Below are 72,089 nucleotides of genomic sequence, written 5' to 3'. Positions count from 1 at the left end.
CAGAAGTTAAAATTTAAATAATATTTTTAGTAATTTCCCGCTAGAAACTTGCGTTATACTATTCTGTATACTTTTTCAGCTACCATAACCAAATTTGGATTAGATTAAAAAAACCTTTAAGTAAAACTTAGAACCTTTCAGATTGTTTTACTCACCCTTTCTGATGTTTACCATACTTACTTACCGCGTTATTCATAAACGTACACTAAAGTTATCAAGCCGATAAATTTCGTTTGTCCCTTTCCGACGTATTGGTGTGATAGAAAGGGACAAACGAACTTTATCGACTGGATACTTTAGTGTATGAATAAGGGTGTTAAAATTTATAGCTACAAAATTTTACATAAAACACCTACTTTAAAATAAAATAAAAAATGTTGAATTTGGTTAACATTATAAAAGACCTCACGCAAGCTGTGCTAATTAGTTCGCGAATTCGTCGAGAGGTGGCGCTAAACACAGTTATGCTCATTAGAGAACCTATACTTCTAGCCTAGCCTAGCCCAGTCTTTAGAATTATGTGAGTAACGTAAAAGTTTTGTAGGTACGGAACCCTCGGTGGGCGAGTCCGACTCGCACTTGGCCGGTTTTTTTATGTTATTCAAATATGCGAGTTGATTTTTGGTGACCACAATCTCTCTCCATCATCAGACCTTGAGTAACACCTTGAAGTAATTAGAATTATATTTGACTTATTTTATCATCATATTAATATATACTTTACTCTAATACTTATCATATAACAAAAGCAAACATTTGGGATGGGATCTACTTAAATATGATCACAGTTTATAATTATTACTTAAAATTTTTAAATAAATTTATTATTTTGCGCTATATTCTAGTCTTTTCGTACAAAATAATGTTTATTAGAAATCAAAAGTTTATATCGAGATAGTAGATTGTGGTTGTTATCAAAATTCCATAGGAAGGATCAAGATTGTTTTGTCCATTATTGTAGTGCGAGCGAGTGATAAGACGTGCTAGAAAGGGTCGGCATATTGGGCTCGCGCGGCGGGTAAAATACCTAATTTCGCCCGACGCCGAAATGTTATAACGCTCTTAAGAATATGAGTCCTGTGTCGAGAGAAGTCAGTCTATGACTACACATTTTACTTTGACAGTAAGTAATAGGTAATCCTCTATATCTCGATCCTCTTTGATCTTTTATTTATTTATGTAAACTTTATTCCACAACTAAAGAAACATGTACAAATGGCGGACTTAATGCCAAAAGACATTCTCTACCAGTCAACCAGAAGCAGAACCTTTGTTATTAGGAATCTGCAAAGGCGGGAATGTGGCTATCAGGGGGCCCAGTATTGAATGTCGACCATTCGATTTCGTGAATTTCGTTGAATAATATTACATATTACTTGATATTACCTAGCGATTTTAAATTCTACTAATGGTAAAATCGAAAACGAGTGGTCGATGGTCAAAAATAGCATTAAGGTACAGCGGGGCAAATCTCAACTGGGGGACAATTGTAACTAATCAATTTTTAACAGACATTCTTTACTAAAAATAAAGAAGAAGGAGGTTATATATTTGGGTTAATTTTTATGTATGTTACCTGATTACTCCGAGACCATCAGTGGTCCGATTTTAATAATCCTTTTTTTAATTTGAAAGGAGCTACCTCCAAGGTGGTCCCATATTAATCTGGAGCTGTTCTCATGATGAAATCCATGAAGAGTTGAGGGAACTCCTCAATTTATAAAGGCACATGTACATATGGTGATTTCGGTGTTTCCTCTCGAAAACTAGCACTTTCATTTCAAAGTGAATGTCATGATGATGATTGTTCTTTTTGAAGGCGGTTGTATTTTTTTGTAAAAAGTCTTTATTATTCCATTATTACACTATGATGTCGAGTTCTACATGTATCCACTGAACACGCCTACCATATATAACCGGTGGACACTCTATTTAATAATGTAAACATTGTAAAACATGGAAAAGTTCGTTTGAAATTCAAAAGTTGGTTAGAAGTTGTAAGACGTCACAAGCATATTTAGTATATTTACATTAGGTACCATTATTAACGACATACTATTACTTATAAGCAAGAACAATGGAAATTTGAACAGCCGACAGCCGAAATTATTTATTACCCTATATTTATTAGTATCCATGTTTACTCAAGCTGGTTTTGGAAGTATATAAGCTCCAGGTTTTTTTGAGGAAACCATAGTCGCATTGACTTCAGTCTTATAATCGAAAAGATTCAGACTGCAAGATGCGTTTTCTTTCCATCGGGCTACTGGTGTGTGCGCTCAGCGTAAGTACCTTTTCTAAATTATCTCTCTTTTTTTTTAAATAATTTATTCATTACATATTACAAAATAAAAACTAAACTAAAATTACACTAAAAATAAACGACGTACAAACTAATATTAAAAACAAACAACTTAAAAATATAAACAATTTAAACTAAAAAACCGCTCCCAGCCGTTCCTGATGCAAAAGTGCCCATAACGCTCACTGCATTCCCGCGTTGGATTACAATGGAAAGCTTTTGTACCAGGAACGTCTCGGAGCGGGGGTCCTCTCCTTTTTGTCTTAGTCGACGGCCCAGTTCGCGCACGAAACGCTTCGCGTCTGCACCGCAGCACCCATTTTATTTTTTTAATTATTGTAGAATTGTGTCTTTTTCTGATTGATTTGTTACATTTTCTTTGTCATATTTTTAAGACCCCGTGTGGTGACGGGTTAAGAATTTCACCACCCCCTTTCTTCCCGTGGGTGTAGAAGTCGACTGTGGGATATGGGTTAAATAGTGACGTAGGCGAGAGGCTGGCAACCTGTCACTGCAATGTCACATTTTCGATTTCTTTCAACCCCTTTTTGCCAAGAGTGGCACTGAAACTTGAGTAGTTTCATGTGCTCTGCTTACCCCTTCATGGGATACAGGCGTGATAGTATGTATGTATGTATGTATGTATATTTTTTAAGAGATTGCAGTAGATTTGTTTTCAAATCTTTTTTTTAACCCCCGACACAAAAACGGGGTGTTTTACTATAAGACCAAATTAAATTATTTCATAGGAAATATTTTAATTTGTGTTTTTAGGGTTCCGTAGTCAACTAGGAACCCTTATAGTTTCGCCATGTCTGTCTGTCCGTCCGTCCGTCCGTCCGTCCGTCCGCGGATAATCTCAGTAACCGTTAGCACTAGAAAGCTGAAATTTGGTACCAATATGTATATGAATCACGCCAACAAAGTGCAAAAATAAAAAATGGAAAAAAATGTTTTATTAGGGTACCCCCCCTACATGTAAAGTGGGGGCTGAAATTTTTTTTCATTCCAACCCTAACGTGTGATATATTGTTGGATAGGTATTTAAAAATGAATAAGGGTTTGCTAAGATCATTTTTTGATAATATTTTTATTTTCGGAAATAATCGCTCCTAAAGGAAAAAAAAGTGCGTCCCCCCCCTCTAACTTTTGAACCATATGTTTAAAAAATATGAAAAAAATCACAAAAGTAGAACTTTCTAAAGACTTTCTAGGAAAATTGTTTTGAACTTGATAGGTTCAGTAGTTTTCGAGAAAAAAACGGAAAACTACGGAACCCTACACTGAGCGTGGCCCGACACGCTCTTGGCCGGTTTTTTTAGTAGACATACTACTATTATTTTAACTATAAACTGAAATAAATGTCATATACAAAGAAAAAATTACCAAGGCCTCCAAGTGTCCGATGCTGGATTCGAACCAGCGTACTCCGTTATAGCCACGGATGCTTAAACCACTCAGCCAACCGGTCACGGCGGCAAGGGGCGCGGTGTTTTATATTTGACGTGTCTGGCTGTCTGAGGCATCGTAGCTCCCAAACGGATTTAGATTTTTTTTTTGAAAGCTGAAGCTGAATTAGTCGGGAGTGTTCTTAGCCATGTTTCATGGAAATCGGTCTACTATGTCGGGGTTTTTTTCAAAATTTAAATTTTATGAAGTATGAGGGCATAATATGCTTCCTTTTTTCCCTGCTACTATATTTCGGAAATTATTTATCCTCTTCTTCCCTGCTAGAAGGGAGCAAAGAGGCACTAGTAACTTCAACCCGACAAAAAATTGCGTGCTAACACATGGACCTAGAGATAAATTGTTGTTGTATGTCTTAAGGCACCCGATAGTTGTATAGAAGATCCTTCCACGCCTTTCTATCTTGAGCCACCGCCTTGGCCTCGTTCCAGCTCAGTCCATATTCTCTCAGCTCGTTCTCTACGCTCCGCCTCCAGGTGTGTACGGGCACAGTATAAAGCAGTAATAACTCTTCTAACAAACTTCACTCCGCGCGGTGTGTCGAAAACTACTCTCCATATGCACCGAATACATGCGAAACTGGTAAGTATTGGGCTGGACAGTCGGGGCCGCGTTCGCGCGCTGTGTTGACGTGTTGAGTTCGGGAGAAAATGACGTCAGCACCGAAGACATATTTTTGTTACTGTAGTGTTTATGGGTGTATGGAGAACAGTTCTCAAAATGCGGAAATGTCAGAATGTTCTTTAGAATTCCTAGACACCCAGAAAAGTAAGTGGTTGTTATATTTTGGAACTTAGCCAAATCTTAGCTGCGATATTTAACGAGATTTTAAGTACAGGGATGATTCCAGAGCAATGGGGAGAGTCTGACATTATCTTATTACATAAAAAGGGGGCCAAGGATGATATCAATAACTACCGGCCAATAAGCCTTATGTCCAACATCTACAAAGTGTTTGCAAAGGTGCTTTTAGAACGAATAGCAGGTACATTAGATCAATGCCAACCAGTGGAGCAGGCGGGATTCAGAAAAGACTTTAGCACAATCGACCATATCCACACAGTAAAACAGGTTATCCAAAAGTACAAAGAGTTCCGGAAACCTCTGTTTCTGGCGTTCATTGACTACTCCAAAGCATTTGACAGCTTAAGCCACACTTGCATATGGGAAAGTTTGAAGCAACAGGGAGTTCACGACACATACATAGACATTATCAAGAAAATATATGCTATTAGTAAAAGTAAAATCAGACTAGAATCAACCGGCGAAAAATTCCCGATCCAACGAGGCGTCAGGCAAGGCGATCCACTATCTCCGAAGCTTTTCTCCGCAGTCCTAGAACGTCTATTCTCCAAACTTGACTGGGATCTCCGAGGTCTGAACATAAATGGCACACTCCTGAACCACCTAAGGTTCGCCGACGACATAGTTCTGTTCGAAGAAGATCCAACAAAACTTGAATGCATGCTTAGAGACCTAGCAAATAGGAGTAAGGAAGTGGGCTTAGAACTCAACTCTGCCAAGACCAAGTTAATGACTAACTCGAACAAAACTGAAATTTCAGTCAATGGGCGCTTACTGGACTTTGTCGAAAACTATGTGTATCTAGGCCAAATAATTTCCTTCAATGACCAAATGGATAAAGAAATCGACAAAAGAATATCATCAGGATGGAACAAATACTGGTCTCTCAAAGAGATCATGAAGAGCAACCTGGGAATACGGATAAAAAGTAAAACCTTCAACACATGTGTCCTGCCATGTCTAACCTACGGCTGCGAAACCTGGTCCCTCACTGTAAAACAAAGAGACAAACTTGCGAAGTGCCAGAGAGCTATGGAGAGGAGTATGTTGGGTGTAAAACTGAAGGATAAATGCCGTAACATCGACATAAGGGAAAGAACCAAAGTTAGAGACATCCTCACTCACATAGACATGCAGAAATGGAGGTGGGCCGGCCACACTGTAAGATGTAAGACCGAAAAATGGAGTCAAAAAGTCCTCATGTGGCACCCCAGAGATGGTTCAAGAGCTCAACGCCCACCACTCAAACGATGGGAGGACGAAATTATAACCACTGTAGGGCCTTTCTGGACTAGACTGGCCAGGCAGAGGAAATACTGGAAAGAGCTGGAGGAGGCCTATGCCAACAGGCACACTGAACTACGCGACTTCATCTAAACAAACAATCACAAACACCACGTTCAGAAGAAAAGGCTAAATAGATAGATAGATATTTTTGCAGTGTTAGTTAGGTACATTATTGCTTACGTAAAGGGCGTAAAAGTGAGATTTAAAGCTAGAATGACACATTAAAATCAATAAGGATTTATCTGTAACGACATTTAGGTAGATGCTGCGATCTATCTAGCTCGAAAGTTTGGTACCTACTTAAATATTGTGCAAACATCTATTCAAACCTTTTATGTAAATACGATTTCGTCAGTATTTAAGAAACAAACACGTACTTGAATCTTTATTAGATAAAAAGGTAGAAAGAGCGTTGGTACTAGCATAGCGCCATACACAGTTACTACGAGTAGGACAGTAGCACAGGTACAACCCTGCGTGACCTTGCGCACGCACCTTAACGACCGCGTCGCCGCTGCCGGAGATTAACTACTGATTTATCCTTATACTGTGGTACGGGGCGTTCGCTTTCCTCCTTGAGGCCGCCACTCAAACGTGATACTGGCGCTGTAAATAGTGAGAAATAAAGAAATTGTAACTTATTACAGATCCTGAGTGCTCAAGCAGCACCAAAAGACATCTGGGATGATGACTCCTGTAAGTAAACAACAGGAAACAACTTTAACCTTTTGTCTTTTAACCACCATACAACATTTTAACAGTTCGTATTTTCCTTTTGGTTTGGTTAAAATTGTATGTTTCACTCGATGGCAAAAATTAGTCGAACCCTTAAATGCATAGTGATGTATATATGCATCATGTATTTTTGACTCTATTGACAGCATGTCAAAATTCAAATTTGAATAAATCTTTGTCAAAGTCATTTAAGGGTTGACATTAGTATAGTGCCTTGAAACCCTCGCAATGCTTAAGATTCCACTTTCCAAATTAGGGTGCACTGGGGTAATTTTGGAGCACAGAAATGCTTGGGTAATTTCGAAAGGGGAATCTTGATATTATGATGGAAATAATGTGACTCTAAAAATTAGACGACGTTCGAAATTATCCCATTGCCTAGGTGCATTCTCGCTCGCGATTCAATATTGGAATCTTTCGCTTGCTGGAATATCTTGTGAAACAAATAAAAATAACTATTATTTACCATTACCTATTCATATTTATCTGCACGAACAGCTATCATCGAAGAATCATCGTCATCTTTCAAAAGTTCATCATCAAGCAAGTCATCTGAATCATCTGAATGTAAGTGAGAAAACATTATTCAGAGAACAGTTACGTAATCAATAATCATACTATAATCCATACTTCCATACTACTTAATATTATAAATGAGAAAGTGTGTGTGTGTCTGTTTGTTTGTCCGTCTTTTACGGAAAAACGGAGCGACGATTTGGCGTGATTTTTTAAGTGGAGATAGTTGAAGGGATGGAGAGTGACATAGGCTACTTTTTGTCTCTTTCTAACGCGAGCGAAGCCGCGGGCAAAAGCCAGTATCCAGACTAATATTATAAATGGGAAAGTGTGTGTGTCTGTTTGTCCGTCCTTCACGGCAAAACGGAGCGACGAATTGACGTGATTTTCTAAGTGAAGCTAGTTGAAGGGATGGAGAGTGACATAGGCTACTTTTTGTCTCTTTCTAACGCGAGCAAAGCCGTGGGCAAAAGCTAGTTAATATTATAAATGGGAAAGTGTGTGTGTCTGTTTGTTTGTCCGTCTTTCACGGCAAAACGGTGTGACAAATTGGCGTGATTTTTTTAAGTGGAGATAGTTGAAGGGATGGAGAGTGACACAGGCTACTTTTTGTTTTTTCTAACGCGAGCGAAGCTGCGGGCAAAAAATAGTAATACATAATTTCCTACTATTAGTAATTTGACAGTTCTTCTTTGACATCGTATTTCTATGAGATAAAATAAATAATTTGTATGTTTCTCGCCCACAGCATCAAGTGTTTTGTCAGACTCCTCCAACGGTTCCGGGGCTTCTTCGCTGACGAAGAGCTCTAAACACAGCAGCAAGGCTGAGCAGAAGTCTGAAGGTAAATCTAAATAGTTATTTGTTATACAAGGGGGCAAAGTTGTATTTTAACGCCGAGTGTGGAATTGAAAAACGAGCAAGTGAAAGGATTTTATAGTTGAACCACGAGCGAAGCGAGTGGTTCGAGAATAGAATCCTGAACTTGCGAGTTATTTAACACACGAGAAGTAAAATACATTTGCACCCGAGTGTAACACAAAACTTTTCCCCTCATTATAGCGAGGAAACTACAACGCAAAAAATGCGTTTATCACTGCTTCCAGTAGTTCCACAGGTGGTAAATCATCTTTATTACTAGATTCACCTACTTTTATCAATTAATTTGACTTTAAAGCAGTTAATTTGACTTTATTCAAGGTCAAATTACTTTACCCACTAGTGGATAAAATGCGTTTTTACCCGCTGGTATTAAAGGACAAAACACGTGTTTCCGAGCTAGTGAGGGGAAAAAAAAACTAACACAGTAGGTACATGAAGTTTCAGAAGGAGTATCTCATTTTTATGTGTTGCTCTAGAAGTAATCTACAACTACAAATGGTCAACCAAATCTTGGCACTAAAAAAGGCAGCAAATTGTAGGGCTCGCTGACCAATTGTCTTCATAAAGCGCGTGCCGCGTGCCTTCCTAAACCTTGACGTTGGCGGAATCATCGACGAGCCATAACACTATAAATTGATTGAACATGTAGGAGCGAAGATTTAATTCACATAGAAAATTTGAATTTCGCGGCATTTCTTAATGCGAAGATATGGTTGTCCGTCTATACTTATCTATATCGATGGCGTGGAAAAGAAATTGACTAACAATGTATTGTTCAGAGCAATCCTCCTCATCTCTGCTTAAAAGCGGCAATGGAGAATCCATTGTCAGCAACCAGAGCTCCAAGTCAGCTAAAGCAGCGGAGCAGGAATCATCCGAAGGTGTGTATAACAGGGATGTAACGGATGTGGTTTTAACGGAACCGGAAGCGGAAGCGGAAGTTTTGAATTTAGTTTAACGGAAGCAGAAGCGGAACCGGAACCAGAAGCGAAGTTATAGATGTTAAAAACGAAATGAAAAAATACCACATAGGTATAACATAAACCAAAACTAATTAAATTACCTAGAACTTTTAGGTGTTTACTGTTCAGCCTGTAATCAGCAGTTTGTAATCAGCCTTTAGGCCCACTTAGGTTTTAAAAACGAAAAGAAAAGTTACCTGATATTTTATCTTAAGTATATCATTCATTACAATCCAAAAATTTAAATCACCTTGAACTTTAAGATTGTTTGTTGTTTAGGTAATCACTAAAAATCACATAAGAATCCTTTTAAACCTTTATTATGCCGTAAAAGGTTTTAGAAACGAAAAGAAAACTTACTCGTAGGTAGTATAATACAATCCAAAACTAACCAGTAAAAATTATATGTGTAATTGTTAGGAGCTTCTAAGGGGATCGTAGATAAGCCCTGCACCACTGAATAGTTGTTCACTCGCTACTAACTAGGTGGACAGGACAAATATTGGCGCGCAATGGAATGAAGCGATTAAAGTTTAGTATCGCAGCACGTGGCAAGCGGAGAGATGAGCGAATGATAGGTATAGACCTGTTGGTCTTTGATGTACGCCGCTCATGTCCCACCGTCGCGCTAGGTTCCGACATCCGTTATAACTTCCGTTTGAAAAATAACAGAACCGGAACAGAAGCGGATGTGTAAAACAAAACGGAAGTTCCGCAGTAACGGAAGCAGAAGCAGAACTCCGTTACATCCCTGGTGTATAATGGTTTATGCAGTATGCAATAACAGTTACATAATAAGGGTTCCTAAAATGGATCGAAATTAAGGAGGCTAATAAGGGCCGGTTGCATCAAACCGCCTGTCACCGTTAAAGCGTTCGTTAAATTTTATTGTATGGTAAGTTCCATCATTGGCTTCCCACAGACAGTCTTAAAAATTCATAATCTTAAAAAAAACTTGTATGCAATCTGACAGTTCAAACTGACACTGACAAGACACTGACAGATCTGTCAGTGTCAATTGCATACAATTTTTTTTAAGATTATGAATTTTTAAGACTGTCTGTTGGAAGCCTTAGACGTCTGCTGCGTGACGATGATATGTCTGTCAAATGTGGTTGATGCAACTGGCCCTAAGAAGATAAATGAGAGACAGGTCTGAGAATGTAAGACGTAAAGTTCTACACATTTTATAAAGAAAATTTCTAAGAACACTGCTTTATGATACTGTAGGTATTATGCAGGGGTCTTATTTGTGCCGTAATTTAAATGATGATCAGAAATTTTAGCTTATACTAATACGTTTTGCGCTGGAACATATACCTACAAGCTGAATAGCTTAATATTTCAATACCATCCATTTTTCGGTGAAGGAAAATATCGTGGAGTCTGGATGCAACTTGCATATTGGCTAAGAATTTCCGTCCACATTTTAAATCCTTCCGCGTTTAGGAGAATGTTTGTGCCCAATACGTATAACTAACTAACGAATATGGCTCTGCGATTAGGGTGTGCAAACCGGTTAACCGGTTAACCGAAAAACCGGTTAACCGAGACTTTTTGGCCTCTGTTAAAAACCGGTTTTTATAGTCTCTAACCGGTTAATAACCGAAACTGTATTTATTTCTCAAAATTTGGAAAATTAGGCATTAAAAGGTTCAAAAATACGTAATTATTTAATGTTTTGTAATAATAAAGATTTATTCATTACTTTTCATTGACAACATTATTATCTGTAATGATTTTATTTTAAAAATTAGTCCCGAGTCTACTCAATTATACATTTTATACAATACAGTAGAGTCCGGTTAGTATATTACGACTCCGCATAGACCTAACGTCCAACCTCTTACAACGACATAAGCACAGGTATTTATTTGGTTTTCGTATGTGATAGTATGAAAGTATACATCCGTTTATTACGACTCCGATTTTAACGACCAGCCGCTTTTTACGACACATTTTAGACAGAATCCGTCCGTCAAGTCCGGTTGCAACGACGAGCGACAACGTTTTTAGTTTTACTTAGTAAATTGAGAAAACAAAGCTACTTCCACCCAAGCACGGCCCCCTGTCTTGCCTACAACAAGTAGCAAGATTACATTGTGGCCACGTAACTTTTTGGAGTATTGCTTTTAAAATTTTAACAATTTGTTCGCCTCGGGTCTAATTTTATAAGCTAAATAGAACCCAATTTGTATTTTTCGATTGCGTATAAACTAGCTTTACTTACAAATGATGAGCACGCATACTAAAAAGGACTTTTCTAACTAAACAAGTCACAATAAAATAAGGTATTAATACTATGATGATAATAATACCCTGTAAATAAACCTATTGATTGAAATGTTTTAGTAATAGAGATGTAGATATTACTTTTAATTAAAAGAAATGAAATTCGTTTTGTACGACATCCGGTTATCTTATCTTATCTTAAATCTGCGGGGGCCCTTACGGATACACTTCGACCCATCGGGATCTTTTGTGCAATTACCCCCTACGATCCTAAGATCCTTCAGCTATTCAAGAGCTTCTCGACCATCTCCACGTATCGGATGATGAGGCTCATGGGTAGCTCTTTGAAGTCCTTTGGTGCCAGGTAGCCTGCTCTTCATTCTTTGTCTGGCGAGGGCGTGACATTCACACTTTAAATAGATGTCTGACTGTCTCTTCCTCTTCGCCACACATGCAACAATTAGTGTTGTCGGCGTGTCCCATCTTGGCCAGAATTCCTTTGACCCCGTAATGGCCTGTGAACACCCCCGTTATAATTTGGAGTTGTCTTTTGCCTAGCTTCCCTAGCTTTTTGCTCCATCCAGAATCTATCTTCTGCATAAAGAGCTTTGAGTGCTTCAGACCCACCAGGGCATCCCACTCTTTTTGGTGATTGGCCTTTGTTTGGTCTTTCATAGCCGTTTTAATGGTTCCTTGTGAAAGGCCCACAAAAGGTTCCGGACCTATGAAGTTGCCTTCAGATCCGGCCTTGGCAAGTTCATCAGCGTTTTCGTTGCCAATGAAGCCTTCGTGCCCCGGTATCCATACCAGTTGCACCTTGTTTAGCCTTCCAAGCTTGTTAAGAGCTTGGATGCCGTTTAATACTAGTCTAGAGTCAACTCTGGGCGATGTGAAGGCATTGAGTGCCGCTTGACTGTCGCTGAGTATATAGATATTCTTACCTTGGGTTTGTCTAACTATATTCTCATGTACCTACACAGGCAATTATTGCATATGTCTCGGTTTGGAAGACCGTGGCATAATTGCCCATGCTGATACTACCACTGTAGTCATTTGCATAAATGCCTGCGCCCGTACCAGATGCCATCTTGGACCCATCTGTATACCAAATCAGGGGTGGGTGCCTCTAGACCCTCATTCCATTCGGCTCTGGTATGGACTTTGGTTTTGAAGTTTTTGTGGAAGATGAATTTGGGTTACATTTTGTCGCAGCCCATACTCATCAGCCTTCCCATAAAATTGTTGTATTCCATGCTTGTGTGTTTAGTCTTCGGCATGCTATCGCTCCAGAGGCCTGTTAAAGCCAGCCGGTGTAGCGATTTCAGTGCCTCAGACTGTATCACTAGATGTAGCGGCGGGAGATCCAATAGTACCTCCAATGCTGCTGTTGGCGTCGTTCTGAACGCACCCGTTATAGCCATGCATGCTGTCCACGACATCCGGTTAGTACGACGTAATATCAGCGGTCCCTTGAGCGTCGTTGTAACCGGAGTCTACCGTATATTTCAAACTATATTTTTTAAAAGAAAGGTAAAATGGAGATCTTGGTTTTCTTACATCAATTGCTTGTATTACTAGGGGCTCTGGGAGCTGTAGACCTTCGCGACATGCCTAGAAAACGCAACTGACGAATCACATTCAAACCACACAAGCCTTGTTTAGCAATTTCCGCATTACCAAATTTCCAAAAACTGGATAAAAATGATCTTCGTCGTGCAAGTAATACCTGCTATGCCATCATCAACGTCAGAATTCTTAAAGGTAATGGTAATTATTGCGTAGTACGGCCATTTACTAAAAATCTTCAAAACCGGTTAATAACCGGTTAACCGGTTTCGAAGGAAAAGTCTCGGTTATTAACCGGTTTTTTAAGTTAACCGGTTTTTGCATACCCTATCTGCGATCCAAAGAGGATCTTGTCCTCCAAAACGAGAGCACGCCACTTAGGCCGGCAATAGACAGTCTTAAAATTCTTAATCTTAAAAACAAGAGTGTGTGGACAGTCGCGAAATAAGTACTATGGAACTCCATGCTTACGATCAGATTTTTGTAAGATTATGATTTTTTCAGATTATGAATTTTAAGACTGTCTGTTGCCGGCCTTATATCCCGATCCTGCGCAGCTTCCTCCCAATTATCCTGCTCCTGCCAATACGTAAATATAAGCTGAAAGATAATAAAAAAAATACATCAAATATTTACGGTTTTTTTACAGAATCTAGCTATAGTAAGCAGACTAAAGGAGATGGATCCGTGATCAGCACTCAGAAGAGCTCTGCTCAGAAGAAGAGCGCTGCTTCTGATTTATTATGCTTAAGTTAATACAATACAATACAATACAAATACTCTTTATTACACACCTCGAAAAAAACAATAATACAAAATAAAGAAGCAACACAGACAATGATAGACAACAGGGTGCGTAGCCGAATGGCACAAACGCTCACGAAACGAAACGCTCGTAGATATCTATCTCTATCGCTCGTGCGTATTAGCGCGACAGAGCCAGACTACCTTTCGCGGCGTTTCGTTTTCGTTTCGCGTCGCAGAAATGCCATTCGGCTACGGGGCCAGGCGCTCTTACCGCTAAAGAGCGATCCTACTTAAGCGGCGCGTGTCTCGGGGCGCGCAATAACGGACGTCCGCGCCACGCCGCCTGAATGTAATTCAAAAGGACGTAAGACGCGCCCCAGGCGGCCACGCGCCCTGGGTCGCGTCTTACGACCTTCCTATACAAAATAAATAATAATAATAATAAATATTGGGGACACCTTACACAGATCAACTTAGTCCCAAACTAAGCAAAGCTTGTACTATGGGCGCTAAGCGACGATATACATACTTAAATAGATAAATACATACTTATATACATAGAAAACGTCCATGACTCAGGAACAAATATCTGTGCTCATCACACAAATAAATGCCCTTACCGGGATTCGAACCCAGGACCGCGGCTTAGCAGGCAGGGTCACTACCGACTGAGCTAGACCGGTCGCCGTCAAATGTACTGAGGAGACGTTTTTAGGGTTCCGTAGTCAACTAGGAACCCTTATAGTTTCGCCATGTCTGTCTGTCCGTCCGTCCGTCCGTCCGTCCGTCCGTCCGTCCGTCCGCGGATAATCTCAGTAACCGTTAGCACTAGAAAGCTGAAATTTGGTACGAATATGTATATGAATCACGCCGACAAAGTGCAAAAATAAAAAATGGAAAAAAATGTTTTATTAGGGTACCCCCCCTACATGTAAAGTGGGGGCTGAATTTTTTTTTCATTCCAACCCTAACGTGTGATATATTGTTGGATAGGTATTTGAAAATGAATAAGGGTTTGCTAAGATCGTTTTTTGATAATATTTATATTTTCGGAAATAATCGCTCCTAAAGTAAAAAAAAGTGCGTCCCCCCCCCCTCTAACTTTCGAACCATAGGTTTAAAAAATATGAAAAAAATCACAAAAGTAGAACTTTATAAAGACTTTCTAGGAAAATTGTTTTGAACTTGATAGGTTCAGTAGTTTTTGAGAAAAATATGGAAAACTACGGAACCCTACACTGAGCGTGGCCCGACACGCTCTTGGCCGGTTTTTTTGAATTACATTCAGGCGGCGTGGCGCGGACGTCCGTTGCGCGCCCCGAGACACGCGACGCTTAAGTGGGAACGCTGCCCTAGAGGTATATTCTATACGTTACATGTTCATTTCGGCTCGTTTCATAAAACAACACTCGTGTTTTGCCTCTTATTATGCAGCAGTCACATAAATACCTATTTAAATTTCTACCTCCAATGCGCGTTACAAATTGAATATACCTATTGTATGGTGATATATGCTTGTTTTCAGCTTGTTTTATTTAGAAGTAACCATAATAGTCTTATTATCGTCATTGTCAGAAGTTTAGTTGCGCTCTTGTCGGCGATACAATGTCCAGACATGTCTATTTTTAACCCCCGACGCAAAAACGAAGGGGTGTTATAAGTTTGACGTGTCTGTCTGTCTGTCCGTCTGTCTGTCTGTCTGTCTGTCTGTCTGTCTGTCTGTCTGTCTGTCTGTCTGTCTGTTTGTCTGTGTGTGTGTCTGTCTGTGGCATCGTAGCTCCCGAACGGATGAACAGATTTAGATTTAGTTTTTTTTGTCTGAAAGCTGAGTTAGTCGGGAGTGTTCTTAGCCATGTTTCATGAAAATCGGTCCACTATGTCGGGGTCGGGGGGTTTTTTCAAAATTTTAATTTTTTACCCTTTTCCTTAACAGCCTGACACGATACGGCGTTTAATCCGCGTTTAGGAAAAAAATGTTCATCTGCACAGCATCAAATACCAATATTATTATGGTAGCGAAACGTGAACGATGCTTCGATGAGACAAAGAACGCCTGCAGCGTTTGATCTGTACATAAGTCTGAAACAGAGTTCGTCTAGGATATAAGTTTACCTAAGCATGTTTTTTTGCAGAATCAAGCTCCAGCAAGCAAACTAAAGGAGACGGATCCGTGATCAGTACTCAAAAGAGCTCCGCTCAGAAAAGCGCTGCTTCTGAAGAAAAATCCGGTAAGTCCTTTGATTTCATTCTGGATTTGTCACTAGCACTACATTACGACGACTTTCTTATTAGGTACTCAGGGAATAAAAACTGCGTCATTATTTTCAGCAAATGTAAGGAAAAGTTTACGATTATTTATTGTATTTCCGTTAACTTTTTATAGTTTTTGTACTACCTATCCTGTATCATTTTATGCTTTGTGTTTTGCAAAATAAAGAGTTTATACATACTTTAAAGTTTCTACCTATACCGACGTAGAAAGTTGAATCTTGTACCGAGTTATGTTTAACTTAAAAGTATCGTCTTAGGAGATCAGTTACATATGGTTTACCGTTTATCCCAGTGACTACATGCAGCTCCTTTTTACAGAATCCAGTGCCAGCAAGCAAACCAAAGGAAATGGATCCGTGATCAGTACTCAAAAGAGCTCCGCTCAGAAAAAGAGCGCTGCTTCTGAAGAAAAATCCGGTAAGTCCTTTGATTTCATTCTGGATTTGTCACTAGCACTACATTACGACGACTTTCTTATTAGGTACTCAGGGAATAAAAACTGCGTCATTATTTTCAGCAAATGTAAGGAAAAGTTTACGATTATTTATTTTATTTCCGTTAACTTTTTATAGTTTTTGTACTACCTATCCTGTATCATTTTATGCTTTGTGTTTTGCAAAATAAAGAGTTTATACATACTTTTAAAGTGCCTCCCTATACCGTCCTCGAAAGTTGATTTGTCCCAGTGACTACACACAGCTAGTTTTTACAGAATCCAGTGCCAGCAAGCAAACCAAAGGAAATGGATCCGTGATCAGTACTCAAAAGAGCTCCGCTCAGAAAAATAGCGCTGCTTCTGAAGAAAAATCCGGTAAGTCCTTTTGATTTCATTCTGGATTTGTCACTAGCACTACATTACGACGACTTTCTTATTAGGTACTCAGGGAATAAAAACTGCGTCATTATTTTCAGCAAATGTAAGGAAAAGTTTACGATTATTTATTTTATTTCCGTTAACTTTTTATAGTTTTTGTACTACCTATCCTGTATCATTTTATGCTTTGTGTTTTGCAAAATAAAGAGTTTATACATACTTTTAAAGTGCCTCCCTATACCGTCCTCGAAAGTTGATTTGTCCCAGTGACTACATACAGCTAGTTTTTACAGAATCCAGTGCCAGCAAGCAAACCAAAGGAAATGGATCCGTGATCAGTTCTCAGAAGAGCTCATCTCAGAAAAAGAGCGCTGCTTCTGAACAAAAATCCGGTAAGCACAATTTTCATGCCTGATTTTATTTCGAGTCGATTCTACGGAAAGTTCATTTATTTATTGAATCTTTATTGCACAGTGAAAATTGTACAAAAGGCGAACTTAATGCCTGAAAATCCTGAAATCATTCTTTATCAGCTAACTTTTGGGACAAACAGCGAAATCTATAAGAGCAGGAAATACAGCAATGACGAGAAATAGAATACTTACTAAGTAAACATACTTATACTATAATAAAACATATCCATGCTAATATTATAAATGGGAAAGTGTGTGTATCTGTTTGTCCGTCTTTCACGGCAAAACGGAGCGACCATTTGACGTGATTTTGACATAGGCTATTTGGTCTCTCTCTAACCCCTCACTTCCCAAAAATGGGTAGCAAAAGTTTGTATGTAGCAATCCGCAATTTTTAGGGTTCCGTAGTCAACTAGGAACCCTTATAGTTTCGCCATGTCTGTCTGTCCGTCCGTCCGTCCGTCCGTCCGTCCGTCCGTCCGTCCGCGGATAATCTCAGTAACTGTAAGCACTAGAAAGCTGAAATTTGGTACCAATATGTATATCAATCACGCCAACAAAGTGCAAAAATAAAAAATTGAAAAAAAATGTTTTATTAGGGTACCCCCCCTACATGTAAAGTGGGGGCTGATTTTTTTTTTCATTCCAACCCTAACGTGTGATATATTGTTAGATAGGTATTTAAAAATGAATAAGGGTTTACTAAGATCGTTTTTTGATAATACTAATATTTTCGGAAATAATCGCTCCTAAAGGAAAAAAAAGGTGCGTCCCCCCCCTCTAACTTTTGAATCATATGTTTAAAAAATATGAAAAAAATCACAAAAGTAGAACTTTATAAAGACTTTCTAGGAAAATTGTTTTGAACTTGATAGGTTCAGTAGTTTTTGAGAAAAATACGGAAAACTACGGAACCCTACACTGAGCGTGGCCCGACACGCTCTTGGCCGGTTTTAAATGTTTTCATACACTTTAAGATTTGTAGTTACCTGCATCTCATGTTACAGAGTCCAGCGAGAGCAAGCAGACCAAAGGAAACGGATCTGTGATCAGTTCTCAGAAGAGCTCTGCTGAAAAGAAGAGTGCTGCTTCTCAACAAAATTCCGGTAAGTCTTAATTCATAATTGTTATGCTGTAATATGGCAATTAACCGTATCGTAGGTATACGATACCTATACAGAGTGGGGCCTGTAACAAAGGCGAAGAATTGAACTGTAGGCTATTCTCCTTATCATCAACATTTGTTCAGTGACTTTTAAAAATTATGAAGTCTTTAAATTTTTTATTTTTCATACAAAATAAATATTAGCTTCAATGTACGCCATTATTGTTGTCATTGACGTTGTCTGTCACACTTTAGACTTAACAGAATTCACAATACATTACCTCTTAGAAAATACATTCAATGGTGATAAAAATCAAAATACAAGTTATTTTTAAAAGTCACCGAACAAATGTTGATCAGTATAAGGAGAATAGCCTAGAGTTCAATTCTTCGCCTCTGTTACAGGCCCCACTCTGTATACCTACATATACATATTTTATCGATACATTATAGAGCACAGCATAACATATCAAATAAGATTCAAAGTAGAGAGTAATATTCAACTAAACAACGGGTGGTCTTATCGCTAAAGAGTATCTCTTTTGGATAACTTATGTTGTAGTGAAATACAAGTTCTGATAAAATGGTTCTTTTTATCTGAATACCTTCTTATTCCATGTCGTCTTGTGTAGAATCCTCGAACATCGTCAAGCAAGACAAGAATGGCAGCAAGGTGACCAAAAAGAGCAGCAAGTCAAGCCAGAACAGTGGTCAGTCTCAGGAGAAATCTGGTAAGAATCGATACAAAAGTAATATATTAGAGGTATAGACAATCATGCAAATCGTGTCACTAAAAAAGGCGCAAAAATTAAATTTTCTACGGGAAACAAACCTTCGCCCCAACATTTTCAATCATTACTAGGTATTTACTACATTTTCAAACATTTAAGGCCCACTTGCACCAAACACAAGGTTAGTGGGCTGTCATCTGTCAAATTCCATATAAAATGGTGGGTTAACCCTCCATTTTCGTTGGTGCAAGTGGCCCTAAGTGTTATTTAGACGGACGCGCCTTCTGAAGACAACTGGCTGGTAAGCTGTGGTACTTAAGCCATAATATATTTTTCTAATTTTCCACCTTTTTTTAGTGTCAAGATTTAGTTGACCGTCTTTAACCGTCATAAGCGCTGGTAGCGGTAAACGCGTGCGTCTTTCGATCCGGAGGTCGCGGGTTCGAACCCCGGCTCGTACCAATGAGTTTTTCGGAACTTATGTGCGAAATGTCATTCGATATTTTCCAGCCGCTTTTCGGTGAAGGAAAACATCGTGAGGAAACCGGACTAATTCCAATAAGGCCTAGTTACCCTTTGGGTTGGAAGGTCAGATGGCAGTCGCTTTCGTAAAACTGGTGCCTACGCCAAATCTTGGGATTAGTAGTCACATCGGACCCCAGGCTCCCATGAGCCGTGGCAGATGCCGGGGTAACGCAAGGAGGATGATGATTTGGTTGACCGTCTTTATATATACATATATATTGGTTTGTTTATTGTGGAATGTGGACGTGGCCATTATTATTTAATATTTATTTAAGTATATTGTTATATATTCCCGTAGATCAGTCCAAATGGTCCATCAATAACGAGAAGACAGGCGAGACCGACGTGGAAGAGAGCCAGAAAAGACAAAAATCACAATCTCAGCAAAGCAGCCGTGAGTTTTTTTTTTCTAGTGTATATTTGAAAAATTGTAATTGATATAAATAATGTAAATAAATAATTGTAAATACCTTATAAACCTAATAAATAAAAAATAAATAAATATTGGGGACACCTTACACAGATCAACTTAGCCCCAAACTAAGCAAAACTTGTACTATGAGTGCTAAGCGACGATATACATACTTAAATAGATAAATACATACTTATATACATGTACTTTATGCAAATAAACAATCTGAATATCCAACAATCTTACTTAGGAACTTAAGGGGACACAAAAACAAGGACAACATACAAGGTTTTCATCGATTTTTGACAAGTTTTCAGTTGAAAGTCCTAAATTTGCACTACAGATAGAATTATAAGACAAACGGTCATCGGTTCTTCAATCTTTTATCTCTCTACGTAAGAGGCATATTTTGAAAAAAAAAAAAAAGAATTACTATCTATTATGAATTTTTGAAACATGGTCAAAGGCCGGCAACAGACGAGTCTTAATTTTCATAATCTTAAAAAAAAATTGTATGCAAACTGACAGTTTGAACTATCAGTTTGCATACAATTTTGTTTTAAGATTATGAATTTTTAAGACTGTCTGTTGCCGGCCTAAAACAACACTTTTATCGAAATTTGAATTTAGTGAAGTCTTACATACATGAAATCGACATGTTTGAATTCCTTTGATTTTTCTAAAAATTCAAGAGAGACTTTTATTTTAAACTGATTAAAACAATGATCAAAAAAACAGCTTTTGACGCTAAAATTGTTCAAGTTTGATGCCAAATATATCAGAAACAATGAGCTGTGAAGTAATTTTGAGATGATTTTGTTTAAAGATGTTGCTGTTAATATGTTATCATATTAATGCTGTTAATATGCTTTAGAAACTATCATAATGTCAATGGATTCAAATCGAAGGTCATTGGCGCAGGGAATCCCCTTAATCGCGTACAACTACATTTTTAAACTAACTTCCGTTTTTATATCGCGACTGCTGCAACATGTTTCGGGTCATTCAGGAGACCCGTCCTCAGGCCTGAGTGCTCGCGGCGGCTAGTCTGCACTGCCACTTTGCTTATATTGATTAAATATTCGGATAGGAAATCTCACGAAAGTTTAACGTCTACACCCTGTTTTTATTGAATTCCGTTAACTTTAAGGGAAGATTCTTTAGTTCAAATAAAATCAATTTCTCTAAGAAACTAGCCTCTTAACTCTTACGGTTATCGAATTATTAAAAAAAATAATTTAATTACTGAACACGTGTGTGGCATCCCTTACCACTTCCTAATGTTTATTTGTTTTGACATGTGCCGTAAAATACTTGGCAATGACTTTAATGTTATGATTAAGGTCCTCTCACACTAATCAATCCATTTATTATGTATGGAAACTAAAAAATTTTTTTTTTCGAATTTAACAAAAAGCGATATACAGGGTGGTTCCTGATGATGAACCTAACTGCGTGTCGAATTTAACGGAAAACCAAAAAAGCACGGTGTATAACTTCCAACGTTTTGGGGACGTCGTTATCGTCGTGGTCTCAGGAGTTTTCCGATTTAGAAGTTATCCATACTACTTAATATTATAAATGGGAAAGTGTGTGTGTCTGTTTGTTTGTCCGTCCTTCGCGGCAAAACGGAGCGACGAGTTGTCGTGATATTTTAAGTGGATATAGTTGAATGGATGGAGAGTGGCATAGGCTACTTTTTGTCTCTTTCTAACACGAGCGAAGCCGCGGGCAAAAGCTAGTTTGCTATAATTGTGAAAGTTTAAACCAGTGGATCTTACTTGAAACATTGTTTAATTTGATATTTTGCTTTCAGAATCTTCTGAGAGCTCCGAAACTGTGGAGAAGGGACTTGACAAGGGCAACTCTGACGAAGCTGATGTAGATTTTGGTAGGTGACACTTTGGCATATTACCAGGAATAATGCTAGCAGAATGTTTTTTTTTTTTTTATGTCTACTTATTGACATTGGCAGGTTATAGCTAGACAAAGAACTGAACTGGAAAAGACACGTCGAACTGACCACAGCCAAGGCACTTAGAGTGTTTGGAATGTGCAGGTCAGCTTACGGCAAAACATGGGGTTTAAACCCAAATAAGGTACTAAGGTGGATCTACACCATGATGGTGAGACCTATAATCCTGTACGGAAGCCTGGCCTGGTGGCCAAGGACATTACTGAGCACATGCAAGGATGTCCTCATGAAGGTACAAAGGACAGCATGCATGGCTATAACGGGTGCGTTCAGAACGACACCAACAGCAGCATTGGAGGTACTATTGGATCTCCCGCCGCTACATCTAGTGATACAGTCTGAGGCACTGAAATCGCTACACCGGCTGGCTTTAACAGGCCTCTGGAGCGATAGCATGCTGAAGACTAAACACACAAGCATGGAATACAACAATTCTATGGGAAGGCTGATGAGTATGGGCTGCGACAAAATGCAACCGAAATTCATCTTCCACAAAAACTTCAAAACCAAAGTCCATACTAGAGCCGAATGGAAGGAGGGTCTGGAGACACCCACCCCTGATGACAACACCATCATCTGGTATACAGACGGGTCCAAGATGGCATCTGGTATGGGCGCAGGCATTTATGCAAATGACTACAGTGGTAGTATCAGCATGGGCAATTATGCCACGGTCTTCCAAGCCGAGACATATGCAATAATTGCCTGTGTACATGAGAATATAGTTAGACAAATCCAAGGTAAGACTATCTATATACTCAGCGACAGTCAAGCGGCACTCAAAGCCTTCACATCGCCCAGAGTTACCTCTAGACTGGTATTAAACGGCATCCAAGCTCTTAACAAGCTTGGAAGGCAAAACAAGGTGCAACTGGTATGGATACCGGGGCACGAAGGCTTCATTGGCAATGAAAACGCTGATGAACTTGCCAAGGCCGGATCTGAAGACAACTTCATAGGTCCGGAACCTTATGTGGGCCTTTCACAAGGAACCATCAGAACGGCTATGAAAGACCAAACAAAGGCTAGTCACCAAAAAGAGTGGGATGCCCTGGTTGGTCTGAAGCATTCAAAGCTCTTTATGCAGAGGGTAGACTCTGGATGGAGCAAAAAGCTTGGGAAGCTAGGCAAAAGACAACTCCAAATTATAACGGGGGTGTTCACAGGCCATTACGGGGTCAAAGGAATTTTGGCCAAGATGGGACACGCCGACAACACTGATTGTCGCATGTGTGACGAAGAGGAAGAGACCGTCAAACATTTAATGTGTGAATGTCACGCCCTCGCCAGACAAAGAATGAAGAACTTTGGAACAGGCTACCTGGCACCGAAGGACTTCAGAGAGCTACCCATGAGCCTCATCATCCGATACGTGGAGATGGTCGAGAAGCTCCTGAATAGCTGAAGGATCTTAGGATCGTAAGGGGTAATTGCACAAAAGATCCCGATGGGTCGAAGTGTATCCGTAAGGGCCCCCGCAGATTTAAGATAAGAAGATAAGATGGAGTCAAAATGGAGATTAAAAAGGTATACCTTACACACCAAAATACACAAGCCTTAAAATAACTTTACATTAATTGGAATTTGATATGAATACTTATTTAGTACCTAACCCATATTTTAGAAAGACTTTATTTAAAAAAAATATTTTTTTCCCCTCACTAGCTCGGAAACACGTGTTTTGTCCTTTAATACCAGCGGGTAAAAACGCATTTTATCCACTAGTGGGTAAAGTAATTTGACCTTGAATAAAGTCAAATTAACTGCTTTAAAATTGATAAAAGTAGGTGAATCTAGTAATAAAGATGATTTTCCACCTGTGGAACTACTGGAAGCAGTGATAAACGCATTTTTGCGTTGTAGTTTCCTCGCTATAGTGAGGGGAAAAGTTTTGTGTTACACTCGGGTGCAAATGTATTTTACTTCTCGTGTGTTAAAAAACTCGCAAGTTCAGGATTCTATTCTCGAACCACTCGCTTCGCTCGCTCGCTTTCACTTGCTCGTTTTTCAATTACACACTCGGCGTTAAAATACAACTTTGCCTCCTTGTATAACAAATAACTATTAAACTTTTTACAGCAAAACACCAGCTGATCGACATAAAACTGCCGCGTAAGTATAAAAAAACACACAACTACCTACTATAATTATAATTAAATAAATTTTATCTGAATCTTAAGTGAGTTTCAAAAGTATAAAGTCGATTTATTCACATCCATGGTCATATTTAAGAATCAAAAGTAGGTAAATAGGGGCAAGGGTGAACAGGCACCTTCTGTGCGAGCTCGCTCCATCCTGTTGCCATGAGTAATAAGTACTCGAAGTAAAAAAAATATAGTAAAAAAATCATAATATTGGTAAATAAATATGGTATTCATATCAAATTCACAGACGACGAAGAATACGACATTATTACTGAGGAAGAGGATGACATTGTTGTCATGAAACTTGTGCCGCGCTCCAAGACTGAGTGTAAGTGGATATCATACAAAATACATAATAATATACTATATAATAAGTATTACGTTACATAACGCATCCACAAACCACTAAAATAGTCTACGTAAACTTTATTTTACTTATGGATACCATTGTCGCCCGTAAGCAAATAATCTAACGAAAAATAATGAAAAGTTTTACTCTAACGCTACGAGAATTTATCCTTTGATTTTGACAAGCTATAGTCTGAATTATTCATCCTTTTTTTGGCATCTAGAGTCCTCCACGATGGCTAAACAAGGGGCGGCAGTTCCAATCATTATTTATTTATTCAACTCAAAAAGTAAAAAAAAAAACAATTATGCGTTAAAACGGCCGATCGCCAAGGGAAAGGGCCGTCATAGGTACATAAAGTTGGTCAAGAATTTCAGCACAGCATATCCTTCACTGATGTCGCTATGGGTTAGAATGGTTAGATAATAAATGGTGTGGGCGATGGACTAGCAACTATTAGGGCCGTTTGCATCAAAGCGTCTGTCACCGTTAAAGCGTTCGTTAAATTTTATCGTATGGGAAGTTCCATAGACTTCTGCTGCGTGACGATGATGTGTCTGTTAAATGTGGTTGATGAAACTGGCCCTTAGTCACTGTAAATATCACGATTTCATTGTCTTTCAATCCCTCAATAGTGGCACTGAAACTTGAACTGCCGGCGTATCATGCTTACAATTTTATCACTTGTCCACGTGGATAAGACAACTGTCACTCTCACACTGACATACTTGCCAAAGCGTGACGGATGCTTTATCCACGTGGATAAGTGATAAAATTGGAATCATAATACGCCGGCTGAACAGTTTCATGTGCTCTGTCTAGGCGTTTTTATAAGACGGCCGAGAGTTTTGTATGTATGATTCGATTGCAGGGTACCGCAGAACTCACCAATCTTCCAGCAGCTCTTCCAGCAGTTCTTCAAGCAGCTCTTCATCAGATTACAGCAAACACTCGCACCAAAAAGGTAAGTTCGTAAATAAGACAAGAAGATATTTGTTTAAGTACCTAAAACTAGCAATGTGTACAAGTTGCAGAATGCAGAACCTTTTCATAATTTCCATTAAATTACATTCATACATACAAGCACGCCTGTTTCCCATTGGGGTAGGCAGATATCACGGATTCTCATTTACTACGATCCTGATAAACCACTTTAGCTTCAAACACTTTCATAACGTTTCTCATACACGCTCGTCGGTTGCGAGTACTTCTGACCTGGCCTTTTTGCAATATTTCCCCGATTTGGTCGAGAAAAGTTCGCCTAGGTCTTCCACTTCCAACTGACGCTTCCACTCTTCCACTCTTTTTGCGTTTCTTCGTTAATCTCCTCTCATCCATTCTCTCTACATGCCCGAACCACTTCAACATACCCATCTCAATCTTTGTCACCACATCTACATCCACTCCACACTTCTCTTATCACGCTATTTCTGGTCTCATCAGTCAACTACACACCACTCATGCTTCTTAACGCTCTCATTTCCATGGCATCCATAAATTAGTGGAAATATACATGAGAAAGTTCGGAATGCTCCATACGCCCCCCCCCCCCCAATTTAGGTAAGTGGGGGGGGGGGGGGGTTAGAAAGTAGCCTATGTCACTCTCCACTACTTCAACTATCTCCACTTAAAAAAATCACGTCAAATCGTAGCTCCGTTTTGCCATGAAAGACGGACAAACAAACAGACACACACACTTTCCCATTTATAATATTAAGTAGTATAGATATTCACAACAATTGGCGATCGCTTCATTTGACTTTTGAGTTACATACTGGAAACTCATCAAATGCCGCAGAAATTAACCCTAAAGCTTGGCAATACATGTGCGAAGAACTTTCCATGAGAACATGCTCAGTTTTGGGATCCTTTCTTCGGTGCATTGCTAGGTAAAACCAATAAATAACATTTTTGATAAACATAAAACTAACAATAACGAATATTGTCTTCGGTTACCGCGATAGTTACTCATGAAATAAAACTATAGAAACGGATTAAATCGCGTATAATGAATTTAAAATACATCCCGACGTTTCGAACTCTTTACAGCGTTCGTGGTCAACGGGTGACTGAGGCAAAATTAAAATGTGCAAAAGCTACCCACTTACAAGAAATATTAACGAACCATGACCACAAATAATATAGATTTCTAAGGCAGGTTCACACACTATTAATAAAGCCAGTTATACAATATTCAAAAAATTTTACCATTACTCTGTTAAAAAATAATTAACCAATTAATCTACACAAAATTGACAAAGAAACAAACTGCAAATGTCCAACACCATACAACACAAATGCCTCACAGCCTTCGTCGTGCTTGTTCCATTATCAGATGTACTACTGGATCCCAAGCCGGTGGTAAAGTAAAGCCATCCTCTCTATTAAAGTTTGGATATTTCTTGATCTCAATGGCCTCTCGCAACATTCTGGGTATATATCGCTTCTCCTTAGCGAGAACCAGAGGCTTGTCAAACTTTATAGCATGATTGACTTTATCCATGACATGTTCAGAGACTGCAGACCTTTGCCGACGGTGCTTGACATCCGCTATGTGTTCCTTCACCCGTGTGGAAATGCTTCGTTTCGTCTGTCCCACATATGACAGCCCGCACTCACAGTCTAGCCTGTACACTCCCGCGCTTTGTAGAGGAGTTTGACATTTCACAGGCCTCAGGAATTGGGACATCTTCTTCATAGGCTTGAAATAAGTTTTAATAGAAGCCCGTTTCAAGATGTGGCTGATCCTATCTGTGACCCCTCTAACAAAGGGGAGAATTGCAGGCCGGCGCTCGACTGTAGGGATCTTCAAACGGGCCTTCTGCTTGACACGCGGTATCTTGAGCTTGTTTGCCAACAGCGCCTGCCTGGCATGTCGAAGCTCCGCGGTCAAATGTTGGTCGTCACATATCCTTTGGGCTCTCTGAAACAAAGATTTGCCTACAGTAGCTAGTTGACTGGGATGGTGGTGGGATTTGCCATTTAAGTACCTATCAGTATGAGTAGGTTTTCTATACACAGTGCGACCTAAGCTATTATCAGGATTCCTCAAAATGAGAACATCCAAGAAGGGAAGAGAACAGTCTTTCTCCAATTCCATAGTAAATTGTATTTTACTATGGATAGAATTTAAATGGTCTAAGAAAGTTGAAACATTACTTTTAGGAAGTATAGTAAAAGTGTCATCTACGTATCTTTTAAATATCTTCGGCTGGACGGCAGCCAATGAAAGCGCTCTCTCCTCAAAGTCCTCCATGAAGATGTCGGCGACTACTGGAGACACCGGAGACCCCATTGCCACGCCGTCCACTTGAAGGTAGAATTCACCATTCCATAGCAAGTAGCCTGATGTGAGGCAATGTTCCAACAACTTGGCGTAGTTCTCAGACATGTTCTGCTGTCTCAACCTCTTCTTGACAATTTCAATGCAGTCTTTCACCGGTAGATTCGTAAATAGCGACTGAACATCAAAACTGACCATGATTTCATCATCAGTTAATGTGAGATCTCTAATTTCAGTAATGTTTCAACTTTCTTAGACCATTTAAATTCTATCCATAGTAAAATACAATTTACTATGGAATTGGAGAAAGACTGTTCTCTTCCCTTCTTGGATGTTCTCATTTTGAGGAATCCTGATAATAGCTTAGGTCGCACTGTGTATAGAAAACCTACTCATACTGATAGGTACTTAAATGGCAAATCCCACCACCATCCCAGTCAACTAGCTACTGTAGGCAAATCTTTGTTTCAGAGAGCCCAAAGGATATGTGACGACCAACATTTGACCGCGGAGCTTCGACATGCCAGGCAGGCGCTGTTGGCAAACAAGCTCAAGATACCGCGTGTCAAGCAGAAGGCCCGTTTGAAGATCCCTACAGTCGAGCGCCGGCCTGCAATTCTCCCCTTTGTTAGAGGGGTCACAGATAGGATCAGCCACATCTTGAAACGGGCTTCTATTAAAACTTATTTCAAGCCTATGAAGAAGATGTCCCAATTCCTGAGGCCTGTGAAATGTCAAACTCCTCTACAAAGCGCGGGAGTGTACAGGCTAGACTGTGAGTGCGGGCTGTCATATGTGGGACAGACGAAACGAAGCATTTACACACGGGTGAAGGAACACATAGCGGATGTCAAGCACCGTCGGCAAAGGTCTGCAGTCTCTGAACATGTCATGGATAAAGTCAATCATGCTATAAAGTTTGACAAGCCTCTGGTTGTCGCTAAGGAGAAGCGATATATACCCAGAATGTTGCGAGAGGCCATTGAGATCAAGAAATATCAAACTTTAATAGAGAGGATGGCTTTACTTTACCACCGGCTTGGGATCCAGTAGTACATCTGATAATGGAACAAGCACGACGAAGGCTGTGAGGCATTTGTGTTGTATGGTGTTGGACATTTGCAGTTTGTTTCTTTGTCAATTTTGTGTAGATTAATTGGTTAATTATTTTTTAACAGAGTAATGGTAAAAATTTTTGAATATTGTATAACTGGCTTTATTAATAGTGTGTGAACCTGCCTTAGAAATCTATATTATTTGTGGTCATGGTTCGTTAATATTTCTTGTAAGTGGGTAGCTTTTGCACATTTTAATTTTGCCTCAGTCACCCGTTGACCACGAACGCTGTAAAGAGTTCGAAACGTCGGGATGTATTTTAAATTCATTATACGCGATTTAATCCGTTTCTATAGTTCTAACAATAACGATTTTTCTTTAACTGCATTCGCATTTATAAAATTCTCCTTTCTGTTTCGTAGAGTGATTAGATTTTTACATTGAGTTTAATCATCTTCTCACCCATAACGCTCAGGACACCAAGGAGGAAAGCCACAACATCCACAACAGCCGCAGCAACCACAACAGCCACAACAGCCGCAGCAACCACAGAATCCACAACAGCCGCAGCAACCACAACAGCCGCAGCAACCACAACATCCACAACAGCCGCAGCAACCACAACAGCCACAACAGCCGCAGCAGCCACAGAATCCACAACAGCCGCAGCAACCACCACAACAGCCACAGCAACCACAACAGCCACAGCAACCACAACATCCACAACAGCCGCAGCAACCACAACAGCCGCAGCAACCACAACAGCCGCAGCAACCACAACAGCCACAGCAACCACAACAGCCGCAGCAACCACAACATCCACAACAGCCGCAGCAACCACAACAGCCGCAGCAACCTGGACAACCAGGCCAGCCAGGACAACCAGGACAACCTGGACAACCAGGCCATCCAGGACAACCGGGACAGCCAGGACAACCGGGACAGCCAGGACAACCAGGACCGCATCCACATAAACCTCTGCCAGGTAAAGAAAAGATAAATCCTTAATCAATATCCGAGAATTTGACAACCGTACAGACTTTTGGTAGATCTCACAGCTTTGTTGACGCCATCGCCATACAATGAAGTAAAATGGTGCCAGAGATTTTTTTTAACTTTTGGGGGATTATTTAACTATGTATATGTCCATCCAATACAAGTCACCTAAGGTTTCTCCTTAAGTACGAGTATCATTACCTAGATGGCATTAAACGACTTTGACCACCCTTTGACTCTGGTCATGAACGATTAACGGTTAGTTTTCTTTTAACATATTAACCGGGAGTCGGGATATACACGTGTATATAATTGGATGGTGATACGCAATAATGTGTCATCCCATCCCACATGAATTTTGGAATAAAAAGTCAAGTTTAATCGTCAATATTTTGAGTTGACATCTTATTGCAAAATGGAATAACAAAAAATTGTTGCGAATCAGCATCCATACGTAGAACGTGATTAGTGCACGTTGGTAACCCGGCATGGAGGCACGGTACGGTGTATCGTGTGGTCGAAAGCATGACACTTGGCATAAAATACATATAGCTTTGACGTTTATATAAGAATGTATAGAAGTAGAAACACGCCGATATTTATTATATTTTCGGAAATAATCGCTCCTAAAGTAAAAAATATATGTGCCCCCCCTCTGGCTAACTTTTGAACCATAAGTTTTAAAAATTTGAAAAAAATTACAAAAGTAGAACTTTATAAAGACTTTCCAGGAAAATTATTTTGAACTTGATAGGTTGAACAGTTTTTGAAGAAAATACAGGAAACTACGGAATCCTACACTGAACGTGGCCCGACACGCTCTTGGCCGGTTTTTTGTTTCTGGATCAGTCCTGATATTTCCACGCAGTCGCTTGCATCATGGTCTGTTACCATCAGTCAATATGAATTAAATCAAGACTCAAGTCAATCTGAGTAAGAATGTCCTAAGCTATAATATTAATTTTATTTAATCTTCCCACCCGTACCATTCAGGACATCATGGACATCACGGTGGAGACCATGGAGGAAAGCCACACAAACCAGGCAAGCCAGTAAAACCTGGTCAGCCAGGACAACCAGGAAAACCTGGACAACCGGGACAGCCAGGACAGCCACAACAACCGGGACAACCACAGCAGCCACAACAGCCGCAGCAACCACAACAGCCGCAGCAACCACAACAGCCGCAGCAACCTGGACAACCAGGCCAGCCAGGACAACCAGGACAACCTGGACAACCAGGCCATCCAGGACAACCGGGACAGCCAGGACAACCGGGACAACCAGGACCGCATCCACATAAACCTCTGCCAGGTAAAGAAAAGATAAATCCTTAATCAATATCCGAGAATTTGACAACCGTACAGACTTTTGGTAGATCTCACAGCTTTGTTGACGCCATCGCCATACAATGAAGTAAAATGGTGCCAGAGATTTTTTTTTTAACTTTTGGGGGATTATTTAACTATGTATATGTCCATCCAATACAAGTCACCTAAGGTTTCTCCTTAAGTACGAGTATCATTACCTAGATGACATTAAACGACTTTGACCACCCTTTGACTCTGGTCATGAACGATTAACGGTTAGTTTTCTTTTAACATATTAACCGGGAGTCGGGATATACACGTGTATATAATTGGATGGTGATACGCAATAATGTGTCATCCCATCCCACATGAATTTTGGAATAAAAAGTCAAGTTTAATCGTCAATATTTTGAGTTGACATCTTATTGCAAAATGGAATAACAAAAAATTGTTGCGAATCAGCATCCATACGTAGAACGTGATTATTGCACGTTGGTAACCCGGCATGGAGGTACGGTACGGTGTGTCGTGTGGTCGAAAGCATGACACTTGGCATAAAATACATATAGCTTTGAAGTTTATATAAGAATGTATAGAAGTAGAAACACGCCGATATTTATTATATTTTCGGAAATAATCGCTCCTAAAGTAAAAAATATATGTGCCCCCCCCCCCCCCTGGCTAACTTTTGAACCATAAGTTTTAAAAATTACAAAAGTAGAACTTTATAAAGACTTTCCAGGAAAATTATTTTGAACTTGATAGGTTGAACAGTTTTTGAAGAAAATACGGGAAACTACGGAATCCTACACTGAACGTGGCCCGACACGCTCTTGGCCGGTTTTTTGTTTCTGGATCAGTCCTGATATTTCCACGCAGTCGCTTGCATCATGGTCTGTTACCATCAGTCAATATGAATTAAATCAATCTTCTTGAGCTTACCGTGAGACTCAAGTCAATCTGTGTAAGACTAAGAATATCCTATAATATACATTTTATTTAATCTTCCCACCCGTACCATTAAGGACATCATGGACATCACGGTGGAGACCATGGAGGAAAGCCACACAAACCAGGCAAGCCAGTAAAACCTGGTCAGCCAGGACAACCAGGAAAACCTGGACAACCGGGACAGCCAGGACAGCCACAACAACCGGGACAACCACAACAGCCGCAGCAACCTGGACAACCAGGCCAGCCAGGACAACCAGAACAACCTGGACAACCAGGCCAGCCAGGGCAATCGGGACAACCGGGACAACCTGGACAGCCAGAACAGCCACAACAACCGGGACAACCACAGCAGCCACAACAGCCGCAGCAACCACAACAGCCGCAGCAACCTGGACAACCAGGCCAGCCAGGACAACCAGGACAACCTGGACAACCAGGCCATCCAGGACAACCGGGACAGCCAGGACAACCGGGACAGCCAGGACAACCAGGACCGCATCCACATAAACCTCTGCCAGGTAAAGAAAAGATAAATCCTTAATCAATATTCGAGAATTTGACAACCGTACAGACTTTTGGTAGATCTCACAGCTTTGTTGACGCCATCGCCATACAATGAAGTAAAATGGTGCCAGAGATTTTTTTTTTAACTTTTGGGGGATTATTTAACTATGTATATGTCCATCCAATACAAGTCACCTAAGGTTTCTCCTTAAGTACGAGTATCATTACCTAGATGACATTAAACGACTTTGACCACCCTTTGACTCTGGTCATGAACGATTAACGGTTAGTTTTCTTTTAACATATTAACCGGGAGTCGGGATATACACGTGTATATAATTGGATGGTGATACGCAATAATGTGTCATCCCATCCCACATGAATTTTGGAATAAAAAGTCAAGTTTAATCGTCAATATTTTGAGTTGGCATCTTATTGCAAAATGGAATAACAAAAAATTGTTGCGAATCAGCATCCATACGTAGAACGTGATTAGTGCACGTTGGTAACCCGGCATGGAGGTACGGTACGGTGTGTCGTGTGGTGGAAAGCATGACACTCGGCGTAAAATACATATAGCTTTGACGTTTATATAAGAATGTATAGAAGTAGAAACACGCCGATATTTATTATATTTTCGGAAATAATCGCTCCTAAAGTAAAAAATATATGTGCCCCCCCCCCTGGCTAACTTTTGAACCATAAGTTTTAAAAATTACAAAAGTAGAACTTTATAAAGACTTTCCAGGAAAATTATTTTGAACTTGATAGGTTGAACAGTTTTTGAAGAAAATACGGGAAACTACGGAATCCTACACTGAACGTGGCCCGACACGCTCTTGGCCGGTTTTTTGTTTCTGGATCAGTCCTGATATTTCCACGCAGTCGCTTGCATCATGGTCTGTTACGATCAGTCAATATGAATTAAATAAAGACTCAAGTCAATCTGAGTAAGAATGTCCTATAATATTAATTTTATTTAATCTTCCCACCCGTACCATTCAGGACATCATGGACATCACGGTGGAGACCATGGAGGAAAGCCACACAAACCAGGCAAGCCAGTAAAACCTGGTCAGCCAGGACAACCAGGAAAACCTGGACAACCGGGACAGCCAGGACAGCCACAACAACCGGGACAACCACAGCAGCCACAACAGCCGCAGAAACCACAACAGCCGCAGCAACCACAACAGCCGCAGCAACCTGGACAACCAGGCCAGCCAGGACAACCAGGACAACCTGGACAACCAGGCCATCCAGGACAACCGGGACAGCCAGGACAACCGGGACAACCAGGACCGCATCCACATAAACCTCGTCCAGGTAAAGAAAAGATAAATCCTTAATCAATATATAGCTTTGACGTTAATATAAGAATATATATGTATATAAGAATATATATGTCGGCGGCCGAACGAAGAATCCGGCAGATCACGAGATTCCTAGGCATATCGTGAAACGGCGTCAAATCATGATTTGGCTTAGTAACATTCGCCATATCGTTCAAAACTCTCCGTTTAACGATTTGCCCAGTGACGTTTAAGCAGATCATGATATTCCTAGGCATATCATGAAACGCCGCCATTTCGTGATTTCACCAAGTAAAACCCGCTAGTGGCATTTAGGCAGATCATGTGATTCCTAGGCATATCATGATACGCCGCCATATCATTCAATACTTAAGAGCGTTATAACATTTCGGCGTCGGGCGAAATTAGGTATTTTACCCGCCGCGCGAGCCCAATATGCCGACCCTTTCTAGCACGTCTTATCACTCGCTCGCACTACAATAATGGACAAAACAATCTTGATCCTTCCTATGGAATTTTGATAACAACCACAATCTACTATCTCGATATAAACTTTTGATTTCTAATAAACATTATTTTGTACGAAAAGACTAGAATATAGCGCAAAATAATATTAATTACGTTAAAATTTATTTAAAAATTTAAAGTAATAATTATAAACTGTGATCATATTTAAGTAGATCCCATCCCAAATGTTTGCTTTTGTTATATGATAAGTATTAGAGTAAAGTATATATTAATATGATAATAAAATAAGTCAAATATAATTCTAATTACTTCAAGGTGTTACTCAGGGTCTGATGATGGAGTCACCAAAAATCAACTCGCATATTTGAATAACATAAAAAAACGAAGTGGTTCAGTTACATGGGTTTATTGGTACCGGTGACCACCATTTGGCTCCAACATCAGACCCTCAGTACCACCTCTTGTCAAAGGTCTTATTAAGAAGAAGTAAGAACCCAATGAGCCTGATTACTAAATGGTTTAGTTACATGGATCACTGGTACTGGTGACCACCATCTGGCTCCATCACCAGACCCTGAGTACCACCTCTTGTCAAAGGTCTTATTGAGACGATCCCAATGAGCCTAAAGACGATGTGGTTTAGTCATATGGTTCATTGGTACTGGTAACCACCATCTGTCTCCATCATCAGACCCTGAGTACCACTTCTTGTCGACGGTCTTGTTGAGACGATTTCAATGAGCCTACATACGAAGTGGTTTAGTTCCATGGTTCATTGGTACTGGTGACCACCATCTGGTCCCATCATCAGGCCCTGAGTACCACCTCTTGTTAAAGGTCTTATTGAGATGAACCCAATAAGGCTAAACACAAAGTGGTTTAGTCATATGGTTCATTGGTACTGGTGACAACCATCTGTCTCCATCATCAGACCCTGAGTACCACCTCTTGTCAAAGGTCTTGTTGAGACGAACCCAACGAGCCTAAACACGAAGTCGTTTACTTACATGGTTCACTGGTACTGGTGACCACCTTCTGGCTCCATCATCAGATCCCGAGTACCACCTCTTGTCAAAGGTCTTATTGAGACGATCCCATTGAGCCTAAATACGAAGTGGTTTAGTCATATGGTTCATTGGTACTGGTGACCACCATCTGGCTCCATCATCAGACCCTGAGTACCACCTCTTGTCAAAGGTCTTGTTGAGACGAACCCAACGAGCCTAAACACGAAGTCGTTTACTTACATGGTTCACTGGTACTGGTGACCACCTTCTGGCTCGATCATCAGATCCCGAGTACCATCTTGATGTGTCTTATCATCTTGACCGTATTGTAATTTTCGCATATTTATCATCATAACGTTGTAATACTTTAACATTCAAACATAACAAAATATTACAAAAACAAATATTTACGGATCTAGGATCAAATTCGTTGGTCGCTGTTTACACACACACAATGCGAGGATAGCCCGTGTATAAACAAGGCGTCCGACCCACACAACGATAAATATTCTCGACGTTTGCGATGAAAACTCGGAGAGCGAAGCGACATACGTCTCACCTCCTCGAGCTCCGGCGCGGCACTGAAATCGCAGGCGTCCGTCGCCGGTAAAATAGCGACAGGAAGGCTAGTTTTCAAAAAATTGGCAAAAAATCATGATAAAATATTATAACAACAAATGGATAACAGCAATTTAAGCACATTGTGCAGATTATTTATATACTAAAATAACTTCGATAACATGTAGATTTTCGGAGAAATGATCACTTGTTTCGATGTATTTTCAAGACAAAATTGAGTTCGTTTTACTTTCAATTTCTCAATTTCAAAGGATTAAATGATAAATATTGTTTAATGGGCCTAAAGTACAAGATACTAGGAATTTAAATTTACCACATTTATGAGAGTGAGCTTATCAAATTGTACATAATAAGAGCTCCGAAATCTGTGCTTCGCGCGGTTTTTCCTAAACGAGCATCAGAAAAAAAATCATTACTAATTGAAAAAGCTTTTTCTTCCATATGTTTTTTAATGAACCGACAGTTAATTAGATTTTCTAACTGAAACAAGTACTTTTACTGTCTTTTAGTATGAGTAAAGTGTACAATTTTGCCGATAAATATTGTACATTTTACAATATATCGCCTTTTTTTGTCATAGCGCTCTTAAGTAGGGTTCAAAATTGAAGTAAAAAATGCAAAAACCGGCCAAAAGCGTGTCGGGCCACGCTTAGTGTAGGTTTCCGTAGTTTTCCGTATTTTTCTCAAAAACTGCTGAACCTATCAAGTTCAAAACAATTTTCCTAGAAAGTCTTTATAAAGTTCTACTTTTGTGATTTTTTTCATATTTTTTAAACATATGGTTCAAAAGTTAAAGGGGGGGACACACTTTTTTTTCTTTAAGAGCGATTATTTCCGAAAATATTAATATTATCGAAAAACGATTTTAGTAAACCCTTATTCATTTTTAAATACCTATCCAACAATATATCACACGTTGGGGTTGGAATGAAAAAAATAATCAGTCCCCACTTTAGGTACATGTAGGGGGGGGTACCCTAACAAAACATTTTTTTCCACTTTTTATTTTACCACTTTGTCGGCGTGATTAATATCCATAATTACATATTGGTACCAAATTTCAGCTTTCTAGTGCTAACGGTTACTGAGATTATCCGCGGACGGACGGACGGACAGACAGACATGGCGAAACTATAAGGGTTCCTAGTTGACTACGGAACCCTAAAAACCATAATAAAAACAATATTTAATTAAATACTTTGTATTTTACAAATGAAATGAAACGAGACTTGTATACCTAATTGGAACAAATATTAAATTAACCTTTTCAATAATGTTTCCTCTCACTAGCTCGGAAACACGTGTTTTGTCCTTTAATACCAGCGGGTAAAAACGCATTTTATCCAATAGTGGGTAAAGTAATTTGACCTCGAATAAAGTCAAATTAACTGCTTTAAAATCGATAAAAGTAGGTGAATCTAGTAATAAAGATGATTTACCACCTGTGGAACTACTGGAAGCAGTGATAAACGCATTTTTTGCGTTGTAGTTTCCTCGCTATAGTGAGGGGAAAAGTTTTGTGTTACACTCGGGTGCAAATGTATTTTACTTCTCGTGTGTTAAAATACAATTTCACACTCGGCGTTAAAGTACAACTTTGCCCCCTTGTATAACAAATAACTATTGTTAAAACTATCGTGAGACATATTAAATCCATACTAATGGAATGGGAAAGTGTGTGTGTCTGTTTGTTTGTCTGTCTTTTACGACAAAACGGAGCGACGGATTGAGGTGGTTTTTTAAGTGGGGATAGTTGAAGGGATGAAGAATGACGTAGGCTACCCCACTTCCCTAAAATGGGGGGTGGAAGGATGGAGCATGCCGAATATTGGGATTTAACGCGAGCGAAGCCGCGGGCGAAAACTAGTTATTGAATAAAACCATCTCAATGAACTAAAGTGAACTGTAATGAGATATTATAGCCAACACTGAAAAGTCAGCACTTAGTCTGTGGTGTCTTAATTGACAGATTAAAGTCGACGAGTATAAAAAAGCTTCTTTTGCATTGCACATTCTATTTTGAATAACCACACTAGGTATTTTCGGTGCTAAAATAATTTTTCACTCGGTAAACAAATACGGCCGCCATCAGCGCCATCGCGCATACGTTGCACGGATGCAGCACCACCAATGGCCAAGAAATAAACTTTTCTATGAAGTGCCCGCTATAGAGCTAGGAATATCGACGAATGCGTTGCTTTAATCGATCTGCCTTGTTGTTTATCAGGCACATCGTGATATGGCTGGGCAACTTTTAGGCATTTCATGATTTGGCGCCGTTTCATGATATGCCTAGGAATCTCGTGATCTGGCGGATTTTACGATCGGCCGCCGATATATAGAAGTAGAAACACGCCGATATTTAGTATATATTTTTGAAAATAATCGCTCCTAAAGTTAAAAAAAATGTGTGGGGCCCGTCTAACTTTTAAACTATAAGTTTAAAAAATTTGAAAAAAATTACAAAAGTAGAACTTTATAAAGACTTTCCAGGAAAATTATTTTGAACTTGATAGGTTGAACAGTTGGTGTTCAACCTATCAAGGTGGTGGCAGCTGGTGTTCCTCAGGGCGGTATACTTTCTCCACTGCTGTTTTCTGTATTTGTTAATTTAATAACGCCCTTAATAAATTGCTCATATCACTTGTACGCCGACGACTTACAACTGTACACTCAAGTGGCGGTTGATAATATGGACGAGGCTATAACGCGGCTAAATAACGACCTTTCTAGCATTGCATCCTGGTCGAAAGATTTTGGGATAGATGTCAACCCGTCTAAGTGTCAAGCTATCGTTCTCGGGACTCCGCGTTCTGTTTTACTCTCTGACTTCTCACATGTAAGACCCATTCTCTTTGAGAGTACCGTAATACCACTATCATCGCAAGTGAGGAACCTGGGGTTGATCATCGATCGGGGCTTGACCTGGGAGCCACAAGTTTCTGACGTATGTCGCAGAGTTACAAATACATTAAGATCATTATACAGATTTAAACATTTCTTGCCGACGAGCACTAAAATTCTACTCATACAGGCTCTTGTGCTTCCAATCGTTGATTATAGTGATGTGTGCCTTACTAATCTTTCACAAGGACTCTTAGACAGGTTAGATAGACTTCTAAATAGTTGCATAAGGTTTATCTTTGGCCTCCGCAAGTACGATCATATCTCCATCTATCGCCGGAAACTTAATTGGCTCCGAATACGGGACCGCAGGAGCCTCAGAGTGCTGTGTATGCTGTACAGTATACTAAATGACCCAGCAATACCGGAGTACCTGCGGTCTAAATTTCAGTTTGTCACCGCACAGCCGGGCCGTGAGCTTCGTTCCTCCCGGAAACTCATTTTGTCAGTGCCTCTCTATCGCTCCGGATCCATGTCCAACTCTTTCACTATGCATGCGATTCGTCTTTGGAATGATCTCCTCTTGACATAAGGCAAAGTCAGACCAAGTCTCTGTTTAAGATCAAGTTGCGCAGACATCTTTTAGAAAAGTCTCATAACTAAGAGTCGTAATAATTATAAGGCAGATATATATATTTATTTATGTATATATAATGTTACGTATGTATATTTATGTGTATTTGTAAGTAGGTATCTATATTATTTTAAGTATGTATATTTTTTAATATATATAATAGTAAGCTGTATGATATATATAATCATTTATGGTTATTTAGTAGGTATTCCATTTCTCGTCATTGCGACATTTCCTGCACCTATTAAGCTCTTATAGATCTCTGTTTGGCCCAAAGGTTAGCTGGTAGAGAATGCCTTCTGGCATTAAGTTCGCCTTTTGTACATTTTTTTACTGTGCAATAAAGTTTAAATAAATAAATAAATAAATAAACAGTTTTTGTAGAAAATACGGGATACTACGGAATCCTACACTGAACGTGGCCCGACACGCTCTTGGCCGGTTTTTTGTTTCTGGATCAGTCCTGATATTTCCACGCAGTCGCTTGCATCATGGTCTGTTACCATCAGTCAATATGAATTAAATCAATCTTCTTGAGCTTACCGTGAGACTCAAGTCAATCTGTGTAAGACTAAGAATATCCTATAATATACATTTTATTTAATCTTCCCACCCGTACCATTAAGGACATCATGGACATCACGGTGGAGACCATGGAGGAAAGCCACACAAACCAGGCAAGCCAGTAAAACCTGGTCAGCCAGGACAACCAGGAAAACCTGGACAACCGGGACAGCCAGGACAGCCACAACAACCGGGACAACCAAGCCAGCCAGGGCAATCGGGACAACCGGGACAACCTGGACAGCCAGAACAGCCACAACAACCGGGACAACCACAGCAGCCACAACAGCCGCAGCAACCACAACAGCCGCAGCAACCTGGACAACCAGGCCAGCCAGGACAACCAGGACAACCTGGACAACCAGGCCATCCAGGACAACCGGGACAGCCAGGACAACCGGGACAGCCAGGACAACCAGGACCGCATCCACATAAACCTCTGCCAGGTAAAGAAAAGATAAATCCTTAATCAATATTCGAGAATTTGACAACCGTACAGACTTTTGGTAGATCTCACAGCTTTGTTGACGCCATCGCCATACAATGAAGTAAAATGGTGCCAGAGATTTTTTTTTAACTTTTGGGGAATTATTTAACTATGTATATGTCCATCCAATACAAGTCACCTAAGGTTTCTCCTTAAGTACGAGAATCATTACCTAGATGACATTAAACGACTTTGACCACCCTTTGACTCTGGTCATGAACGATTAACGGTTAGTTTTCTTTTAACATATTAACCGGGAGTCGGGATATACACGTGTATATAATTGGATGGTGATACCAATAATGTGTCATCCCATCCCACATGAATTTTGGAATAAAAAGTCAAGTTTAATCGTCAATATTTTGAGTTGGCATCTTATTGCAAAATGGAATAACAAAGAATTGTTGCGAATCAGCATCCATACGTAGAACGTGATTAGTGCACGTTGGTAACCCGGCATGGAGGTACGGTACGGTGTGTCGTGTGGTCGAAAGCATGACACTTGGCATAAATACATATAGCTTTGACGTTTATATAAGAATGTATAGAAGTAGAAACACGCCGATATTTATTATATTTTCGGAAATAATCGCTCCTAAAGTAAAAAATATATGTGTCTCCCCCCCCCCCAATCCCCGGCTAACTTTTGAACCATAAGCTTAAAAAATTTGAAAAAAATTACAAAAGTAGAACTTTATAAAGACTTTCCAGGAAAATTATTTTGAACTTGATAGGTTGAACAGTTTTTGAAGAAAATACGGGAAACTACGGAATCCTACACTTAACGTGGCCCGACACGCTCTTGGCCAGTTTTCTGTTTCTGGATCAGCTCCTGATATTTCCACGCAGTCGCTTGCATCATGGTCTGTTACCATCAGTCAATATGAATTAAATCAAGACTCAAGTCAATCTGTGTAAGAATGTCCTATAACACCCATTCTCAAAGTGTGCTCCGCGGACCCCTAGGGCTCCGCAAAGCCTCTCTGGGGGCTCCGTGTGAATTTTGGGTACCTGGTATGCAACTTCAATTCTCTTCCATAAAACCAAATATTCACCAATTGTTAAAAAATAAAAAAACAATTTCATGTAATACCTCACATTAGAATCTAGTGATTAGATTTTACCATCATGATTGCTTATTAAAATAAAGATTGCAATAAAAAAATAGTTATTTGTTATACAAGGGGGTTATATAAATAGAATCCTGAACTTGCGAGTTTTTTAACACACGAGTAGTAAAATACATTTGCACTCAAGTGTAACACAAAACTTTTCCCCTCACTGTAGTGAGGAAACTACAACGCAAAAAATGCGTTTATCAGTGCTTGCAGTAGTTCCACAGGTGGTAAATCATCTTTATTACTAGATTCACCTACTTTTATCAATTTTAAAGCAGTTAATTTGATTTTATTCAAGGTCAAATTACTTTGCCCACTAGTGGATAAAATGCGTTTTTACCCGTTGGTATTAAAGGACAAAACACGTGTTTCCGAGCTAGTGAGAGGAAATAGTACATTACGATACAAGTGCGTAAAAAAGGAAGTTCGAAACGAGTGGCGATAAATTAAAACACGACCGAAGGGAGTGTTTTAAATCGACACGAGTTACGAATTTCCTTTTCGTACGTGTATCGTACAACGTTTTTCAGTACAGATGGCAATCCGAAGTTTCGACCTGATATATAATGAACCACTTCTTGCACTAGTGCGTAATAAAACACCATCTGTACTGAAAAATAATTTAAGGGTTCCGTCAGATGTTTTACTTTCTAAAAGGGTTCCATGGGAAAATAAGTTTGAGAACCGCTGTCCTATAATATTAATTTTATTTAATTATATTTTATTAGGACATCATGGACATCACGGTGGACACCATGGAGAAAAGCCACACAAACCAGGCAAGCCAGTAAAACCTGGTCAGCCAGGACAACCAGGAAAACCTGGGCAACCGGGACAGCCTGGGCAGCCGCAGCAACCACAACAGCCACAGCAACCACAACAGCCACAGCAACCACAACAGCCACATCAACCACAACAGCCACAACATCCACAACAGCCGCAGCAACCACAGAATCCACAACAGCCGCAGCAACCACAGAATCCACAACAGCCGCAACAACCACAACAGCCGCAGCAACCACAACAGCCGCAGCAACCACAACAGCCACAGCAACCACAACATCCACAACAGCCACAGCAACCACAACATCCACAACAGCCGCAGCAACCACAGAATCCACAACAGCCGCAGCAACCACAACAGCCGCAGCAACCACAACAGCCGCAGCAACCACAACAGCCACAGCAACCACAACATCCACAACAGCCACAGCAACCACAACATCCACAACAGCCGCAGCAACCACAGAATCCACAACAGCCGCAGCAACCACAACAGCCACAACAGCCGCAGCAACCACAGAATCCACAACAGCCGCAGCAACCACAACAGCCACAACAGCCGCAGAAACCACAGAATCCACAACAGCCGCAGCAACCACAACAGCCGCAGCAACCACAACAGCCACAGCAACCACAACATCCACAACAGCCACAGCAACCACAACATCCACAACAGCCGCAGCAACCACAGAATCCACAACAGCCGCAGCAACCACAACAGCCACAACAGCCGCAGCAACCACAGAATCCACAACAGCCGCAGCAACCACAACAGCCACAACAGCCGCAGAAACCACAGAATCCACAACAGCCGCAGCAACCACAGAATCCACAACAGCCGCAACAACCACAACAGCCACAACAGCCGCAGCAACCACAGAATCCACAACAGCCGCAACAACCACAACAGCCGCAGCAACCACAACAGCCGCAGCAACCACAACAGCCACAGCAACCACAACATCCACAACAGCCACAGCAACCACAACATCCACAACAGCCGCAGCAACCACAGAATCCACAACAGCCGCAGCAACCACAACAGCCACAACAGCCGCAGCAACCACAGAATCCACAACAGCCGCAGCAACCACAACAGCCACAACAGCCGCAGAAACCACAGAATCCACAACAGCCGCAGCAACCACAGAATCCACAACAGCCGCAGCAACCACAGAATCCACAACAGCCGCAACAACCACAACAGCCGCAGCAACCACAACAGCCGCAGCAACCACAACAGCCACAGCAACCACAACATCCACAACAGCCACAGCAACCACAACATCCACAACAGCCGCAGCAACCACAGAATCCACAACAGCCGCAGCAACCACAACAGCCACAACAGCCGCAGCAACCACAACAGCCACAGCAACCACAACATCCACAACAGCCACAGCAACCACAACATCCACAACAGCCGCAGCAACCACAGAATCCACAACAGCCGCAGCAACCACAACAGCCACAACAGCCGCAGCAACCACAGAATCCACAACAGCCGCAGCAACCACAACAGCCACAACAGCCGCAGAAACCACAGAATCCACAACAGCCGCAGCAACCACAGAATCCACAACAGCCGCAACAACCACAACAGCCACAACAGCCGCAGCAACCACAGAATCCACAACAGCCGCAACAACCACAACAGCCGCAGCAACCACAACAGCCGCAGCAACCACAACAGCCACAGCAACCACAACATCCACAACAGCCACAGCAACCACAACATCCACAACAGCCGCAGCAACCACAGAATCCACAACAGCCGCAGCAACCACAACAGCCACAACAGCCGCAGCAACCACAGAATCCACAACAGCCGCAGCAACCACAACAGCCACAACAGCCGCAGAAACCACAGAATCCACAACAGCCGCAGCAACCACAGAATCCACAACAGCCGCAGCAACCACAGAATCCACAACAGCCGCAACAACCACAACAGCCGCAGCAACCACAACAGCCGCAGCAACCACAACAGCCACAGCAACCACAACATCCACAACAGCCGCAACAACCACAACAGCCACAACAGCCGCAGCAACCACAGAATCCACAACAGCCGCAACAACCACAACAGCCGCAGCAACCACAACAGCCGCAGCAACCACAACAGCCACAGCAACCACAACATCCACAACAGCCACAGCAACCACAACATCCACAACAGCCGCAGCAACCACAGAATCCACAACAGCCGCAGCAACCACAACAGCCACAACAGCCGCAGCAACCACAGAATCCACAACAGCCGCAGCAACCACAACAGCCACAACAGCCGCAGAAACCACAGAATCCACAACAGCCGCAGCAACCACAGAATCCACAACAGCCGCAGCAACCACAGAATCCACAACAGCCGCAACAACCACAACAGCCGCAGCAACCACAACAGCCGCAGCAACCACAACAGCCACAGCAACCACAACATCCACAACAGCCACAGCAACCACAACATCCACAACAGCCGCAGCAACCACAGAATCCACAACAGCCGCAGCAACCACAACAGCCACAACAGCCGCAGCAACCACAGAATCCACAACAGCCGCAGCAACCACAACAGCCACAACAGCCGCAGAAACCACAGAATCCACAACAGCCGCAGCAACCACAGAATCCACAACAGCCGCAGCAACCACAGAATCCACAACAGCCGCAACAACCACAACAGCCGCAGCAACCACAACAGCCGCAGCAACCACAACAGCCACAGCAACCACAACATCCACAACAGCCACAACAACCTAGCCAGCCAGGACAACCAGGCAAGCCGGGCAGGCCAGGATGCCCAGGCAGGCCAGGCCGCGGAAAGGTCTGCGTGTGCTACGACGACGTTGAAGATATGCCATGGAACGTGAGGCGCATGATCGGAGTCCATGTTTAAATAATTAAGCGACTAAAATAATCCATTTTTATACCTACGATATCGACAAAAACTATTTTTTTTTTATATTTGTAGCACTTAATATATATTTTACACTGAGCAATGTAAAAAATAAAGTAAACGATTTATTTGTTTCTTTAACATTTGCTTTTACTTCGATTTTTAAATTAGCCAAATCAGTTCAGCCGTTCTCGAGTTTTAGCGTGACTAACGAACATCATTCGATTTTTTTATTTATATATATTGACCTAGCCTAAACCAAGGTTTCAATATCCTGTTTTAAAAGAGGAAATGATGTTTTATTAGACTTAATCCACACATTTAGATGGCTGGCAGTCCTCAACTGTGCGTTTCTCCAGAAACTTCCTGCCCCGCACAGCTAAACTGTGGAATGAATAGGGATGACGACTACATAAAAAAATGGGATTCTGTTTAGTCCGTCAGTTAGATCGTCCAATAATACTGAACACATATTTTTCGCATCTTCTAATGAATGAAAAAATACAAAGATATAGAGCATCAAAGTTCCGGAGTGGGGGCTTGTGACGACACTTCTAATCTAAGTAAAAATTGTACCTAGGAGTGACGTCACGCGAAACTTCAACGCACTGTACCGTCGTCATTTTTCGTTTACGAGAAAAAAGAAAAAAATACGTGTCTAAAATTCTTTGATAATCTAACTGACGTACTAATTAGTTTTTAGTCTCGCGTATTGTCGCCTGCGGTATTTCCAGAACGATACGACATTCAAACCTTCAAGAACAGAGCGTACAAACATCTTAAAGGCCTGCAACGCGCCTTCAACACTTCTGGTGTTTCGGGTGTCCATGGGCGGCAGTGATCGCTTACCATCAGACGACCTGTCTGCTCGTTTGCCTCCTATCCCATAAAAAAAAAGACTTAAGTATATTGACCGGTAGATAGACCGTGGGGTCCTTTTCGATTTTTGTCGAGGTCCCGATATTTCTCGACGCGGTTGCATGCATCATGATCACGGAAAACTAAAAAGGTAATCACGGTCTATATCCCGGCCAATATAAGTCTAATGATTAACTTTTTAACAAAAAATAAAACCGCCTTCAAAAATAAGCGCGGTAGAAAACACGGAGAAACTAAAAAGCAAAAAATAATAAACCTTTGAATTCAGATTATGCTTTATCGGATTGCAATAATCTAAACATCCAAATTAAAAACAAATCAATTATTTTTGGAGTCGGTACCAGCCCTGTTCCTCGCCTTGCTTAGCATGTTTGCCCCACCCAATCATACTCAGGCTGGGCTGGCCCCGACTCCAAAAATAATTGATTTGTTTTTAATTTGGATGTTTAGATTATTGCAATCCGATAAAGCATAATCTGAATTCAAAGGTTTATTATTTTTTGCTTTTTAGTTTCTAAGGCGGTTTTATTTTTTGTTAAAAAGTTAATTTATTTGTTGATTTTTAGTGGTTCCTACTAATATTATAAGTATCAGTCCGAATATGCATACAGTAGTGAAAGAATTATGCTTTAACTCCTAACCATTGAGGAGTTGACCTTCCATCATCAGCTCAGCCACATAAAATTATTACCGTCAGGCGAAAATACAGGTGTACCTTTGAAAAATACACTAAAAACATTACATGTGCCTATAACATTTGAAGAGTTCCCTCGATTTCTCCAAGATCCCATCATCAGACCCCGACTTGGTGCCAATGGGACCATCTCGAGGTTATACCCGTTCGATTAAAAAAAAAATTGAAAATCGGTTCACGAATCTCGGAGATATCGAGTAACATACATACAAAAAAAAAACATTCAGTCGAATTGAGAACCTCCTCCTTTTTTTGAAGTCGGTTAAAAATAACCGTTAATCATTCAAAACTCTTAGTGATGTTTTAACCCACTTCCGTATCTCAAAAGTAGTACCAAAGAGGATCGAGTATTACAGAGAGTTACTGTCGAAGTAAAATGTGTAATCACAGTGCATAGACTGCCATCTCTTGACACAGGCTTAAAACTTTTGAACCTCAGTTTTGACAATTTGGCCCATATTCTTAGCTTGATATGTTTTAAAATGTCAAATATTAATATTAGCGCCATCTAGCTGAGCGTACCCCAAAGGTGTAATGCCATCTAGGTCACCGTACCTTCTTCTGTATGGTACTGAGGTACGTTTTTAGGGTTCCGTAGTCAACTAGGAACCCTTATAGTTTCGCCATGTCTGTCTGTCCGTCCGTCCGTCCGTCCGTCGTTCCGCGGATAATCTTAGTAACCGTTAGCACTAGAAAGCTGAAATTTGGTACCAATATGTATATCAATCACGCCGACAAAGTGGTAAAATAAAAAGTGGAAAAAAATGTTTTGTTAGGGTACCCCCCCTACATGTAAAGTGGGGACTGATTTTTTTTTTCATTCCAACCCCAGCGTGTGATATATTGTTGGATAGGTATTTAAAAATGAATAAGGGTCTACTAAAATCGTTTTTTGATAATATTAATATTTTCGGAAATAATCGCTCCTAAAGGAAAAAAAAGTGTCCCCCCCCCTCTAACTTTTGAACCATATGTTTAAAAAATATGAAAAAAATCACAAAAGTAGAACTTTATAAAGACTTTCTAGGAAAATTGTTTTGAACTTGATAGGGTCAGTAGTTTTTGGGAAAAATACGGAAAACTACGGAACCCTACACTGAGCGTGGCCCGACACGCTCTTGGCCGGTTTTTTCCTAGACTTTATCTGTCTATACGGAGTTATATATGTCTTTGGTAGTACTAATGTTACCAATTCGTCAGTATGTTTTTTTAATGTTGGGCATTCGATATCTCCCTCATAACAAAGTACCGATTTAGGAAAAAAAATGATTGAATATACACAGATTACGTGTACGGAGCCGAGACGTGGACACTAACGGTACGGCTGGTTCACAAGTTCAAGGTCGCTCAGCAGGCTATGGAAGGGGCTATGCTCGGCGTCTCTCTGCGGGATCGAATCAGAAATGAGGTTATCCGGCAGAGAACCAGAGGATCGACATGTAAAATGTAATCAAGACGATACCGGACTATCAGACTTATCAGATCTCATGTACCTACAGCCAAGCCTTCTAACTCTACAAAACCTAGCTAACTTCGACTTCGTCTTGGAAACCCCCGCTTCGAGTCGTTTCTGGTGAGTGCTGGTCCATATTATGCACCGGAGAAAAAGGAATCTAATGTACAACTAGTGAACAAATCAAATTATTTTATTGAATATTTTTTGATTTGTTCTTTCTTCAAGTAGTCACACTACTATATATAAATTATAAATTGAAATAGATATCATACACGAAAGAAAAAACGGCAAGGCCACTGGTGGCCGAATCTTAGCTTCTATCTGGAGAGCACTAAGTGATTTTACTCTACTCAGGGCCACATGCGCTTGTCCAACCGCAAAAGTACGGGACCCTAAGTACACCACTGCGTAGTGCCTTGCATCTTGTGCACGGTAGATGCCCAACCACTGGTGGCTGAGCCGGGAATCGAACCCGGGTCGTAGCTTACGCGGCTAAAGTCTTGCGGTCTAGTGGTAAAGACGTTAGCCGTGTAAGCTGAAGATTCTCTCCATCTCCGCCAGTGTGTCTGTATTGCATGGTGTTTTACCTGTCAGCTTAGAACAATCTTAGCTTCTATCTGGAGAGCACTAAGTGATTTTACTCTACTCAGGGCCACATGCGCTTGTCCAACCGCAAAAGTACGGGACCCTAAGTACACCACTGCGTAGTGCCTCGCATCTTGTGCACGGGAGATGCCCAACCACTGGTGGCTGAGCCGGGAATCGAACCCGGGTCGTAGCTTACGCGGCTAAAGTCTTGCGGTCTAGTGGTAAAGACGTTAGCCGTGTAAGCTGAAGATTCTCTCCATCTCCGCCAGTGTGTCTGTATTGCATGGTGTTTTACCTGTCAGCTTAGAACAATCTTAGCTTCTATCTGGAGAGCACTAAGTGATTTTACTCTACTCAGGGCCACATGCGCTTGTCCAACCGCAAAAGTACGGGACCCTAAGTACACCACTGCGTAGTGCCTCGCATCTTGTGCACGGGAGATGCCCAACCACTGGTGGCTGAGCCGGGAATCGAACCCGGGTCGTAGCTTACGCGGCTAAAGTCTTGCGGTCTAGTGGTAAAGACGTTAGCCGTGTAAGCTGAAGATTCTCTCCATCTCCGCCAGTGTGTCTGTATTGCATGGTGTTTTACCTGTCAGCTTAGAACAATCTTAGCTTCTATCTGGAGAGCACTAAGTGATTTTACTCTACTCAGGGCCACATGCGCTTGTCCAACCGCAAAAGTACGGGACCCTAAGTACACCACTGCGTAGTGCCTCGCATCTTGTGCACGGGAGATGCCCAACCACTGGTGGCTGAGCCGGGAATCGAACCCGGGTCGTAGCTTACGCGGCTAAAGTCTTGCGGTCTAGTGGTAAAGACGTTAGTCGTGTAAGCTGAAGACCCGGGTTCGATTCCCGCTCGTCCACCAGTGGGCCTTGCCGTTTTTTCTTTCGTGTATGATATCTATTTCAATTTAATGAATCTAATGTAATTTATTAAGGGGCTAGAAGTACTTTATTAAGGGACTGTGTTATGATGGGTGTTAAGCCATCCCCACTGTGTTTAGACTGCCAGAAGACTGATGACCTGTCTCACGTGTTGTTGGACTGTGTCCGGAATTCGGACTTGAAGAATAGAATTTTTGATGGCTCGGGCTCCATGCACAATGGACAGATCAATTTGCTGGTTGGCAGAGCCAATGTCAGACAAGGCAATCAGTGTATACCACTTTATAGATCTCTCCCTTCAGTAGAGAGATTTGTAAGCACCCATGAGGCTGACATGTTCACCCAGAGTATCCAAAGCCTCGACAAATATATGATTAAAAAAAATAAGGGACTACAGCGCGTATTACAACTATTATTCTTATAAACTAACTCCGACGTTTCAAGAACGGCGCTGTCCCCGTCATTTCAGAGCAGACAGGTTAAAGTTGACAGCAACATCTTCTAGCTGTAGGTACCTACAGTCGTCCCGTTTTCTCACACATATTGATTTGAAAGGGATGACGGGATGACACTACAATGTTGCCACTTCTTAATTTCCCCTCTTTTTTGCCAGACTATATGAGTAAAGGCAATTGTACCGCTTGACAACAAATGGAACTATTTTTAGGGTTCCGTACCAAAAAGGTACAAAAGGAACCCTTATGGCGACGCTCTGTATCATAACAACACTTACCCCCTGGCACACCGCCGATATATCATAGCTTACTAGCTATAGCCGATAGGTCATAGCTTACTAGCTTGCGGTGGGACCAGTGCCTAATTCAAAAACGTACTCTAAGACAGCGTTCCCACTTAAGCGTCGCGTGTCTCGGGGCGCGCAACGGACGTTCGCGCCACGCCGCCTGAATGTAATTCAAAAAACGTCTCCTCAGTACATTTTGTACTGAGGAGACGCGGCGCGCGCCACGCCGCCTGGGGCGCGTCTTACGTCCTTCCTATACAAAATGTACTGAGGAGACGTTTTTTGAATTACATTCAGGCGGCGTGGCGCGGACGTCCGTTCCGCACCTCAGGACATTCGTCTCTTAGATGTGGCCGGTCCCTAAAGTTATCAAGCCGATAAAGTTTCTATCACACCAATACGTCGGAAAGGGACAAACAAACTTTATCGGCTTGATAACTTTAGAGTACGTTTATGAATAAGGGGGACTTACTGTTCTCATGCAAAAGTGACTCAATAGTTGACACATTTAAAACAGTTTAGGTCGGTACATACATAGACGGTGCACAGTACCACCCCTATTATTTTCTAATATTTTTGCCAGGCTGATAAGTTGGTAGTACCTAAGTTAAAAAAAACAGAAGTGTACCTATATTTTTCTCAATAAATAAATATTGTATTATTTGTTTTACTCGAAGAAAAGAATCTGTTCAAGTCACAATGGATTGTAAAATGTAAAAATATTTATTTCCCTTGAACATAATGATTTATATGACTATCCATCACTGAAGGAACATCCCTCAAACTGCAATAAATCCATACTAATACAATATTGTAAAAGGAAAAGTGTGCGTGTCTGTTTGTTTGTCCGTCTTTCACGGCGTGATTTTTACAAGCTTTTATTCAACTTGTCTTGTTAGTACCTATGTTAGTGTGCGTCAAAACGTAGAAGCTAAATTCGACCCACTTCCCGGTGTCCGACTGAGCTGAAATTGTGCACGCATATGTAAATCACGTGACAAATTGACAATGCAATATTATGGTATCATTTGTACTATTATATAGTATGTAAACTAACGAAAACCATTTACCCGTAAATGTCCAGGTGATACTGAGAAACTTTTACTATGGGATCAACCCCGAAATCACGAAAATATCTTCTGACAGTTTCATAGGTAGTTTTATTTTATAGTAAGTATTTCCTATGGGAGAGTAAATTTTTATTTCGCGTTTTGGGTGTTGGTCCCATAGTAAAAGTTTCTCAGTATCACCTGGACATTTACGGGTTACAGTAAATGGTTTTCGTTAGTTTACATACTGTATATTCTGTGGTATCATGGAGCTGATCTGATGATGGAGCAGAAAGGTGGTCATAGAATCTCTGTCATGAAACGTCGTACTCCATCGAGTAAGGGGTTTTTAGAAACGTTTCGGAGAGCAGTTTTTTTTTAAAGATAATTAAGGGGTGGAGAGTGACATAGGCTACTTTTTGTCTCTTTCTAACCCCCCATATCTCTCTAAAATGGGAGGTGGAGGTTTGTATGGAGCATTCCGCGATTTTCGAATTTAACGCGCAAAAGTTAGTAAATTAAAGAAATGGAAAGAGCGTACACCCATCTTAAAGGCCGGCAACGCACCTCCAACACCTCTGGTGTTTCGGGTGTCCATGGGCGGCGGTGATCGCTTACCATCAGGCGACCTGTCTGCTCGTTTGCCTCCTATCCCATAAAAAAAAAATTAATAAATGAATATTACCTACTACTAATACCTAGTGAAGTTAATTTCTATAAGATTTCTATCGGTGAGAACCTGTAATTGGCCTCTTGTTTCTATTGTTTCTGTTAACATGTTTCATGTGCTGTTGGTTTTCCAATAAATAAATAATAAATAATAATAATAATAATAATATTATATTATACGTAGGACATTCTTACACAAATTGACCGAGTCTCAAGATAAGCTCAAAAAAGGCTTGTGTTGTGGGACTTGTATGCAATCTGTCAGAGCAATCTGAAAATTCATAATCTTAAAAAATAAGTGCTGTGGACAGTCGCGAAATTGTATGGAACTACGTGCACTCGATCTGATTTTTGTAAGATTATGATTTTTCAGATTATGAATTTTAAGACTGTCTGTTGCCGGCCTGGCATTTACTATCAACTTATCAAATGCCATAAAAATTGGCCTAAAAGCTTGGCAATGTGCGAAGAACAATACCTAACCTAGAACCTTTCATGAGGATTTTCGCAATTATGAAAACTTCTCAATCTTCGGTCGTCAACCTTTCCATGTGAAAATATGGTGCAACGGTGAAGCCTAAGAGCCCTTCTCTGATGGCAAGACACATTAAACTGTTATCCTTTCCAATGTCAAATATGCATTGAACGCATGCAAACAAACACATTTATTTACTTACCCATTATTAATGGGTAAGCATGCATAAAAGAAGTTTATATAGTTGACATTTGATGTAATTTATTATTTTGCATATTGTTTGCCTATTGCAAGTTAGGGGTATATAAGCGGTAGGTTTTCTAGGAGAAAATATAGTCACATTGGTTTCAGTCTTATAGTCAAGAAGATTTAAAGACTCGAGATGCACTGGCTTTCTGTGGGACTCTTGGTGTGTGCTCTCAGTGTAAGTCATTCTTTTCTATTCTTTTTGGTTTTTACAAGCTTTTATTTAACTTGCCTTGTTTAGTATGTTAGTTTGGGTCAAAACGTAGAAGCTAAATTTGACCCACTTCCCGATTTCTGATTGATCTGAAATTTTGCACACATATATGTACACCACGTGACAATGCAATATTATGGTATCATGGAGCTGATCTGATGATGGAGCAGAAAGGTGGTCATAGGAACTCTATTATGAAACGTCGTATCCCCATCGAATAAGGGGTTTTTAGAAACGCCTCGGAAAGCAGGAGATGACTGTTGAAAGAAAGGTACAGTCGGCGATAAAAGCTTGTTCCAAAAATTAAATATATGTTTGCAAAAAAACTTATTCTAAATAAATATAACCTTGCAATAAATTCAAAAGTGAAAAATTACTGCCTTGGGTGAGACTTGAAGTCACGGCTCGAGTTCAAGTCGCGCTCAAGGCAGTTATTTTCCACTTTTAAATTTATTCTAAGGCTAGTGGCATCGATTACAAGCGTTTCTACTTCTCAGAAAGTTAAAAGTAATATAGCCTTATGTTCAGTATCTACTACCTAATAGGTACCTACTCTTATAGTTTTTTTAATAACTCTTATAGGGTACAATTTTCAATGTTTCTGGTCTGGTAGAGTCAGACTCAGTCCCACGATAAGCTTTTAGAAGGCTTGTGTTGTGGGTACTCAGACAACGATATATACCTATAATATACACAAACGTGACACGTGTTAAATTCACCATTTATTTTAATTTGTTCACTATGACATAGCCATGGTGATATCGGGATTAAATTGAGCTAATCGAAACATTAGGAAACCATGGATATTTGGGTATCCATTAACAATCATTCAAAACTTTTAATCTCAACATCAGTTTACAAAATATGGTGAAACCGATATTCGGCAAGAGTTTAACCGAATGTTTGGCCGAATATTTATATTCGACACAGTACGCCCATCTTAATACATGAAATCCCCTATTAATAAATACATAAATAAATCTCTATTAGATATATTCCCTGTCGTCCACAGATCCTGAGTGCGCAAGCAGCACCGAACGATTTATTCGACGATGACTCATGTAAGTAATTAACTGGTTAACTTCCTAACCAGTATAGCCAAACGAGAACAAATCACACACCTTTCAAGTTTTACCATCACAAATCTACATACCAAAAAATTATGTATACATAAACGGCTCCGTGTTTGGTATACCTACCCACAACTACACACACACACACAGCTAGCAGTAAGTAACACATTTTACACATTTCGCTTGCACACACGCACACCTTCATCTTTTCACTCATTCACACACGACACTTTTTTCCAACATTTAGATTGACACAAAGTTGGTTACATCTTTAAAGTTTCAACCTAACTGGTACTGAAGGACTGCAAACTAAATGCAACTTGCGATTGCGCGCCATTGGCGTATGGCGGCGTGCATTCTCCAAACAAGTGGTAGTCCATGGGGACTAGCAGTCCCCATAGAAGTTGCAGTTAGTCTGTAGCGACCCTTAATATACTAAAAGTTAGTTGGAAATGAAAATACGTATGTACACACCTAGATGATGATTTTGATGACTATTGCATTATTCAATTTGCAAGAAATGTTGTATGAAAAACTATTTCGATGGGTTAAACCCATATTTTTCTGCACGCAATGCATGAACATAGCATGAGAGCACGTTTGCATAAGTAAAAGCAGTCTATGCAACATTAAAAAAAAAAAAAAAACATTTTAAGGAAGTGAATTCGCATATATTTTGCGAAAAAAGTGTTGTATTTAATCATATTGAAACCATTCTCCATCAGCATTTTCCGAAAGCTCATCATCATTCTCGAAGAGTTCATCGCGCCAGTCCTCGGCTTCATCTTCTGAAAGTTCTGAATGTAAGTAATTATGGTACACTGTAGGGTATACCCGGATAAGACCGAATGGAGTTTAAGATCGTCACAATTGATTGCTGCCAAAATAATAGTTTACTTAGTGTTTAAACTACCACGTGTGACACCGTTTGACTTTCCCTTGTGTTAAATTGTAACCGCTCAGCAGAGCCGTAGCTAAAGGGGCGCATTGTAAGGCAACCCATAAGAGAGAGGTAACTAGGTATATTGAATAGTATGGGGCAACCTACCTTAAAACACCATTGCCCTACCTAATCGCCTTTAATGATGTAGCACTACATTATTTCACAGCATTACACGTTAGGTACCTGTAATTACAGTTAATGGCCCACTTTCTGCCACTCAGTTGTGTCAATCATTGTTTCTTGACTCATGAACGTTTCAAAAGAGGGACTTAAAAAAGACTGACAGTTTTCGACGCAGCTTTTATCTTTAAGTCTTACTCGCCGGGTATACCTTATCAGCAAATCACACCGAGTCATCGGTCCTTGTTTAGCATGAATTATATGACCAGCTGGGGGTCCCCCACACTATTATATTACAAGTCATATAATTCGTGTGTGCAGCGAGCTGGAGCTCGGGGTCTTCAGACGGCGGTGCATCGTCGGTGGTCAAGTCTTCCAAACGCAGCAGTGACGCACAGCAGAGCTCTCTGAGTCAAGGTAAGATGGGTTTCATGTGGTCATTTCCACCCCCTTTACCTGGATGTAGGTCAGACACTTTTCTATTTGCTACTGTAAGGCCTGAGTGGACGCTAGGAATGGAGCGTTCGGCGGGGGGTGCAGCGGGGCCAGCTCGCCGGCATCCACCCTATGCAGTGTCGACTCAGGACACTTATATGAGCTGTTGGGAATTTCATGGACAGCACGTCGCACTAACGTATCTATTCTACAAGAGCTTAATGTCAAGACTGGCCTATCTGCTATCTGCCGGTGCCGGGAATTATAGGCTTCTTTGGCCATTTGGCCAGACGAGATCCTGACAGCCTTAAGAAGGCGTTGATCGTCGGACCAGTGGAGGGCCATCGTAAAAGAGCCAGATTACCCACGCGCTGGTTCAGCACAATCATGAACGTCACACGCGTTGGGCTCCAGGGATCCTCTAGGAAAGCAAAAGATCGGCCTGAGTGGAGAGCACTGCAACGTACAGCGACTTATGGTGGTCACGACCCTCAGTCATGAGGTTTCGACGAAGAAGAAGATGAGCTTACGCCCAGTATGAGCGTGCACTCGGCCCTTACACTTAATAGGAGTTGTAAATAACCTTTCAAGCCTTAGGTCATTGGCAATGATCGCCAATCATCTCTTTGTAACATAGTAACCAATTAGTACCATTATTGTTTTCAGATGAATCGTCCGCGTTACTGAGCGGCGGCGGAACGTCTACGATCATCAAGAAGAGCTCGAAATCGGCGAAATCTGCACAGCAATCAGCAAACGATGGTAACCACATTGATTTACGTATTAACTACCCCGCTATACTTAATTAAATTATTAGTAATTTATTGCCTAATTACTTACTTAGTTACAAAATGTAACCAACCAAATACAAAACCAAGAGGATCCGTCACTGAGAGACGTGTTTTGAATCCCCTTGACTGCTTGTGTAATCTTTTCATTTACCTTCAACTGGTTAACGGAATCTTTAGACGGATCTATCCTATTTAAATGGCCACCCACTGTAGAAAAAATAAAAATTTTGAAAAACCCCCGACCGCGACCTAGTGGACCGATTTTCATGAAACATGGCTAAGAACACTCCCGACTAACACAGCTTTCAAATAAAAAAAACTAAATCGAAATCGGTTCATCCGTTCGGGAGCTACGATGCCACAGACAGACACACACACACACAGACAAACAGACAGACAGACAGACAGACACGTCAAACTTATAACACCCCGTCGTTTTTGCGTCGGGGGTTAAAAATGCATTTTAGGTGTAAATCTGGTCCTCTTCCGAAATTCCTTAAAATTTTAGCCCCCGATGTATATATATATATAAAATGTTATTATATACATCGTATAAAGTTTGCTAACCACTGGCCTAAGGTGATCTGTGTATAATTGACCCATGATATTTATGTACAGAGTCCAGCTTCAGTCAGCTCAAAAAAGGCGGCATTGTCATAACTTCCGAGAAAAGTAAATCCGACAAGAAGAGTGCTGCCGCCGAGCTGCAAGCCGGTAAGGGGTTCAATTATTACGTAAACACTATAGGGGGAAGGGTCTTGCTTCGCCATTTTTTGATGACATGGTCATCCGTAGTTAGAAGCGCTGGTGGCCTAGCGGTAAGAGCGTGCGACTTTCGATCCGGACGTCGCGGGTTCGAACCCGGCTCGTACCAATGAGTTTTTCTGAACTTATGTGCGAAATGTCATTTGATATTTGCCAGTCTCTTTTCGGGGAAGGTAAACATCGTGAGGAAACCGGACTAATTCCAATAAGGCCTAGTTACCCTTCGGGTTGGAAGGTCAGATGGCAGTCGCTTTCGTAAAACTAGTGCCTACGCCAAATCTTGGGATTAGTTGTCAAAGCGGACCCCAAGGCTCCCATGAGTCGTGGCAAATGCCGGGATAACGCAAGGAGGATGATGATGATGGTCATCCGTAGTTATTTGCTTTTTTAATCGAATGGCATCCCACTCATTGTCTACGCCTGAAAGCCTTCTAGAAGTAGACTGGTACTAGTATCGGAGCGAGCGAGCGTGCGTCCACCTTATCCCTTAAATGCATGAATTTTTCTTTTAACGAGATATTAATATATGTGATAGACAATGGTTTTCTGACTCTGGGAAAAAAAATAAAAAAAATATTTAAGATCGATTTTTATACTAAATTAGTGTTAGAAGTTAAATAGGCCAACACTTATTTATTATAAATATATCGCAATTAGTAAGTTTTATTTAAAAAAATACTACTATTAAAAAGGTACACTATTTGTGAAACCTTTGTGATAAAATATTTAAACATAAACTAATTACTAACTTCGAAAAAATCAGCCTAAATCAGATACTAAAAATTGCCATCTTCCTGTTTTTTCACACTTTTCCGCCATTTCATCTTAATCCTTAAATAATAAATAGTAAATCATTATATTATTTAATTTATTTAATTGTATATTAAATAATAATAAATAATGAATAATAATTAAGCAATAAATGTGATTTTGGATAGCTACATATCGAGCCACGGGCCATCAAATATATGATGCATATATACATCACCATGTATTTAAGGGTTATGCAGCTTCGACTCAGGACACTTGAATGAGTTTCAGTTGTTTGACATGCGATGCAATATGAGCGCGCACTCGGGCCTTACACACTTAGGGCCACTTGCACCAACGAAACTGGAGGGTTAACCCACCATTTTGTATGGAATTTGACAGCTGACAGCCCACTAACCCTGAGTTAAGTGGTTGGTGCATGTGGGCCTTATAGTGACATTTTGTTTGCGTATGGCGTAAAGCTTACAAATTAATAGTTATTTGTTATACAAGGGGGCAAAGTTGTATTTTAACGCAGAGTGTGGAATTGAAAAACGAGCAAGCGAAAGGATTCTAATAGTTGAACAGAATAAAATCCTGAGCTTGCGAGTTTTTAAACACACGAGAAGTAAAATACATTTGCACTCGTGTGTAACATCCACTAGTGGATAAAATGCGTTTTTACCCGCTGGTATTAAAGGACAAAACACGTGTTTCCGAGCTAGTGAGGGGACAATACGTTTATCACTGCTTCCAGTAGTCCCACAGGTGGTAAATCATCTTTATTACTAGATTCACCTACTTTTATCAATTTAAAAGCAGTTAATTTGACTTTATTCAGGGTCAAATTACTTTACCCACTAGTGGATAAAATGCGCGCTGGTATTAAAGGACAAAACACGTGTTTCCGAGCTAGTGAGGGGAAAGTTATTGTTATTAATTATTTGATTTTGTTTAGAAACCTCGGACATCATCACGCAAGGCCCGGACGGCACCAGAGTGACGAAGCACAACAGCCGAGAGAGCCAACAGAGTGCTGAGGCGGAGCATAAAAATGGTAAACCACGTGGCTTAGGGCCCATTTACACGGTACATTCGCCATCACATATCGATATACCTAAATATATCGGTGTTGTCAAGTGAATGATGAGACGTCCGAATCGTCCGATAGAGGCATGGAAGAAGAAAACATGCTGCGCCGACCCCAAAAGATAAGGGCAAGCGAATGATGATGATAACGGTGTTCCCGAAAATCTCAACATACATACATACATATAATCACGCCTGTATCCCATAAAGGTGTAGGCAGAGAACATGATCTACTAAGTTTCAGTGCCACTCTTGGCAAAAAGAGGTTGAAAGAAATCCAAATTGTGACATATTCTAGAGACGTTAGTGGCCATTTTTTTTTAAAGTTGTCCACCCCACTTTTTTTTTTGGATTTGGAAATTTTTATGTGGTTTCCACTCAGAATCGAGAGCTCTTTCAATCCTAACAGGAGAAAAAAAGTGTCCCAGGGATTTTTCCCATTCCGTTACCATTTTTTCATACATTTTGTATGGCGGTAACGGAATGGAAGGTCTGAAAAATGTATGGAAATCTTGGGACATCTTTTTTCTCCTATCAGGATCGAAAGACCTCGTGATTCTGAGTATAAATCGCGTAAAATATCATGTTACAAAAAAAGTGGGGTGGACAACTTTGAAAAAAATGGCCCTAGTGCGTTTTTACATTATCCGATCCGATACCGGAAATCGGTAGGATTTCAAAGGCAAAAATCAAAGATGGCGGCTTAAATGTAGTATAGGATATCGGTCCTACATCCAATATCGGATCTGATAATGTGAAAACGTGTAGTCCGATATTTGTGAAGAATTTAGCAGCTCTGATATGGCGACTGTATTAGACTCGCGAGTGTCATTAAATTTTTATATTTGATTAGTGCGTAGAACTATTGGTATGTAATCTGAATACTCAGCAATGTAACTAATTCGCATGTGAGTTCATCATTATCGTTAGTAATTTCTGAGATCCTCAAAATATATATAGCATCATCAATGGCCATGGCCACTACATCGGTGAAACATGATGATTTTTGCAATACTGCATCACGGTGGAGACGTAAATACCTATTACTTAAGTTTCTTGTCAAAAACTAGCTGATATAATCTTGACTTGTGTAGTAAAAGTAAAGTAAAAGTAAGTAAAGTAGTTTAAAACTAAGTTTTTTTTTTACAGCTAAATCCAAATGGTCCATCATTAATGAAGATAACGGTGAAACCGTTGTGGAAGAGAACGAGTCTAGCGAGAGTTCGGAAGAACAGCAACGCAGCGGTGAGACCCGACAATCAATACTATAGGCTTGTGCGTAAGCGTGCACACTGCACGCCGTGAGCGTAGGCGCGTTGTAATATAAGGATACGTATGAGACTTGTCACACTGAAGTATGCGCTGCGTTAAACATTCTGTTGCTTTATTAAATGAGCATTTCTTTTTTTTTCGCCACTTTTATGAAATGTGATATTTTTGAAAAAAATTATGCTATTTCTACTCAAAATCACTTTTTCAATCCTAGTAGTTAAAAAAATTGTCCCATACGATTTTTTTCTTATTTTGTTACCATTTTCTGTACATGTTGTGTGGGGTAACAAAAGAGAAAAGTAACAAAAATGTATGGAAATTCTGGGACACTTTTTGTCTCCCAGTGACATTGAAAGTACTCGTGATTCTGAGTATAATTGACCTAAAATTCCCTAAAAAAATGGCAAAAAAAAAGAAATGCTCAAATCAGTGTTGAAAACCCGTTCCTTGTAATGCAAGTGGCAGTGAAAGTTGCCAAATGTACTTATGTTGTTTTCTGTAAGGCCTAAGTACTCGACTTGAACTCGTATGAGTTTCAATTGTTTGAAATGCACGCTGCACGCCCCCCCCCCCCCCCCCGTTACACGCCCAATCTGAGCGTGCCCTCAGGCCTTATACTACACAAGCTTTATTTCAATTGCAATAAGGATTTTTCAAAGTTTAATTTAACATCAATTCTGATCAAAATAATTATCAGGAAAATAACATTAATCAAATCATTAATCATCTACTATCAGTAGTCACAATCCGTACCAAAAATTCTTATAACCTAAAAAGTGAAGTGCCGCCAAATCTGACGTTTACTGTTGACATTCGTTAAGCCCATGTACAGATGAGCTACGATCAGTATAAGGCTATATATACAGAATGTTATTCATTGTGATGCTTACAATATGTTTCCAGAAGGTCACTTAACCAAAGAGTATATTCGTTATTTTCAGAGAAATCCGAGAGTTCTACCATCATTGAGAAGGGACTCGACGAAAGTACCGAGGATGAGGCTGATGTAGATATGGGTAGGTTAACTTACTTAACAGGACATTTATTTTAGGCAATCTTCGAATATTTGCGATTGCGTCTAACCGCCAAACACATTTTTTGAAAATGAACCACAAACATTGTACTGTGCTCAATTTATGAGGTAGGCAACTTGGAATCTTAGCTTGCTGCTGCTGTCTCAATAAGTTACGTTGAGATTTAGGGTCCGTTGCACCAAATTGTCTGTCATCGATGTTAAAAGAAAAAACAATGTCCTAGGGTCCAATAAAGTATTTTAAATTATTAAAAAATCAGAAGTACGTGTGAGACGAATGATGTATTGTCCAAGAAGAAATATTACATTATGTACCTAACCATGGACACCATGAAGTCCATGAATATTAATGTTGCTAGTCTTATACATAGGTATACAAACTACATTCTGCAACAATCAAATTTAACATTCGCTAAAATGTTAGTACTTATGGGAATTTCTATAAACTTCTGCTTCGTGACGTTGACGTGTCTGTTAACTGTGGTTGATGCAACTGGCCCTTAGTGGTGTAAATGCAAGTCCTTGAAGCCAAATCTTATTTTGAGCAAAAGTCCGAAATCTAAGGATTTACAGGTCAATATGCGTTGGTGCATCTCCACTACTGTTTCATGTTTGTTATATTATAAGTAGAGTTAATTGTAATAAATTGATATGAATAGCTAATTAGTATGATTGCGACACACACACTACAGATTATACTTTTTTTACAGCACACCACAAGCTCGTCGACATTAAATTGCCGGGTAAGCATACACAAATTAAAAATACTAATACACATTAAATATTATCTATTAAAATTTTATATACTTACATAGAAAAAATAGTAAATGATAGAGTGCTCTCTCCATCACTTTATGTATTTAAATGCTTATTATTTCCTTAGTGTCAAATGGTAAGTACAGTGCTGCTACTTGACAATAGATGTCGCGACGAACAACAAGGCAAATGCCCAACAACGTTCAGTTAATTTAGTACCTTTATCTAGAACAACCGTAGATAACTCTAGTTTCAATTCCTACTTATAAATAGGCTACTTTCCTTCTAGTCAAATCAGCACCTTTTTAAAAACTGTTAAAACGAATTTGAATGATTTGATGATATGGAATGAATATGAAATCACGATCAAGTCATTTACTTTATATATTTCTATCGGACTTATTATACAGAAATTGGATTAATACCTAACTATTGTCCGTGTTTTTCTTATAATTATCTACTTAAAGCTTTATTTCGTGCATGGTATAAAATATTTTATTTTAAGGACAGGCAAGTACACTATTATTTTCTTAAATTGTTGAGTAAAACAATTTCGTCAGTCGTGACAACCGTGACATCTATTGTCAAGTAGAGGTACTGGTAAATCCACAACTTGACGCTAGACGTAGACTGCGAAAATAATAAGCATTTTGGTATGAATACTAATGTATGAAGTGAGCAATCTATCCTGTCTTTATTCTTCTATAAGATGAGTAAAAATTGGAAAATTACTGAGGGGCAGGGTGTCCAACTTTAGTCTACGTATTATCAGCCTGTATAATATTTTCTGTAAGCACAATCCAGCAATAATAGTGTTCAAAAGCTCCAACAATATGTGACAGACTCTCATGAACGTGTCATATATTTTTGCGGTCTTTGTGTTACATATTGCAGATGACTGTACTCGCATTTTATGGACACGCTACCACTCTTTAAGTTCAAATACATGCTCTAGAATCTATAGTTATAAAACTCAATTGCTCACACACACACACCACAAACAAAACATTCACACATATCCATTTTTCACCAGTCGCGTCACAATTATACTAAATGTGGTTATTCTTGTCAAATTCACAGAGAACCAGGAGTACGACATTATAACTAAAGAAAAGGACGGCATAGTTACCATGGAACTTGTGCCGAGCTACATGTCTGAATGTAAGTTAACAATAGTCCAAGGACGTAGATTTTTTTTTTGCTTTGACTTTTACTCCCTGCCAATTGCACAGGGTGAATTTGCCAATGTCAGTGTTGGCTTGGTGTTACCGTAGTGTTGACTTTCACACGTGAGGAGAATGTTCGGTAAAGGACGTAGTTAAAGAAATTCTAAATAATGACAATCAATTCTCAGATGAGGTTTGATGGTTGAACCCTCTAATACCCCCTTACACCTACCCTTAACCACCGTAAGTGGACACTTGACATTTTCGTTAACGACTGCGTAAAATCGATCGTGGATTGGCGCGATAGATGGAAATAAATAAAATAAATAAATAAATATTAGGGGACCCCTTACACAGATCAACTCAGGGATCGGAACCCGTTCCCAAATACCATTTGATATCGTTCTTAAACCGTTACCTATAAATTTTGTTCAATGGGAACAAAATAATTTCGGTTACGGTTCTTATATCGTTCCCTAAACGAACGGTTCATTATAAATTTTGTTCAGTGGGAACAAAATAATTTCGGTTTCGGTTCTTATTTCGTTCCCTCAAAGAACAGTTTCTTACAGTAACGTTTAAATGAACGAACAGAATTTTAGCGTTCCTAAAACCAATATTATTTCGTTCCGAGCCGCGCGGGAGTAGGTATAGCGACTGTAGCGAGCGCCAGAGCCGAACGTTTTCGCCGACGCACGAGCCGCCTTTCGCTGTCTCTTTTTCACACGAAGTTCATGTATATTTCTGTTTCGGTTAGCCGGCCGGCCGCGGCCGGCAATGAAGGTGAAGGTAGGTTGTTTGTTTTGTTTACTTCATTTACTTGAGTTGCAACTTTCGGCGTATAAACAGCGAACGTGCAGTGATAGTGTATGCTTGATATTGAAACTATTAGGATAGGAAGAAACAGCATAGAATATACACCATGTATAAAGGGCGGCAAATTTTAAAATTGTAGGGCTCACCGGCCAATTGTCTTCATAAAACCTGTCTACTTAAAGTTTCACGTTAACGGAATCATTAAAGGATTAAGACGATACAGGAGGCAAGCACGAATTCAGATTTTTAGGTCTTTATCGCCGTCGCGTTGACGGGGGCGGAACCCACAGAGAGGCCCTGTATAGTAAAGTTGTGTGTGCGCGTGGCGCACGCACACAGACGCGTACGCCGGCGGCGCAAGTACTCGCGCTCGAGCCGACCGGCGCCCGCAATCGCTCTCTATAGTCTCTATCTATATTTTTCTAGTTTTGGACTTTGATTTGCGTATAGTTTTGGACTCCGTGAAGTATACTCGTACTGATTTGAATAGAATGCAAATTTGTCATATTTTAGGTATTCTAAATATTATTCCTTACCTTATACATAATGTAATTATCTTAAAAGGAATCATGATACCGAAATAAAGTTATTCGGTATGTAAAAAACTAAAGCCTTTTCGATGTCAAAAAGAAAGTTTAAAATAATTTTGTGATAAAGTAAATATTTTCTGAAAGGATTGGGTTATACCTAGGGATTGCAATAATATAAACTAAAGCCTGACAAGTTTTTATTTGACCCTGGAAGAGTGTCGCTACAAATCGTTTTCATATGGCAATAATGTGCCGACGTCATGTATAATCGGGACAGCGAGTACTGGGTTTCGTTTCGCGTTAATATTTGTAGAAAATTAAAGCATGGTTTTAGAGAATGACAATTTAATAAGCTAGGTTTGAAGACTTGCTACTTCCACACAGCCTAAAATTCATGAAGCTTGTGCCTGTATCGAAGTCGTCGATGTTTATTTTCTTCTTACGTGGGACCTTGTTTTGTACTGGTGGCGATGATGAAACGGCCTCCTTATTTCTTTAAATATTTTTCACGGCAGAGCTAAATACAGACACCATAAATAAGAACAAAAAATATATTAAGCTAAATCGAAACCAACTAATCATTGCATGAGAACATTATTAGGGTGCCCGCCCCCCTACACGTAAAGTGGGGAGAGATTTTTTTTCATTTCAACCCTGACGTGTGATATACCTATTGTTGGATAGGTATTAAAAAATGAATAGGGGTTTACTACTAACATTTTTTGATATTGTTAATTTTTTCGGAAATAATCGCTCGGAAATGTATGGGACATTTCAGAGGTAAACTTTTGTATGGGCTTTGTCAGTCCCGGTATCTATCGTCCTTGATATTAGGCAAGTCAATGTGCACCTCTAACGACTCTTACGCAGTGGCCATTGAGGCCAATCAATTAAAGGTGAGGAAACAGTCTCAGCTGTTGCCATTAGATTTGGTGAAAATAACATTGATCGCGTTGGATATGGTAAGTATGGTTAAGAAACTAAAGCCTGACCAGAAATATAAATAACTATTGTCAGGCAGGAGTGCGCTGTTATTCTGATGTATGGAGTGACAGTTCAGTATAGTATGATGACTATGAAGAAAATAGTTTTAATGAAATTCCGCTACATGGCGCGTAGTCATATATTTCTGGTCATGCTTTACATGTGTATAAAATAAAACAAAACTTATGAATCTTATGATATAATCTTTCCAGTAATTGCCTATGGGAAAATAACATTGTAGTTACCACTGGTAACAACTTAGTGGTAACTCTGACTAGTGGAATAACCCTTATTTTATAACGATATTTCACTAACGAATGTACCAAAATATGATTGACTTTTACACTGAAGCTATAATTATGATAGAGTACACATAATCTTGATACACATTTAATAATATTTTTCTATTTTATTTTCGAGATCTTCTAAACAAGCCCGTAAATTCTCTTCGGGAACTTGTTCTAACTTTTTCTTATAACGACTGCAACTATATTACGCTTGCATGAACAAGGGCACATCGCGTCCGGTTCCGGTTCACTATAAATGGATTGCATGGGTTGTGCTCTCTCAAGGACTGCATCTTGGTCCTTAAAAACATTTAAAAACATATCACTATTACAAATTCACACAGATTAAGTAACACACATATTTATACAAATTAGTGCAGATTATATTTTATACAGCTTTCTCACACTATAAGCACTTACATCCAACTCAAGGTCATCAGAATCGCTTGGATATGGGGTAGTTTTTTCTCTATATATATTTTTTTGAAGGCTAGATCTTCATCATCTATGTCAAAGCTTTTATCTGCAATAAAAATATCTTATTTATTTTGCATAATGTACTTACATTTCTAGAAAATTATTACAATAAGTTACAAGCTTTTGAGAATTGGGCCCTTGGTGTATCTACATGGAATACACAACAACTGTAGTTGGCGAGTGTATTAGTGTCTACACTGTCTACAGACGACCAAACCGACCAAGGTCCAACAAGTACGGGATTGTAAGAGCGAGAGAGCTACGTCAACCGGGGTGGCTTTAGGAAAATTTGGGGTTACTTTGATGGTATTTGAACGGCTTTAAAATTAACATCATTCATTATTTACTGAAACTGTTCATGTAATTAGTAGATAGATAATAGATCAATAAATATTCTTGTAAATCTACCATAGAAAATCGCGAATTTACTTACAGTATGACTTTAAAACTAAATTTTCAAAGTCACCCCTGCGTTTTAAAGCCACCCCGGTTGACCGTATAAGGCTTTCTCATTTTTTAGGGTTCCGTAGCCAACTAGGAACCCTTATAGTTTCGCCATGTCTGTCTGTCCGTCCGTCCGTCCGTCCGTCCGTCCGTCCGTCCGCGGATAATCTCAGTAACCGTAAGCACTAGAAAGCTGAAATTTGGTATCAATATGTATATCAATCACGCCAACAAAGTGCAAAAATAAAAAATGGAAAAAAATGTTTTATTAGGGTACCCCCCCTACATGTAAAGTGGGGGCTGATTTTTTTTTTTCATTTCAACCCCAACGTGTGATATATTGTTGGATAGGTATTTAAAAGATGAATAAGGGTTTACTAAGATCGTTTTTTGATAATATTAATATCTTCGGAAATAATCGCTCCTAAAGGAAAAAAAGTGCGTCCCCCCCCCCTCTAACTTTTGAACCATATGTTTAAAAAATATGAAAAAAATCACAAAAGTAGAACTTTATAAAGACTTTCTAGGAAAATTATTTTGAACGAAAAACTACGGAACCCTACACTGAGCGTGGCCCGACACGCTCTTGGCCGGTTTTTACAAATAACTGCGTCCCTAATTGACATATGTCGTTACGGTCGCCTATAAGTACCTACTTTAGGAGTGACACCGAATAGGGCTTGTATTGTAATCCGGATATATCCGCTGATTTTGAAATTCGGATAATTTGCACGTTAAAATCCGGATAAAACGAATAATTCGAATATTGTGAATGACAGAAATACCATTGCAATTTTTAAGAAGCTCATTTGGAAAACAAATTTTAAAGTAAAATTAACACATTTACGATATTAAAGCGATTTATATCAAAAATTACTCCTTGAGTGGCACTACTACCTTATTTAATAATAGTCATACTAGTTATGAAAAGAAAGCTGCACTTTTGGATGGAAGCAAGTCGCTTTGCATGGTGATAGTAGACATCATAGTAAACGATTTTTTCCGAGGATATCGAAATTTCATCCCTTAAGAAGCCGAGCGTAGCGAGGTGTTTTATGAAAATGAAAAAAATTCTATCTTTTTATTGTATCGTCCGATTTTGACAAAACGTATCTCAAATGAAAGGTATTAATTTGTGTAATTAAAAAAAAAATACAAAGAAAAAAATTTAAAATAAAAGTAAGAAAAAAATAATATTTATATTTCCGTCTCGCACTGAATAACTTCAAAGAATGACAGACAAAATGTACAATGTCGATATACAAGTTTTTTTTAATCGAAGACAGATAAATTTTTAGTTGAAAACTGAAGACCGCATCGAAATCAGATCAGCATTTTTTAAGATACAAGTTGCCAAAGTTGGGAAAGATCGCTTTATATGGCCACTTTGAAATTCCTTTGCCAGAAAGTCAGAAATAATATGTTTTTCGGACACAGAAAAATACATAGTAACAGTACACATCAAAATAAAATTAAAAATTCCGAGGATATTATAATTTCATCCCTTAGAACGACGAGCGTAGCGAGGTCGGTTACGAAAACCGAAAAAAAAATCTCATTTTTTTGGACGTCGTCCGATTTTGACAAAACATGTTTCATTTGAAAGGTATTACTTTATGTAACTTAAAAAAAATATTGAAAAAAATTGGAAAAAAATGTAAGATTTAAAAAAAAAACCTTAATTTTCGTATCACACTGAATAACCGCAAAAAACGGTAGACACGGTGTATAATTTCGATATATGATTTTTTTAAATTAAAGACAAATAAATGTATGATTATAAACTAAAAACCGAATCGAAATCGAATCAGTAGTTTTTAAGATGCAATTTGTCAAAGTTGGCTTAGTTTGTTTATATGGTCGCTTATAAATTCCTTAGCCAGAAAGTCAGAAACATTATATTTTTCTCACAGTTAAAAGTATGCATAGGTAATAGACATCATAATAAACAATTTTTTACGAGGATATAAAAAATTCATCCCTTGGAAAGCCGAGCGTAGCGATGTCTGTTACTAAAAACAAAAAAAAGGCAGTTTTTTTTATTGGATCGTCTTTGTAAGGGTTTCTAAGGAATGAAATTTTTATATCCTTGTAAAAAAATGTTTATAATGATGTCTATTACCTATGCATACTTTTAACTGTAAGAAAAATATAATGTTTCTGACTTTCTGGCTAAGGAATTTATATTATAACTATTATAAGCGACCATATAAACAAACTAAGCCAACTTTGACAACTTGCATCTTAAAAACTACTGATTCGATTTCGATTCGGTTTTTAGTTTATAATCATGCATTTATTTTTCTTTAATTTAAAAAAATCATATATCGAAATTATACACCGTGTCTACCGTTTTTTGCGGTTATTCAGTGTGATACGAAAATTAAGGTTTTTTTTTTTTAAATCTTACATTTTTTTCCAATTTTTTTCAATATTTTTTTTAAGTTACATAAAGTAATACCTTTCAAATGAAACATGTTTTGTCAAAATCGGACGACGTACAAAAAAATGAGATTTTTTTTTCGGTTTTCGTAACCGACCTCGCTACGCTCGTCGTTCTAAGGGATGAAATTATAATATCCTCGGAATTTTTAATTTTAGTTTGATGTGTACTGTTACTATGTATTTTTCTGTGTCAGAAAAACATGTTATTTCTGACTTTCTGGCAAAGGAATTTCAAAGTGGCCATATAAAGCGATCTTTCCCAACTTTGGCAACTTGTATCTTAAAAAATGCTGATCTGATTTCGATGCGGTCTTCAGTTTTCAACTAAAAATTTATCTGTCTTCGATTAAAAAAAACTTGTATATCGACATTGTACATTTTGTCTGTCATTCTTTGAAGTTATTCAGTGCGAGACGGAAATTTACTTTTTTATTTTTTTCTTACTTTTCTTTTAAATTTTTTTCTTTGTATTTTTTTTAAATTACACAAATTAATACCTTTCATTTGAGATACGTTTTGTCAAAATCGGACGATACAATAAAAAGATAGAATTTTTTTCATTTTCATAAAAACACCTCGCTACGCTCGGCTTCCTAAGAGATGAAATTTCGATATCCTCGGAAAAAATCGTTTACTATAATGTCTACTATCACCATGCAAAGCGGCTTGCTTCCATCCAAAAGTGCAGCTTTTGGCCAAAAATTCTCCATAACAAGTATGACTATAAGTAAATAAATAATAAACAAAAATATTGGGGGACATCTTACATAGATCAACCTAGCCCCAAACTAAGCAAAGCTTGTACTATGGGTGCTAGGCGACGATACGAATACATACTTATATAGATAAATACATACTTATATACACAGAAAACATCCAAGACTCAGGAACAAATATCTATGCTCATCACACAAATAAATGCCCTTACCGGGATTCGAATCCGCCGGGACCGCGGCTTAGCAGGCAGGGTTTTTTTCATGAATATTTGTGGATAATCTCATGTAAATGTATATCAATTTAACTCAATCAATCAAGTGACACTGAGTACCGTATCAAACGCTGCACTTTCATTATTGTTAGCATCCGAATACATTATAAATAAATAAATAAATTGCAAACAGAACTAAAACTGTTCAAATTTTCTGACAAAAAGAAGTCTTCTATGTATCCCGCGGCGGAAGACCTGTTTAGTATTGAACTGCAGAACAAGATGAAGTAGTTAAGCAGATACGCTTTTACATTTTATCCTTTCAAAATAGGTTGCAAGTGTTGCAACACCAAAACTTTTTCGCTGTATACGTAACGTAAGGCCCTCTGGCTAAGAACGTCTACCCGAGAGTCCCAAGTGTAACTGGAATGGAGTCACGAAGTCATCAAAGATAAGAGGTGAAAATTATTAGAGAGAAAGATCATTCAGCCTTGTTATTTAACAAAGCTAAATGGTGTTTGTAATATGTCATAGTTCTTTTTGCATTTGAATAAATCGGCAATGAAAACCTCGTAAATGCAATCTGATATTTAAACAAGGAGTAGGTAGGTAATACCTTTTTTAGGTAATATTCGATCTAAACGATCACAACATGACGTTTTGCCTCATATGGCAATCAGATTATGTCTCTAGCATTAAAATTCATTAATATCAAATATTAGTCAAAATTACATAAAAATAAAATCATATATCTTATGGGCAACTGAAGTCATTTCATAAAAACCGGCCAAGAGCGTGTCGGGCCACGCTCAGTGTAGGGTTCCGTAGTTTTCCGTATTTTTCTCAAAAACTACTGAACCTATCAAGTTCAAAACAATTTTCCTAGAAAGTCTTTATAAAGTTCTACTTTTGTGATTTTTTTCATATTTTTTAAATATATGGTTCAAAAGTTAGAGGGGGGGGACGCACTTTTTTTTCCTTTAAGAGCGATTATTTCCGAAAATATTAATATTATCAAAAAACGATCTAAGTAAACCCTTATTCATTTTTAAATACCTATCCAACGATGTATCACACGTTGGGGTTGGAATGAAAAAAAAATCTGCCCCCACTTTACATGTAGGGGTGGTACCCTAATAAAACATTTTTTTCCATTTTTTATTTTTGCACTTTGTTGGCGTGATTGATATACATATTGCTACCAAATTTCAGCTTTCTAGTGCTTACGGTTACTGAGATTATCCGCGGACGGACGGACGGACGGACGGACGGACGGACGGACGGACGGACGGACGGACGGACGGACGGACGGACAAACAGACATGGCGAAGCTATAAGGGTTCCTAGTTGACTACGGAACCCTAAAAAAGGCAAGAATGAAATAACTAAGTAACCTAACCTAACATTAAGGTTACGAACAACAGCTCAAGCCTGATTATAAAATAACAATTTCCTACGACGTGTTTTTCGTATCGTAGTACATAATTATGTTACTAATTATGAGATTTATTAAATAAAATAAAAAATATTCGAAATATCCATTTTATCCGAATATCCGGATTTTCAAATATCGAGTCGAATCATCCGGATTTCGAATTGGACGGATAATTGCAAGCCCTAACACCGAACCACCGGGCAGAGTTTCAGTATTTAGGTTTATGAAGGTTTAGTATAGGTAAGTACTTACTCAGTGGCTCATTCTGTGCATCGATCAAGTCATAAATATCATCATTAGTGCCCCTTTCACTCGCAGCAGTATAAGAACATTGGATGAATTGGGATTCTTCGAGTTCTGGGACACGGGAGTGTTGAATACTAAAAACAATTTATTTTTGTGACTAATTGCACATTTCACATCTTTCATTGTGACGTTTTTAGACTAAGGGCCCGTTGCATCAACCACATTTGACACACACATCATCGTCACGCAGCAGACGCCTATGGAACTGTCCATACAATAAAATTTAACGAATGCTTTAACGGTGACAGACGGTTTGGTGCAACTGACCCTAAAGGTCCATTGTTGATAGTAGCTGATGTAATTTCTAT

General features: G+C 39.7%; 1 protein-coding gene across 1 annotated transcript; it reads left to right on the top strand.

Moving 5' to 3' along the window:
- The first annotated feature begins 16,070 nt into the window (after positions 1 to 16,070).
- Positions 16,071 to 63,328, top strand: LOC125239504 (glutenin, high molecular weight subunit DX5-like). The gene is made up of 22 exons (XM_048147118.1): positions 16,071 to 16,188; positions 18,006 to 18,104; positions 18,736 to 18,834; positions 19,658 to 19,753; positions 21,588 to 21,666; positions 25,111 to 25,203; positions 29,310 to 29,563; positions 30,568 to 30,888; positions 31,910 to 32,356; positions 33,348 to 33,668; positions 39,814 to 39,951; positions 40,051 to 40,197; positions 42,085 to 42,325; positions 53,927 to 53,997; positions 55,394 to 55,489; positions 56,174 to 56,269; positions 56,917 to 57,012; positions 58,772 to 58,870; positions 60,052 to 60,147; positions 61,116 to 61,190; positions 63,044 to 63,124; positions 63,318 to 63,328. The coding sequence occupies exons 1-22, from the start codon at positions 16,071 to 16,073 to the stop codon at positions 63,326 to 63,328; spliced, it is 3,174 nt and encodes a 1,057-aa protein (XP_048003075.1).
- Positions 63,329 to 72,089: the final 8,761 nt, after the last annotated feature.

This window comes from Leguminivora glycinivorella, chromosome 25 (assembly GCF_023078275.1).
Source record: "Leguminivora glycinivorella isolate SPB_JAAS2020 chromosome 25, LegGlyc_1.1, whole genome shotgun sequence".
Classification (NCBI taxonomy): domain Eukaryota; kingdom Metazoa; phylum Arthropoda; class Insecta; order Lepidoptera; family Tortricidae; genus Leguminivora; species Leguminivora glycinivorella.
The sequence above is the reverse complement of the archived record's forward strand: the minus strand, read 5'-3'. Positions and strand labels throughout refer to the sequence as shown.

Excerpts from the sequence above, each read along its gene's own strand:
- LOC125239504 (XM_048147118.1), top strand. The coding sequence starts at position 16,071 with ATGCAGCTCCTTTTTACAGAATCCAGTGCCAGCAAGCAAACCAAAGGA. Across the intron at positions 40,198-42,084 it reads TCCACATAAACCTCTGCCAG|GACATCATGGACATCACGGT; the intron begins GTAAAGAAAAGA and ends ATATTTTATTAG. Across the intron at positions 42,326-53,926 it reads CAGAATCCACAACAGCCGCA|ATATATTCCCTGTCGTCCAC; the intron begins GCAACCACAGAA and ends AATCTCTATTAG.